Here is a 71,629-nt window from a genome sequence, read left to right as displayed (position 1 = left end):
GACACACGTTCAAGCTAAGGTGCTAACTTAGAGGCCACAGAAATCTAGCTAAAGCTGACCCAAGCAATAAATCAGAGTTAAAATATTCACCTTTTAAATACAGAGAGATGATAGCGGAGTCTAATTGAAAAATGGGATGGACAGAACAGAGGCCTTGCTTGCTTGAGTCAATGCGTGCCACAACACATGGAAACACCTGCCTGGTACAGATTAGTTGTGAGCACCTGTATTTCTTTTAAATTAATTAAAACAACTGGAGTTCATGCCAGTTTCTACTGCCTGAATGAAGACAGAGGAGCCATCCAGTGAAGTGTCTGTTATAAGCTACCAACAGACTTCATCTGATACACATCCTCCTTGCGTAATATTGACCTGCTCAAAGCTGGCAAGATTTTTTCTGTCAGAGTGAGATTGCAGTAGAACTGCAGTTTGTATTGCATGGTCATAGGATTCTTCGCTGACCCAAGGAGAGCTGATTTTTGATTTCCCACTGCTGATCCGTACCTCCAGAAAGACAAACAAATTCCCATTAGTGTTACTACCACTCAATAACTAGTTCAGAGATATAAAAATATATGCTTACTCAGACTGGAAAAAAGAAATGTCTTGTACATTCCAAATTGATCTACAACACCCTATTGGCAAATCAGTAGGAAAGTCCCTTTCAGAAGCCTTAAAAAGGTAAAAATGTCTCACCACCAAGACAGGGAACTGGCAAGGATCTGTAGGAAGGTATAAAATTGCCAGCTTTCCTACAGCTCATAAATATTCAGGTTAGAGATGAGATACAGCTGGCCTGGCCTGGCCTGGCCTGACCTGAAAAAGCAAAATATTCCTGCCCCATTCCAGAATGTGCTTTTGTTTTAAGGTCTCTTTCTAATCCCCTGAGAAGATATTTCCATGTGTTGATAGTCAAGAATTTAAAAACTTGGACCAGCTTCAACAAATCTTGGTCAAAGTATTCAGGAATTAAATGAGCTGAACTTTTCAACCCAGATTTATGTATTTAGGGAGTGTGGGTGTTATCCGATATACTGCTTTTCTTTACTTTTAAGTGAGACACACTCTAATATCAGATTGAAACAAAAAAAAAAAAAAAGAAAAAAGAAAAAGCCCCAACTATCTGCAGTCTAAGAATATTTTATCTGTGTAAAGAACCAGAACTATATGTGGAAAACACAACTAAGAGACAGTAAATAAAGATTTCTTAAAGAGCTATAAAGCATGCCAGAAACAAAGATGTCCTTTTTCGTTTCTGTGATGGCTGTCCATGCTTTATGCTGTAGCTTTTGAAGCTGTTGACCAATTTTAAGCAACTTCTGACAGACAGACAAAAGTTGAAACTTAAATTCCTGAAAGTTTTCTGAAAAAGGCCTGTGTTTGGGTAAAAAAAGAGATCTTATGAATGTTCTCAACTGAGAAGAAAACTAGAGTAGTTTTTCAATATCAGTAATAGACACTAGAGAACATATTTGAGAGAGCCCTTGTAAGTGCCTCAGCCACAAGATAAGTTTCAGATGAAGTGTGTGCACTGTATGACTGAGCATAATTCAGTCATGTAACAGTCACAAAACAATCAGGCTTCTCCTCAGTAAACTGTATGGATACATAGGTATATAAATACATAAGAAATACACATATATATGTATGCATTTTTACATAAATCTTTTTACACATTTCATTTACTTTTTGACCTGAACAAAGAAGATAAATTGTACTGTGTTTGGGTATGAAGTCAGTGTGTTTACTGCATGTACGAAACAGACTCCAATTTGTTCGTATGCTCGACATAACCTAAAAATGCAAAATTTGGGATGAAAACCTAATTCAGTGACAGTGTCATGAGAAAAGGTCACATTCAGGACTCTGCATCTGGCAGTGGTGTCCACACTTACACCTACATTGCAACCTGGAAAGTCCCACATAGTTCTCACATCAGACTTCCCTTCACAAGTCTCTTCTTGACCACCATTATTTCTTTACACTGAGAAAAGCCGCACTCAGAACCAGATGGTCTTAATTTCCTTCTTTCCCACCCTCCCAATTACAATCAAACCTCCTATAATTGACAGGGTTACACCAAAGTGAAACCACAGGTGCTGAGGAAAGGACACTTGTAATACTCGAATTCTGACAGCACCGAACTCTGAGAGGATGAAATTGATGCTGGATTTTCACATTGTGTTTTAGCTATAGCACAGACAGCCCACAAGACAACAATGCTGTAGAGAAACTTACCTTGAATTCAAGTCAGGGGAAAATTTTGTTTGCTATCTTTCTAGTTTTTAAGGTAGTTTATGGGTAACTGTGAATGTAACTGAATAATATATAATTTGTTCTTTATTTTAAAACAAGTCTTTTCTACCAAAAAGTCCCAGAATGACAGCACATGCCTGAATGACACCTTTGGGCACAGGACATTTCATTAACTGTATGCTTACAAAACTTTCACAGATAAATCAAAAGCTTCATAGACTGAGTGGTAGGAAGCACCAGCAGCAGGCAATTTGAAAACACAATGCCATTTCTCTCATACCTATACATACATTATCCATATAATGAGTATAGCAATTATGGGAGAAGTTTACTTTTTCTGGAAAAAAATTGGCATTTTATTGGCTAAGTCCCTGGTGAATGCTCACCACACCTACAGTTTCATGCATATTTCTGGAAATTCACACATCTCGTACCCATTTGCTTAACTGCTGAAGGGTTACTTTTGGTTGACTTCGGCTTTTTTAATACTTTCCTTGCAGATCCTATGATATAGAAACCATTGCAAACACAGGAAATACCTACAGTAATCCTGTGTTTAATGCAGTCCACAAATTGGCCTTGGCAGGCAGAAAGGGGTGAAAACTCTCTCTGCGAAATGTGAAAATTAAATTATGAGTAGATTGTGAGATACAGCTACTGTGTCAGCACGCAGGCCAAAAATTACTCAAAAGGGTCATTCTCACACATAAACTAAACAAAAAAGTAAAACCTCCAGTAATGAGGATCAGGAAAGGAAAAAGTAATTATTTTTCTCATTTTTAATATTTAAACCCTGTTCCAACATGTCACACTTTTTCAGCCCATTACTTAATCTCAGTCTAGTTATTGTAAAGTGAAATGGTAAAAGAGGTGGATGCCTTAATATCTTCTCATACATGAAGGGGCTGAGTACAGCACAACATCACTTGTTTTTACCTTTTCTCAGCATAATTTTATAGGTATGTACCAGTCTAACATACTTCAGTGTTTTGCTACAGGGTATGTGTAGCTAAAATCTGCATGGCATTTAGTTAGCGTAGCCCATTCCCTACATTCAACCTTCTGAAAAGACCATTGTGGCAGGCAAAAAAAGCCATGAACAACATTTATATTTACTGTTCTGGTAATAAACTCTCTAATTTCCTTCCTACTGGGTCCCTGTTGAAACCCTCTTCAAGAGAAATGGTACTGCATAATGGCTTCAGTTTACTTAGACTTAAAAAGCCAGAGGAGAAGACAATATAAATGCAGGCTATGAGGAGCCCAGGCTTAACCCAGTTGACTGGTATCCCTAGTCTAAGGGGTTCTTCTGTTTTGGTTTTTTTAAGCCATGCTTTTCTAAGTCACATGCAGTCCCACCCTAGAGGCCAAATAAACCATGCTGGAGCAAAACTACAATACAGGGCTGTGGAGAAGCTGTAAAACTTGGTCGTGCCAATGTTAACAGTTACCTTGTCAAAGTTTTCTTTGTGGGTATCATAATGAAAATAAGTCAACAGGAAAATAATGAAAATAATACAACAGGAACTATTTGTATATCACTTGTACCTTCTACTGGAACAGATCTATTTTGAGTTACAATCAGCTAGCATAAACTAGAATTCATATGCCTAAACTAAATCTGATGCTCTCTCAGCTTAACAGAGGAGCAGCCTGATATTCAGAAAGCTTTAAGTCAGTTTTTACACTTTTTTGTGCAACGTAAAATCTGCTCCAGATCAATACATCCACAGCTTATGGACAAGCCAAAGGCTCCAGTAATATATACAGCATGCTGAAATAGACCAAACCTCCTTTTCAGTGACCTAAGAACACTCATGATGCATCAATGGTTTCATCAGTACCTTGGACTTCCTTGCTTTCAGATGTGACAGACAATATCCTTTTCATCAGTCTAATATTCTGCTGTCAAAGCCAGACATCTTAGAACGCTCTCTGCATTCAATGACAATAGTTGTTATAGCAATGCAGAGTAGCTAAACATTATTCAATCCAATTTTTATCTTGGGTACTTTTGTTTGTAGTTTTACTTCATGACTACATCGCGATGAAATATCTTCTACTGTCACCTACCCACATACTGCCTGTGAAATCTTGCCATCATAACTGACTCAGGGATCAAATGTTTCATCATTGACACCTAATCTTTGTCTTCATTACTCCTCTTCTAGAAGGCATGCACCTTCTTCCGGGAATAATTCCACTGATAAAATAAGCATACATCAGCACAAGAATTTTGAATATTAAAAAATAACTGGCTGAAAATTGCAAAAACAGGAAATGACAGCTAGTAAGGAAAAATAATTGAATACATCATGTTACAAGAGAAACAAGATCAAATCTGTTGTTCTACTTTATAAAAGATAATTTCAGTTCTTTTGGAAAGCACTGTATATTGTATTTTTCTGTTGAAAAAATAATATGAGAGCAGATTTAGGCTATTCAACTTCACCTAAAGAGAAAATAAACTGTAAGTAGCTTCCAAAGAAAATTGGTTCAAATTTGCTATTAGAAATTATTAAAATTTTACATTCAGAAGTTTGTGTTGTTTCAAAAGCATTTACTGAAGTGCATAGACAAGCTGAATAAACAACTGTAAGCTGTAAAGTGGAAGTCTTATATATTCTATCAGAGAGTGCAGTCTCAGAGATGAAAGGCACATCGGGTGTCAATTGCTACAATTATTCAAAAAAATTAGGTGAGTAGCACAGACGTCCAAACATAAATGCTTAATTGCATGGTCAAATTCTGATAGAAATTACTAAAGTTTAACAAGTTACCACATATCAGCTGAGCTGGATGAAACTATTTCAGTGTTTCCTGCCAGCTGTTTATGAGAACCAGGCTCCTGAAGATACAATGTTCTTTTAGGTTAACCTAAATCTGTGGTATCTTTTGTTTACTCTGGGCTAAGATTGCACATTTGGAGTTACCTGTGACTGTACTGACTGACATAGTACAGCTTATGCCACATCAGATATGAACCCTTTGTGATGCTTCATACAACTGAAAAATTTGAATTAATTATTCTACCACTTGTTCTTTTCCTTCAGTTACCCTGATTAGCTTAGTGCCTGCAATAAATACTCAGTAGATCTTGAGCTAGGACCTGAGAAGTTACCTCAGCTGAATTTTCATATTCCCTATTCATGACAATTCTAGCCTTTAACACTCCTAACCAAATCAGAGCCTCTATATTTTGGGGTAGACACCATTTCTTGTAGTCATCCAAGCTCTATTTTTTTGAAGTCCCAAGACACTGTTCAGATGTTACATGAACAGGCCACCTTAATTTAAATCTTAAAAAGCCCAACCCACCCTTTTAGGTCACAATTTTGAGAAGGACAGTTTCTTTAAAATAATAAAAGGAGCCACCATAAAGAGTATTTTAAGTACTAACTTGCCCTTACTAATCCCTTAGACAGTATTCTGGATCACTGGATGCAGGTACAATGTGGTCTCATATCTTTCAGTAAAATACACATCTCAAATATAGGTGAAACAAAGCACAAGAGTCAGTAAAATTTTGTTGAAGTGAAAAAAGCCCAAATTGATCAGAATCATTCCATCCTTGGTATAAATCTTTGAATAAAATACCAGAACAGAATTGGAAAAAAAAAATTTCTGTTCTGGAGTAAATATCTATGAAATTAACTAGAAATCAGCAATAGTTAAGGCAAATAAGGGAAGTCTATAATACTTTTCAGGTTAACAAGTTTTAATCCAACTCAAAAGCAGGGCTTTATTCTCCAAGGAAGTACCTAAGTGAAATTGGCTGCTCCTCTGTCACATACAAAAAGTGTTACCTGGAACTGAAAAAGGGTTGATAATTGTCATCAGCTGCTCTTGGTTATCACATCAAAATGAGTTCACCTTCATCAGAACGTTTTGTTTTCTTCAAATTAACCCCAGCTCCTGGCTGGAGTTCAGATTTGGATGTATTTGCATTCTCTGAGCTTCCTGTTGTGCAAGCTATTCATTCCACTGATTCTGTGGTTTTGGATTTCGGCAGGATCTGTCTTACAAGGACCGCCACTGGCATGAAACCTGCTTCCACTGCTTCCAGTGCAAGAATTCATTGGTGGACAAACCTTTTGCTGCAAAAGAGGAACATCTACTTTGCACTGACTGCTACTCCAATGAATACTCTTCCAAATGTAATGAGTGCAAGAAGACTATTATGCCAGGTTAGGATGCTCACTTTTTGGACTAAATATCAAGCCCAAATTCAGCAACATTTGTGAGAAATATTTCTCCTTGACTGTCTCTACTAAGTCATGCTGAATGGTGTGAAAACTGGTGAGGGTGCATTCTAGGCCACTTCCATGACCAGAACATGTAATGTTCATAATGGCTCATGGAAGAACTTTTGTTCATGTGAAACTTTTTGTCTAAATCTAGCTTCTCTCAGACAGGTGAAAAATTAGTCTAAGTGCCTCTGAGGTCTTTCTTGAGCACAAAGATACAGGAAAGATCTATTTACTTTTTCAACATGAAATATGAGGTTACAGTAATAGATTGCTAAAACCTGGTCTCTCACATCAATACTATAGCATTTTGTGATGGTTTGATGGCTTTGAAGTGCAGAAAGGCGATGTGAAGAATCCTCGTACACACTCTACAATGATTGCTAGTTACTTTGTCAGCTGATTCGGACATGGGACATATCAGATAAAAAGAGAAAACCACAACATTTTGCTCCTGGGGTGTAAAAAATGAAGGCTTGATTATGAAATAGTTAAACAATATTTAAAAGCAGATGACCCTATCTACTCATGACTGAATTTAGGCATTCCCTATTATTCCACGTGCACTCATTTTGCTGACACAGCAATAAAAACAGACATGCTTGGGAATAGCCAGTGCTAGTTTTAAAGCTGGAACTACATGATACAGAAATTCCATTCACATCCCAGAAAGCCAGCTGTATCCTGAGCTGCATCCAAAGCAGTATGAGCAGCAGGTCAAGGGAGGTGATTCTGCCCCATAACTTTGCACTTGAGAGATCCCACCTGGAGTGCTGCATCCAGCTCTGGGAACCCCAACACAAGGAGAACATGGAACTGTTGGGGGAGGTCCAGAGGAGGGCAACAAAGAGGACTGGAGCACTTTGCTTATAAAGACAAATTGAGAGAGCTGGGATTGTTTAGCCTGGAGAAGGCTCTGGGGAAACCTGATTGCAGCCTTTCAGTGCTGAAAGGGGACTTGTAACAAAGATGGGGACTAACTTTTCAGTAGGGCCTGTTGCAATAGAATAAAGTGTAATGGTTCTAAAGTAAAAGAGGGTTGATTTAGATTAGATATAAGGAATAAGTTTTCTACAATGAGGGGCTAAGGTAAAACACTGGAAAAGATTTCCCAGAGAGGTGGTGGATCCCCCATACCTGGAAAAATTCAAGGTCAGTTTGGATGGGGTTGCGAGCAACCTCATAGAGTTGAAGATGCCCCTGCTTGCTGTGAGGGCTTGGACTAGAAAGATTCCTTTCAACCAAAACTATTCTCTGAGTCTGTGATTCTATAATTTTATATGTATATATATTTTAACAGTATTCATTGGATTCATCACTATTTTAGTGATTTACTGTATGGATCACTTTTTTTCTATTATGCCAGATATGCATTGATGTGCAGTAATGGAGGCTGGATTCAGTGACATGGAATCCCTTCTTCTCTTATAACCCAAAAGAGAAGAAATTCATTTTTGTATGCTTTACAACTACCCACTGAGTCTCTAGCTGCTTACCCAAGATAGCTGAGATGTCACCACACTGGAAGAGCAGTACACTCAGCATATTTTTTCTACTTACACAGCACACTGTGGTAGTATAGGAGCTACAGCAGAGGAGTATGGTCACCAGTGAAAGCATAATCCATTTTGAAAGAACCAGCAAGTTCTTTGTGGAGACTATTAATGCTAAACTTAACCTTTGCTTTGAGCCACTAAATGTAAAATCTAGATTTAATGAAGCTTTATCCTGATGTGCCCATTTAAGTGATTACAAGCTTGGTCTTTCAGTTCTTCTGCAAACTCAACTCATGCTGACTTCAGTGTAGCAGCTAACAAAACAGGGCTCTCCTTGCTTTGAGTTTCAGTGGCAATGACATCCCAAAGACCAGAGCTGAAAATGTGAAAAGAAAATTCTGGACTATTACAAATTTTTTTCCACTTCTCCTTTTTCCAGAATATTATTCTTTTGAGGACTGATTTATTTGCTCCTTGACATGATATAGGAAGTTACCAGCATAGAGAGGGCATAATTTGTAGAAGGTGTCTATTAATAAAATGGAGCAGAAGTATTCAAGAAGCATCAGAAAAAAAGGTAATTAACATTTCACTTACTACTGATGCAAGTCAATAAAAAAAAAAATCAAACATTAAATCCTGAAGTATGCCTTCAATTATTTAATGAGATTGTAAAAGAAGAAGAATATGCAACTAGCAAACAAAGATGAAGTAATGCTTGAGAAGGGGAGAAATCGTAAAACTTCACCCTGCAGTAATAGGGGTGGGCAGAATTGGCATCAAAGGTATTAGTGTGGTTCTTCATCATTAGCCAACTCAGCTTGTCAGTCTTCCAAGTATTTGGCTTCATGTTTGGTGCCACAGACCCCAAGAGTGATGCAGAACTGTAGGACCAACATTTGTTTATCCTTCTGGCCAGTATCATATATTCTGACTCAAACTGGTACATCAGAAATCATACCTTATGCAAAGAAATTTATCAATATAATAGGGCATCTCCAATTTCCTGGAAGGGCTTAGAGTCCACCTACCATACTGCAGACTGAATCTGCAAAGAACACTATCTGAACCCTAAAATTTTGTTCTAGAGAAGGGCATTTATTTTCTAACTACCATACCACTTTTGTGCTTTTCAGTAAAGGATTTTTTTAAATTCCACATTTCAACCATATTTTCAATTCAGCTGAAAACAGAGAGAAAGCTTGTTTCTCACTGAAAGGTTCAAGAGACAGAAAAACATTTAGGATAGGTGTTGCTGAGCTGGAAACAATTGCATACTTATAGTACACCTCAATGAGAACAAGAAAAAGGACCCTGAGCAGATATGAAATAATCCATTGTCTCAGACAGTGACTATTTCACTGGGAAAGGGAGGCAAGATGCTTGCCAGGAATTGCATGCCCCATCCCTGGCAGTGTTCAAAGCCAGGTTGGATCAGGCACTGAGACCCTGGTCTAATGAAAGGTGTCACTGTCCATGGCAGGGAGTTTAAATCTCAAGGATCTTTAGAGTGTCTTCCAGCCCAAATCATTGTATAAGTCTGTGATTAACCAGGTAGCCTGCAGCTATTTGAAAAAGAAACAAAACAGATGTTGAATGAATCAGGTCAATATTTAATGAGGAATGGCTTTACCTCCACTCAGCACTAGCAGCAGCTTATGTTAGTGTCTGTCCAATTTGCTTGCATCTCCCTGTGCATTGGAATTCATTATTTGACTAATAATACCACAAAAAAAAAAAAGCTGTTCTAGGTTATAGCTATTTGAAATAAACGTTTCTCTTCTTTGCAGAAGAAGCACTTGCTCTCTAAAAACCTAAAATGATACCAAATATCATGCAAAGCTTGTAGGAACATGAAATAGCCTCTAGCTCATAGCTGCAATGCTTCCTGACTGACAGCCAGGCAAACAAGAGCTACAAAAGGTGTCTATCTCATCCAGAAGTTCAGCTGATGCTCTGGTCTCATTGCAGGTACTCGGAAGATGGAATACAAGGGCAACAGCTGGCATGAGACCTGCTTTATCTGCTACCACTGCCAACAGCCTATTGGGACAAAGAGTTTCATCCCTAAGGACAATCAAAACTTTTGTGTACCCTGCTATGAAAAGCAGTTTGCCATGCAATGTGTCCAGTGCAAGAAGGTAGTGCTCTTATTTTGCTTACGTAAAATCTAAGGGACTGAAGTCCACTCAATTTTATATTCAGTTAGGCAGAATATCACATTTTTTGTGTGTAAAAAGATTAAGAATTAACTGGTTTTAAGAGATTATATTATTTCTTTTTCACTTACTTGTAAAAGAAAACTCCGTGACAAAGTCTGAAGAAGCAGAAAGTATACTTCATCTAAAAATAAAGAATACTTCATCTAAAATATGAAATAAACCAGTCTTTCCCAAAGAAAGTAACAGGGAAGTTGAATCACATCAGGTAATTCCTCCACCATGAAGAAAGTGACAGGTGAAGGAGAAGTGATGAGACAAACTCTGGTACATGCAAAAGAGAAGCAACGTACAAAGAGTAGCTTGAAAAACAGAGTACAATTGAGAATTAGATTTTACAATATATGCAGGATAAAGTACTTTTGGCATGGGGCTTCTTTTTACAAACAAGGAAATTACAATAAAGCACTTGCATGATTTTCTCAAGGTCAAGTCCAAGCAAAATTATAATTCTGCTATTGCTAAGCCTTCTTCCCCTCCTCCCACCCACTAAAATATCATCACCCTTCCTCTTTACCAAATCAAAATCTAAACATGCCGCTCTTGAGAAAACACTTCTTTGTCTTTTTTTTCCTAAAACAGGCTATCGCCACAGGTGGTGTTACCTACCGGGAGCAGCCATGGCATAAGGAGTGCTTCGTGTGCACTGCATGCAAGAAGCAGCTGTCTGGCCAGCGCTTTACCTCCAGGGATGAGTTTGCGTACTGCTTAAGCTGCTTCTGCAACCTCTATGCCAAAAAGTGTGCTGGATGTACAAACCCAATCAGTGGTAGGTTTCTTATGGCTGGTGTCTTTACATTTTGTAAAGGCAGTTTTGTGTGTTGAGTTGCTGCTAAAGGCAAAACTAAATAAAAAGTCTGAGCTGGTACAAGAGATGCCCAACTAAATCTTTTCATGGAACTGCACCTAGACATTTTTGAGGTTAAGCAAAAGACAATCACTACTAAGAGACATTTTCCTTTTTTGTTTTTTTTTTCTTTTGTACAGCTTCAGTATACCTGATGATAACTGCCCTAGCCTCAAACTCTGGAATGTTTTTTTTACTAACCTGCTTCTTTTCCTGAGGCTTTCTTCCTTCAGAGCTATGAATCAAGCCATGACACATGACAGAGTTCTTTTTTAATTATCTAAATGCACCTCTACAAAACATGAATTAACATACTCAGGCACCAGAAAACATTCTGTAAAAAACTACCAGAATTCTGTTCAGAGGCAGGTGCTTTGCTTTTCTTCTGCTATAAATTTCAGGGCCATCCCTTGGTAGTTAATTTCTGCCATTATCACTAGGGTTAACAGCCTTGCTCATAAACTTTGTTGAAAGCAACAAAAGTATCTGAGCATGAAAATACTGGTCACTACAGAACAAGGGTAGCAAAATTAGCACAGCAACACAGGTTTGTCACAATCGTATTTTTTTACTGCTGTATGTCAGATCTCCATGTCAGTCTGCATGACCTGATGGCTGACCTGCTATTCTCTTCCTGTAACAGAACAATTTTGCTTTTCAAACAGGACTCGGAGGAACCAAGTACATCTCTTTTGAAGAACGGCAGTGGCATAATGATTGCTTTAACTGTAAGAAGTGCTCCCTTTCATTGGTGGGTCGTGGCTTCCTCACAGAAAGGGATGATATCCTTTGCCCTGAATGTGGAAAGGATATTTAAAGCTCAAACTAAGAGAAGAAGGGAGGAAAACTGCACTTGCAATATATAGTCTGAAACACATGGATGTTCAGAGCTAGTTTTGCCACTCTGTGTCTCACTGTACTATTAATGTTTCTTAACCTTTTTCTTTATACTCTCCAAATCTGGAGGAAAATCAAGCTGAAAATCTCTAATAGCAGTGTCAGTGCTAAAGATTTCTGCCAATAACAAAACCTAATACAAAACCCACGATGTAAAAGTATTTGGCTGGTTTTAACATAACATACTTTTTTAAAGGATCTTTTTTCCAAAAAAATATTCCTGTTACAAGCAAGTGATACAGTTCAAGGATTAAAATGGCCACACACAATACATTCATAGGTGGATATTCAGGGTGAAACCTTCAGCCTGCTGAAATCAATGGCAAAGGCCATTCAAATCCAATAAGGCTGGTGTAACCCCAGTGTTCTTGAGCTATGTGACTAGTGTGTGATGTCAAGTCTGTGGAAAGACTGAAAAAGTAGAGTTTATTTCGATGTACATGGATTTGTGACATGCCATAAAGAGATAATGATGAAACAGTGGAAGTTGGAGTGCTTCATGACAGGTACATATTTTATTGCACGTCTAGCTGATCATTGTGTGAGATACAAGTTCTGATTGACAGTGTCAGCATTACAGTTAGTTGACATTACACTGCACATTGTATTTTCCAGAATAAAACTATTTAAAACAAAACTGCAATTGTGGCTTAATGGTATTTACATAATATTTACAAAAATGTTTTCACATTCTGAAGAAACACAATGCATAAAAAAATAACCCTTTTTTGCACCCAATTTTTGGGGGTGTGAAGTTTAGACAATTCTCAGCAGGGCCCTGCTGTACAACTTAGTCTTTTACTAATTGAAGTCAGTGGGAAAACTATCAGCAAAAATGAACAAGTGTGTGAAAACACACACTGAACTGTCTGCAGCTGATAAAAATGTGTTCATAGGCTCTAAACTCAAGCCCAAAATGTTTTTCTTCTCAGCAAGCAAGGAGGTCAAGACAACTCAAAAGACATCTATCTATCCTTGAGAAAGCCAGAAGTTTAACTTCTATAGTAGGGCATGCTTTAATTTTGTTCTCTATTGGGATACATAATATCCTTTGTTGTAGCATAATTTCTGCTGCGTTTGCTACAGTGGCAACTGTCAGCAACAGCATTTTGGCAGGACAGTAACATAAAAAGGAAATAATACAAAGGAAGATAAGCCTTTTCCCAAAGAAAACTTCAAGAAATATGGCCATGTTATGCAAGTTACAATCCCAGTACACCTTCCAGATGGAATTCATTTGCATTCAGAAAGAGGAGGAAAGAAGTATGTCACACTTCCAACAGGAATCTTCAGGTGTGAAATTAAAATTTAGGAATATACTTTCTATGTGTGCTAGTGGGTAGGGAGAGTTTGCTTCCAGTTTCTGCCACCACTCGAGTTTGTCTCTTTGTAACAAGTGCAAAGCGCTAACAGGTCACTCCCCTCTCATTAATTCAACAATCTAAATAGATCTATCAGATCAGACTTAGTTTATTGCACACCATTTGAAGAACTTGGCTGGCTGACATTTTTGAAGCGCACACTGTGCTAATCAAAACTTAGTGAATGACTAAATTGTAACCCTTGGTGGTTTCATTCTATGAAGAAAGCTGTAGCAAATAGCCATAAAAATCCCTCTTTATCCACACATTCAAAAGGAGGGCAAACACTCTCTCCTCAGAGGTCTGCCAATCCCCCAGCACACTGCAGCTCTGCTCCAGTCCTTTGCTGACAGAAGAGCTAAAGGGGTAGTGCCCCTGTACTTGGCACTGATGAAAAGCCACGTCTTGAGTCATGTGCTCAGTTTTACACCCCTCACTACAAGCAGGACAGAGGTGCTGGAGTGCATCCAGAGAAGAGCAATGGAGCTGGTGAAGGGACTGAAGCTGTGAGCTGCTTAGCCTGGACAAAAGAAGGCTGAGGTCAGACCTTACTGCTCTCTACAACTGCCTGAAAGGAGATCACAGCAAGGTAGGGCTTGGCCTCCTCTCCGAGGCAGCTTAAGACAAGGGAAATTTCAAATTTCAAAATTCAAATTGAAATTTCAAATTCGATTTGAAATTTCAAATTCCAAATTTCAACAAGGGAAATTCAGGTCAGGTATTAGGAAAATTTTCTTGACTGGATGTGGTAAAGCAGTGGAACAGGCTCCCAGGGAATGGTAGAGTCACCCACCATCCCCAGAAGTGTTAAAAAAACATGCAGACACAGCATTTTGTGATACAACTTAGTGTGCACATGGAATTCAGTTGAAGGTTGGACTTGATGACCTTGGAAGTCTTTCCCAAACATGATGATTCAAAGAAGGCAGTAGGAGCTGCACAGCTTGCACCTTGCCTCCCAAGTGCTACAACAGATGGCAAAATGGCCCCAGCTTTGGGGAAAGGAAACATGACAAGGCTGGAAAGCATCCCACGCTGGAAACAGGACTGCTACCATGCAAGAGCAGCATCATGCTATTATTCCAGCGCAGTTCTGCATATCCATCCTTAACACATACCAACACACACATGCTCCTAGCCACTGGAGCAGCACAAAATACATCCCAGACTCCAGACCACTGACAAGAAGCCAGCCACAAAACAGAATTCCCATGAGACTGTTACACAAGTGCAAAAACCAGCACTTCACATGATACTAACTGCTGCAAAGCAGCTACTGACTCTTTCACACTTTAAGTGCGGATCACTTCAAGTCCACTGAAATATAACTGTATAAATGAACAAGCTTAGTTACATCACAAAAACCAGGCAGCACTGTTTTGTTTTTAATTTAATTTATTTAAATAGGATAAGGCTACTTAAAAGACAAGTCTTTACATACAAAATGTACATTACGTTAAAGTTTGCTGTACTCAAGTACAAAAACTGCACAAGTGTTTAGTAAAAGGGAAAGGTCACACCATTTCAAAACACACATTCTTACCATTTTACAGCATTCGAGAAGTGCCTTTTACATCACAACAGTGAATGGAGAACTTCTGTAAAGAACTAAGCTACAGTTTTTTGGTTTCAATATAAACCAGTGATTAAAATGTAAACAAGCTTTCAGATCGCTACCAGGCTTCTTTTACTGGGTTAGCTAAGTGGATTCAGAAGTTGACTCTTCTTTTGTTTTACCAAGTCTGGGAGCATTGTTATTATTATTTGCCATCCATACCTAAAACAGATCTAAACTGGCTTCATGCTGACCCAATGAGTTTTAATAAAAATATTTCCAGCAACTTAATTGGATTTTTGCCATGTGAGGCACTACCAATAATGCAGATGAAACACCAGATTTCACATAAAACCAAAATCCATCTTAAATGATCAAAGGAAGGGAAAATAGGTTTGTGGTTTTTTTTTTCTAGAGGGTACATGTGTTAATGCTCTCAAGGTACTTCTGTCTTCCTATCTATGTCCCTCGCCAAACATCTGTAAGCTGAGAAAGCACTGGTCTGTATTCCACTGGTTTTCCCCATATTTTATAAGCATGACTGTTACCAGGAAAACAATCAAATTTGCTACACTGGCACATTTTTACACTTATGCATGTATAAAATATGCCTGTGTATTTAAGAGAACATGGCACTAATCCATTCACTACTTCCTCTCGAAGTTTCATATCAAACAGCCTGATCACTTATTTCCATCTGTGCATTCCTTCTTTCATGTATCAAGAGAAACTTCAATTTGAAGTAATGCTGTTAAAGTAGTTCATCTCTTATTACCAACCTAACTTGCACTGCAAATTCTACACTCCTGTGCAACAAAACAAAAAAAAATTTCTGTAGACTGTCTTATCAGCAGAATGGTCAGTTTTCTCACTGAAATTAATTGCCTTTTTAAACCCATGAAGGTTCTAGGCATTACTAAATTTCCATAGCTATTTTAACTATTTAACCAGACGTGGAATAAAACTGAATCTCAGTGAAACAATGTGTGAATCACAGTGACACGGAGGAGATGAACTATAATAATCTTGAAAACTAAGAGGGGGGGGTTAGTATTGTGTAATATCACCACCTTTTAAAGAAGTAATTAATTACTTGGTGTTCAAGAGTGGATAGTTTTAAGGTGACTGGTGACAGTGACTCCAGCTTTACAACAGGGAGCTGTTAAACTTGTTAAAACTTCACAGCAATCTGAATCTCTGTAAGTCTGTAAATTTTAAAATAATTTTATTTAAACTGTTTAAATATGACCTATCTATTTGAAAATATGGAAGTAATATTTATGTTTCAAGCACCATTAGCTACTTCATGGCCATGTAACATGCTGGATTTTCTTCTTTGCTTCCGAAGGCTTTAGGTCATTCTGGAATATAAGAAAATAAATAATTATTCTTAGAGATACTGTGCAAACAGGAGTCAGTTATTAATCTGACATATTTCAATCTGTACTATTACAGTATTCAGCTACAGGTTACTCTAACAGCTTTCTATTGCCATCTTGTGGATAAAGCTAAATATCACAAAACTTCTCAAGTGAAGATAGAAATAGAGCAAATGAATTTAACTACCTGCAAATCATACATGTGTTATGGTTTTCAGCAACCTACAATTAAATAATCAAAAATTTCTTTGAGTTATGCAGCTTAGAAACGGGTATATATTGGAGTTTCAGAACGTACTTATGAAGTTATTTCAGGCTGTCTTCTTAAAATACTTGTTGAAATGGAATTGTATAAGGAAAAATCCCCAAATACACAAGTAGGAAATAAATTTACTTTTGTCAAACAGTAAAAATGTTTAAAAAAGAAAAAGAAAATTTGGTCTTCCTTTGTAATGACCTTGATAAAAAGAAGAGAAATAATTGCCAAAGCCTCATATGAACTCATCTTTCTAGATGTAAAGACCAAGAAAGCCCAAATCAAAGCATGGCAGATGAAGTGGTGAAATATTTCCCTTTCACCATCTAAAACAATAACTTTAAAAATTCTGAGAAATTAGAGCTTTAATAGTTCACATAAGCAGAGTAAAGACAAGAATATGACTTTTCAAGAAAATCCTGCAACACACTGGTTCAAGGAGCACAATCTAGAGAACTCTCTTCTCTTTAAAAGACTTTCAGTGTTAGTCTATTTACAAGACCCAAAGCTAATATGGATAGTTCTGTGCTATTCATTAAACTTTTCTTCAAAGTCAAGGAACAGTCACTTGATTGGAGACACAATTGTCTTTACTGCCATTACACTAAAAATAGATCAGGCTTTACAGCCATCTGCCAAGTACACTGATTCTTCCTGACAGCATCACTTACTATTCAATAGCACATTCTTTAATTTCACATGGTAGAATAACATCCATAGAACACGCTTGTCTAAATTCACATGTCTGACCAGCATCAACCAAGGCATGACTGAACTTACAGGTATTAACTGGAACAACCTAAACTGAGGCTAACATAGAAAGTCAAATGTCAGAGGTCATAGCTTCTGAGTGTCAGTCACACAGTAGCACTTAAAAATGTCATCATTATGTCTACAGAACATTTAAATTAAACACAAGGAATCTGTGAGGTGCGTACCAGACAAGTTTCAAAATCTCTGTAGGTTCAGATCTGACCAATACTTGGAAGAGTTCTAAATACTGAAAGAAGTTAGTAATACAGGTAGTAGGAAACACACCTCTCAAGCATCAATTCTACTCAGAGCCTCAGCCATGCTTCTTCTAAAAGCTGCTAAAGCTGTCTTTCAAAACAGCCATGTGTTTTGGTACTCAAGTTTAACAGAAGTCTTATGGAATGTACCAATCCACGCAGCAGAATATTACCTGCATTCTTTCATTAAAGGATTTTTTAAAATACATTAAGATTTTTATTAATCAATATTAATATTTAAATTAATATTATTATTTTATTGCTTCTCATGAGGCAATATTGAGAAAACAAAGTTCAGTGTCATGTCTTGGGAAAATTCTAATCAACGTAACCGCACATTGTATATCTAAAGCTCCCCCTGCAGGTCAACTGAGAACAGGTATTTCTTCCTTTGAAGCCCAGATTTATTCCAGATACTCCCATATTGCAATGGAAATGTGAAAAGTCCTTGATTTGTATAAAGAAGAAATACAACACAAGTGTTAAGACCTATCTCTATATTGTGGAATGTTTTTAAGAGATGGCCCATTGTTCCTTGCTCACTGACAAGCCCTGTCAAAACACCATTGTCAAAACTAACCACTGTTCTTCGTCCCCATCTGGCAGCTACACTCGGCACCACTACCTCCAAGAAGATGCCCATTGACAAGTACAAATTTCTTTCATTCTCATATTTCCCAAACTAGCTACACTTCTGTCTGCTTCTAAATACTCTACTATTACTCCAAAATAAAATCAACCTGAAAACTCCTGCAAGGCTCTAACTTTGGCTCCTGTAAATCTCAATTAAACAAGCAAACAAACAAGCAAAAAGCTGCAAAACAAGATACTGCACAGACATACCGGCAAATCAGATTCCTCTTTTGGAATAGACCTCTTTAACTTCACAACAGTAGTGCCTGATATTGGAGACAAAGGGTAAACCTTCAGACCAGTCAACACACTGCTGTCAGTCTTTGAAATATTGTTCTGCTGAGCATCATTATTCCTTATTCCCATCTTAGCGTCCTCTGACAAACTGGAGTCTGAAATGTATGTTGAGGCATTTGAAGGAACTGCTAATCTTCTAACTGTGTTGGTGGTGCTTCCAGCTGGAGGAGGCTTCAGGCGATCGGCAGCTCCGTTCTCTGTCTTCTTCACCTTTATGCTTGTACTTGTGGAATTGCCATCAAATACAATTAATGGCCGTTTCCTTAAACCTTCCACTGTTATAACACTGAAAATATAAACCATAAAATTCTCAGAAACACAGGTTAGATCATCAAAAAACAGCATATCCATGACATGAGTAGCAAAAATTAATTTTATCCTACCTAAATATATATCCCAAAATATTAATATTAAACTCTGAGATGCTCCAAACTTAAAAAAAATTAAATATATACACTTACACATACTTAAATAAAAATAAAAAGCAATAAAAGTCATTTCCAAAATATAAAGGTGCAGGGGGTTCTGTGAGGACCACTGTTCCTCAGCAAGAGAAGTTGTGTGAGGAACTGTCTAAGCAGACAACTATAGCTGTACAACCAAAGGCACTATGCTTCTACCACTGTACCTATTCTAGAGTAACTACAGAGACAATAAGTGTTAAGTGTTTCAAAAGATGAGTATTTAAGAAACGGTGTGTTGCCTTAGCTGCAGGAACAGCTTCTCATATGCTGATACTTCTAAAGTTCCCTGTTTCCACTCTTCTACAAAATCATAATGTTAAGGTAAATCCAAAAGACTGTTAGCCAAGGAACAAAAACATTAAGCAAAAAACCCACACCTTTCTAAAATAAATTTTCTTTTAATAGGAACCCTATTAATTTTTTAATAGTTTGTGCCTTTAAGCCTATGTGTAGTCAGAGCGGGCCAGTTTAATAACCACTGATTCATGAAAAGGAATACTGTCAAGCTAAGACCAAAACAATATTATCAGAAACATCTTGACTGAGAAAACAAAAGTAAAAAGTTAATGTAACTCATGCTATATGAATTCAGAGTTTTAAAAATGCATTGCTCAAGAATTACAAAGTGTTTGGAAAGGGCAGATTTAAAAAAAAAAACACAAACCATCACATTAAGAGATATAATATTCCTATTTAAAAACATCAGTTTTCAATTCTGATAAAAAGCTCTTTTGCACCTATTTCAACACACTAACAGTTTCCTACCCAAACACTATCCTCACACTTCCATCCTCAAGTCTGCAAATGTAAACAACCTGAGGTACTATAACCTCTTATGGACATGGAAAATAAACCTGACAAAAGACAGCTCGGTGGTTTAGCCACTGCTACAATTTTAAAAAACTACAGAAACACCTAAAAAAACCCCAAATCACCTGACAGAGTTTGTTTAGCTCTTCACAGTTAGAAACTTCAGTAAAGCTAAAAGAGACTCAAGACATCAACAAGCTGAAATACTGAAAAACTACAGGAATTTTCATCCACCTTTCATTAGGATTTACTGCTGAACATATCAGAACACCACTCATGCAAAAGTCACACGTCAAAGTCTTGGGCAGGGGGAAGGTTGAATGAAGAGATTCAGTAAAACAAACTTCTGAAGAAGATTTTGCTTTCTGAGCAAATACAAACAGAAAAATTTTTAAAATGAGGCAGAATATTTCTTTCAGAAAGCAAGTAGTAGTTTTGAAACAGACACACAAAATGGCTGCAGTATGCACCCCTCACTCTAGATAAAGCAGGCCACCCCTGTCCAGGAGCAAGCATAGTTAAATATGCTTTCAGTCCTTTCCTTAAACACTGCAAACATGATTATTAATTAGCAATTATACAGTGAAATGAAAAATATTCCCTTTCCTCATTATAAAGTGCCTTGAAGTCTACCAATAACTCATTATCAACACACGGCAGGGGATTAAGGAACAATACCAATTCCCTGGATCAATACAGACTGGGGGTGAAGGGATTGAGAGTAGCCCTGCTGAGAAGGATTTGGGGATACTGATGGTGAGAGGTTGGACACAAGCCAGCAACATGTGCTTCCAGCCCAGAAAGCCAAACATGTCCAAAGCAGCATGGCGAGCAGGTCAAGGGAAGTGATTCTGTACCTATACTCTGCTCTGGTGAGACCCCACCTGGAGTGCTGCATCTGGATCTGGAGCCTCTGGAGGAAGGACATGGAGCAGCTCCAGAGGAGGGTCATAAAAATGATCATAAGGATAGGCTTGAGAAAGTGGAGACTGCTCACTCTGGAGAAGGCTCCAGGAAGACCTTACCACAGCCTTTCAGTACTTAAATTGGATGTATAAGACAATTCTGTGAAAAGAAGCTATAAACTAGATAGCATTAATAACATTTAGATGAAAAAAGAAAAAAAAAACTTCCCTTTATTTTTTTTTCTATTTTTGCAGTAGTAGAATCTAACATTTCTGACACGGGAAAGCCAGTACAGCATTCTCTGTAAACAATATCCAAAAGCTGTTCAAGCTTCATTAATCAAGCTAAGATTAAACTAAATGCATTGTCCTAAATTGTCCAAATCTGGCCCAATACAGCTAAATTACCTTTTATTCCCACTTTTCAAGTCATTTTGCTGTCTCTTCTTTTCCATCATTTTCCCCCATCTACTTTTTGGCAAGTCACGCTGAGGCAGGGGAATGGCATGCTGAATATAGAGATCAGTGAGCCCATCTTTGTCCATCTTTACATCATTTTCGACTAATATATTTTTCTGTGGGGAACAGAAAAAGAGTTGTTAATTTTATGACAAATTCAACGTTCAACCATCTGAGTGGCATAATTTCTTATTTCAAGATCCACTGTACAGTATTGTATTGGGCCAGAGTTCCAGAAGTAAAGGGGTGGCTGGGGTGATCAGTTTGGAGAGGCCACAAACTGCTCAGTGCCAACAACAGCCCGGTCTCCTATCTTCCTACTGCTAACTTCCTTCATTTTCTGTGTGGATTACACTCAGCCTGCCCCTTTGGTGAGGCAACGGGAAACACGGGATGTTTTGGTCAGTATATAGTAGTTTCTTCTTCCACCACCTGCAAGTGCATTTCTTCACGTTTCCTCATGTGCCTCTTCCTGTGTGTCCTTTGGAGTCTCCTGACCCCAAGTATCTGCTGCTCTTTCCAGTGCATTTGAGCACAGGTGCCATGAACAACTCTGCTTCAGATTCTGGTGTGTGATGGGCTGCTTTCTTTGACAATGTGAAAGACATATGGAACCAGCTGTGACCAGCACTGGGCAGTTATTCACCTTTGCCCACACAGGTAAACACGGCAGCCCCTGTCTACTCCAAATACTGCAAGTTTTCCCAAGGAAAATAGTAGCCAAAAAAGGTAAAAGTTATGATGGACATACTGTTGATGATATTTGCATGCACTCTTAAAAACACTTCCCTGAATCCAACTATAATGCCAGAGCTCTTTTTCACATCTCTAGAAAACAGACAACTATAATGTAATGCAAATCCCACTTACAGATGTAGAGCTGTGCTTTCTTCCCCAGTTCCCAAAGAATAATGAAGGTAAGTTTTAACCTAACATGAGGAAGAACTTCCCTACAGAAAGGATGGCAGAGCACTGGAACAGGCTGCCCAGGGAGGTCGTGGACTCTTCCTCTCTGAAGACATTCGAAAACTACCTGTGTTCCTGTGTCACCTCCTGTTGCTGACCCTCCCTTGGCAGGGGGGTTGGACAAGATGATCTCCAGAAGTCCTTTGCAACCCTAACTATTCTGTGATTCTAGGAACCATCAGTTAGAACACCAGTTTTCTTTCTAAGTGGGTATTGGCTTGTGAACATTTGTTGGTACCTCATGCTAAATTTATGGGATGAGAAAAAAACTCCACTAACACCCTACAAATCGGAGTCGCCGAGAGCAGGTCAAGCCTCTGCCACTACCAGTTCTGGCAGAACTTCATGACTTCTGACGTTGGCCTGAAACCTGTCCATACAGCCTACATGGACAAAAGCATATGAAAATGTTTTGAGCTTATACAAAACCCTGAAACTTTGATTACTATTGTTTCATGCACCTGAAATTTTCAGCCAAGGCAGTAACTAGTATTTCAAACATCAACTAAAGCTTTGTATGGTCCTAAACTGTCTTTCAGACTCAATTATTTTTCAATTACCAAGTATCAATATTACGCATTAAAGCATTAGCTTGACTGATTACATACACTACATTCCTTTAACTCACAGAATTATTAGGGTTGGAAGGGACCTCCGGAGATGATGGACCTGCCAAGGCAGGGTCACCCAGAGCAGGATACGCTGAGTATGGATTTAGCAACTTTAACAGTGTAACATCCTTCCACAGCCAGTTTTACTGTGTGCAGACACTGTCCGATTTGGGCGAATTGCTCTTTAGCAGCCTCGGTGTTCAAACACAGCCCTTTTGCAAACACGGAGACGTCTCCCACGCCAGAGCCTCCTCTCTGCACGTTCGTGGTGTCCAGAGCACCGACTCGGAGCCTGCTCTTCCCTGAGCGCCGTGATTCCCCTCGCCCCGCCTCAGGGGCCGCCGCTCCGCCCGGCCCGGCTTCCCGGACGCACCTGCTCCAGGGTGAGCCGCAGGAATTCCTCCGAGAGCAGCTCCGGGTGCAGCAGCAGCAGCTCCGACTCCGAGCGCCCGGACTCCCGCTCCTCCTCGCCACCGCCGCCGCCCGCCGGGGCCCTTCCCCGCGCCGCCATCTTCTTCCTCCCCGGACTCCCACAAACCCGCGCGCACGGAGAAACGCGCTCCCGGAGCAGCCGCGCGCCGCGGTGGCGTCACGGGATGGAGCGGGGAGGGATCAGCGGGAGCCGGGACAGCGGGACCGAGATCAACGGGAGCCGGGAGTGCGCCCTGCCGGGGCGGCAGCGCTCGCTCCGCGGGGCAGCCGGGTCAGGGGAAGCGCGCAGAATGCCGCAAAATATCCTGAGTTAGAAAGAGCCCGCAAGGATCATCGAAGTCCAGCTCCTGGCCATACACAGGACAGCCCCAAATATGACACCCCATGTCTGAGAGCGTTTTCCAAATGCTTCTTGAACTCTGCCAGGCTTGGTGCTGTGACCACTTTCCTGGGCAGCCTGTTCCAGTGCCTGACCACCTTTGATGAAGAATCTTTTTTTCTGATATCCAACTTCAACCTCCCCTGATACGACTTCAGGCCATTCCCTTGGGTCCTGTCACTGGTCACCACAGAGAAGAGATCGGTGCCTGCCGGTCATGAGGAACCTGCAGACTGCGATAAGTTCTCTCCGCAGTCTCCTCCAGGCTGAACGGACCAAGGGACCTCAGCCACTCCTCACACGCCTTCCCCTCAAGGCCCTTCACCATCTTTGTGTTCCTCTTTTGGACACTCTCCAATAGCTTAATGTCTTTTTTATATTGTGGCACCCAGAGCTGCCCCCAGCACTGGAGGTGAGGCTGTCCCAGCTCAGAGCAGAGCAGGACAATCCCCTCCCTGGCCCCTCTGGTGATGCTGTTCCTGATGTCCCCAGGACAGGGTTGGCACTGCTGGCTCATGCTCAATTTGCCGTCGACACCCGTGTCCCTTTCCATGGCACTGCTCTTCAGCCTCTTGTTCCCCAGTCTCTCCATACATCCAGGGCTGGCCCATCCCAGGTGCAGAGTTCAGCACTCACCCTTGTTAAACTTCACACAGCTGGTGATAGCACAGCTCTCTGTTTTGTCTGGGTTTCTCTGCAAGGCTTCTCTGCCCTTGAGGGGGCTAGGTGTCGCTGATAAGGTGAGGTCACCCCCACAGCTGATAGCTGAACCGGGAGAATATCTATTTTATTGTCGCCCTGTCAGCGTACAAGAGTATATGAACTCTTTGTGCGGCTGCATGTCGGAACTTTGCTACGGAATTAAACACGATCTCCGTCCGGCCCATAGCTGCGGCACCCACTGGTTAACTCTGCTTGATAGGCAGCAGCAAAAGTTGCTTTGTAATTCCGAAGTACAACAGCTGCCTGCCCTTTGGAGTTTGCCACCCGGTTACAAGTTTAAAAGCAGAACAGGGAATTACAGACGGTTACACGTGTAAATAACCATGTAGTTGTTACAACATAAAATTACAAAGTAATTTGAAGTACTTGATGCATTTTGCAGAATTGCAAGGCACAGGGAACAATATAACACAATAAAAGTCCATCCACGTGGAAGGAATTGCAGATACACGACTATGTAGGACGCCTTAGAGCTACATATATGTAGCACTTCAAAAGGCATAAATTCATATTTTCAGTATTTAAAAATCATTTAAGTGTACAAGTAAGTAGTAACATTATATCATATGGCTTCCTTAAAAGTGTCTCCTGGCAGTATATAAAATTTGTTCCCTTGTGCTTTTTCTCTTCAAGGAAGCTGCATCCAAGGGGAAGCACGGGCTGGGGGCCAGGGCTGCCCAAAGCCCCAACTTTATAGTTCTGTGCCCAGTAGGCACACAGCTATAGACTAGTTCTATTTTCATTTTCTCATTCATTTCTCACTTCAACCAATGATGTCACAAAATCAACTGAACTCAAGTAATCTTGTAAATGAATATAGTTTCAAGGGTGAATATTCAGCTAGTATTTTGTTTTGGTGGTTTTTTTGTTGTTTTTTGGGGTTTTTTTTGTTGTTGTTGTTGTTGTTTTTTTCCCAGTGAATGAAATGAATGAAATTACTTTATTCTAAATCGCATGGATCATCTCCCTCTTCCTAAAGCACCTTGTAAGTTCTGCCTCACAGAAACATATCCTTGCTAACCAAATTGGTTGAGCTAATCAATATTTTTACCCTTTGATTTTCTCATGTTACTATTTACTTTGAAGGCATTTGTACCCAAAATTATAGTTCCTCTTTGTTTAACCAAAGCATGTCCTCTCACAATATAGTTCTGAAAGGGATGGAATGTAAACCATCTGATAAAAATATAATGTTTCTTTTCCAATTGCTGTAAAATAATAGGATTTTAATGAGCTATTTTGTTTTCATAGATTTGTTGAATGAGTCTATTGCATTTCATAGTAGAGATTTTTTTTTGTTGTTACATTAGGGTAATTTTAAATAAATGATACCAGGTATGATTTTCCATTATTTTTCTTTTTAAGATTTTACAATTTAAAAAGAATGCTTTACATAAGTTCTGACACATTCCTCTTTACTTCGTTCATTAGCTGTATATGTTGTCCCTAAACAGCTTCTTTCACCCCATGTGCAAGAGGCCAATCCACACAGAGAATTAAGATATTTGAATTATTTACAGTTATGTGCAGAAAGTGGGTGGAAAATCCACAAAGCCAGCATAACAACCATCAAAATTTACCATTTACATACTTTACCAAACAAAAACATTTATGTTTATTGGCTACAAATTACATAGTTCTTTCATTAATTAGTCTTCTATTGGTCAATGATTCCCTCGCTTCTCATGCTAATTAGCCGGCACTCTCAGTCTTTCATTTTTCTTGAGCAAGTGACTTTCTGGGTTCGGTGGCTGTGAGCCAGCGATCGCAGCTCTCCCTTTGCCGGAATTACCTTTTACCCAGTCGGATTTCGGCCGAGCTGTTGAGCACTCTTTGTTAGTTTCTTCCTTATCTTGGGAATTCTGCCAGATACATTTGTGGCCCATAAAGTCTGCATTCTTTGTGTCCCACTATCAGTAGCATGCCCTTCTCGCCAAGCTTTGCTAACCTCCTCCACGACCACCGAGGCATGTCAAGCCCTCAACTTTAACAAGGGAATTCTACCGACAAGTAATTTATCTTTTTAACATATAATAGTTGAGAGTTATATAGATACATAAACATCAGTGATAGTATAAGTCTCCTATAATATATGCGAGTTATATAAAACACTATATACAAACAGCACTACGGCAAGGCTCGTAATAGATATGAGACTTACACTGTTGCTATTATTAAGTCAAATCGGAGTGAAGGCACTTTATGGGAATCTGAAAAAAGGATCTCCAACATATATATACATATATATATATACATATATAAATATTTATGTATATACATATATATACACATATATATATATATTTATGTATATACACACATATATATGTGTGTGTGTATGCCCCAAGGCTTTGGACTCCTTTATGTATCTACTAGATATATATATATATACACACACACACACCTATATCTGTGTATAAATATATATATACCTATACCTGTACATATAAATGTGCATATATATATACATACATATATATATACCTATAACATAGAATATATAAAAATATGCCTATATATTTATAACATAAATATATTTATATATATATAAATAAATACTTATAATATATAACTATATAATCATATAATTTTTACATATTATATATATATAACATATAATATATATTGTATTATAGAAAAAAGATAATATAGTATAATGTAATATTGTATAATATAATATAATATAATATAATATAATATAATATAATATAATATAGTATAGTATAATGTAATATAATATAATATAATACAGTATAATATAATATAATATAATATAATATAATATAATATAATATAATATAATATAATATATAATACATATAAAGTATATAATATACGGTATATAACATATTATATATAGCATATTATATATTATATAATATATATTATATATTACATAATTTTATATAATATATATAATTTTTATATGTTTATACATATACAGCTATACAGAACTGTAAAATAAAAATGAATATGACTCTAATATAAGTAGTAAGCATAATAAGTAAGTATAGCAAATATGATAAATAAGTACAAATAACTCTAGGTGCAGACCCATGAAATAATAGACGCCTGAGTCTCTTCCCCCGGCCCGGCTGCACGGTCGCCGAGCTCCAGGGGTGTTTCCCCTCCCGGCGGGCTTTCCCGCACGTGACCGGACGCGGGCCCTGTGACGCGCGCTGGGGGCGGGGCCGGAGCCGCACCGGAAGCGGCGCGCCCCCCCCGCCCCCCCTCACACCCCCCCCACCCCCCCGCCCGCTGCCGGCGGATCCCAGCGCGCCCCAGGCGGCCCCGGCCGCCGCCACCGCCCCGCGAGGCCTCGGAGCGGCGGGCTCCGCGTCCGCCGTGCGCCGGCAGGTGCTGGGGGAGGGCGGCGGGAGAGGCTCCGCGTCCGGCCGGGCGGAGGCGGGCCCACCGGAGCCGGCCGGTGGCGGGCCCGGCTGCGTGCGGTGTGTGTGAGGGGACGGGCAGCGCATCCCTGTCCTCCCGGGGGGCTCCGCGGCTCCGGTGAATTGTTCGTTAGAGCCCGCGCGGGGTGTAGGAGCGGTGCGGAGGTGAGGGAGGCAAGGTGTTGTTCTCCACAGCAGGGAGAGCGCGGTGTAATGCAAGGTTGTCGCTTAACTGGAGCGGGGGAGAGCTGCTTCCCACTTCTTGCAGGAAATGAGTACGTGCGGGGTTGTTATTGCGCTTAAAAATCAGTGTCTGCTGCGCTCATGGTTTTCTTAATTATGGCTTTATTTTTCTTTGACGGCAAAACATCCCCATTATCTTCTTTTCCGGACTTCTGAGCATCTAAATGTAGTGTGAAAAATACTGTCTGTAACTATGGGGTGGCCTCTGCCCCTTTAAAGGAACAGCATGTTCTGCAAAACCTGTTCCTTTACAGAGCTCACTGGCCCCTTAGGTTTCATAAATGAGAACAAGATAAATGCTAAAAAAGAAGTTACAACCAGGTCATGAGTGTTGACATTGTTCCTAAAAGCTTTTTCTCACACATTTTTTTTTCTAGAATGAATGTCTTAATTTCTTTGTTTTCAGACTTACTATGGATTTTTTGTTCTTTCTGCTCAGGAGTCATCTATCTGTTAAGGGGTTTTTTTTCATATTTTTAATTTTCATCTACTTTGGTTTAGGAAATCCTTTGGGACTTTTTAGCACATCTTGGTCAGGAGCAAAATTCTGTGTTTCTCTCTGTGGCACATATTAAGATTTTTACTTTTGGCTATAGGAACATTAAGTCCCTGGCAATTTCAGGTATGAAAGCTGCCTGAGCTCTGCAGAGGGTAGTTTATCACTTCAGGCCATACACAGGCTCTTAAGAACTGTTGAAGTTGTTTTGGCAGTCAACCTTTGGACAGCCCTCTCTAACTTCAAATACTGTGTTTCTTTTGATTATGTTGGAGAACAAGGTGGCTGTGTTGCCAGACTTGCACTGTCATTTTTCCCTTGGCTATTTCTCTAGTGCTTCCTGGCTTGGTTTGGTTGATATTTTATTTTTTGTTGAAGGTCATAACACTAATTTACACTCCAGGTGAGTATGGAACTTGAAAATGTCATGGAAACCCAAACTAAAATACTTTTAACTTCGGAAAAAAGCCCAAAAAACGAACTCTGAAGTATTTGGCACTAACGCTTACTACTGTATCTTGGTAGTATGGTTTGCTTCTAGCCATAATTTTATTTTTATATAATTTTATTTTATATGGCTACTTACAAGTTGTGTACCTTATTTTTCTCACTCAGTTATAGAATTTTTTGACCATGGTTTTTAGTTTTCTCTTGCAAAAACAAAGGGTTTGTTTTATATAATAATTGGAAAGTAATTTTGTTTTGACTGTGTTTAGTTTCAATTTTGCTTGCATGAATATTTTGTTGATGTTGGTTTCTCTGTTGGTCCACAGAGATTTCATTTGATGTTTTGTATCACCACTGTACATGTGGAGTAGAAAAAATTGTGTATGTTTGAGATGTTTAGTGTTGTGTTTTCCCCTGTGTTGGCTAAGTGACTATTACAGACCAGTCATGACAAATTAAAAGGTGATTAAACAAGGTCAGCATTTTCTCATCTGCTCTTCTTTGGAGTGTTGAGCACAGTTGTCTGCTGGTTTCTTATAAAAATAACACAAGTCTGGAGTACAATAAAATTGCATGGACTGTTTTTAAAACAGTATTATCTGCTTCATAAATTGCATCTGTCCCTTGACGGTGCTTGATTGCAGAAGGGTAGCTATAGTTTGTAGAATAAATATTAGAAGTTCTGGTTAGCACTTAAAGACAGACTTTTGGAATTATTGTGGTAGTGGAGAACAGAAACACTCTGAATTTCTGCGATACTGCATCTTGAGCTTAATGAATGCTTTATGGGCCATGCTCTCTGCATATGTTTAAAAAAATAAAACAAGGTACAGATCCAAACCAACAACTTTTATTATGAGTTGGATGATACCTTGTATGAGTTATTATTTAACTGGCCTGGAAAGTATGTATTTCTGACTGCTGAAGACTTAAGGAATGTAAAATATGTGTTAAAATAGAATATACCTGTGGCATTTTGTGAAAAGACTGTGTATTAATAGGCCTACATTGGAGTGTAAAGCAACATGACATGTTAACTAGTAGCACTAAATGCCTTGTGGCCTCTCAGGAAATCTAAGACCTGAAGCTTATCTGTTTTCATGATAGAAGCCTGTGCATGATAGGCTCATAAGTAGCTAAGTACTGGCAATAACCTATTCTAGTGCCAGTGTCTGAGAGAGAGCCAATAACATGCTGGTTACTTGTGGAGAAAGCATCACTTCAGAATATCTGGGTGCTGTTGTGAATCTGATTCAGAACAGTTTAAAAGTAGAAGCATGCAATTTTGAGTTATTTCTGTGGTTATTAATGTGCTTGTTCTGTCTGGTGTAGTCAGGTTAGAAATAGAGTATAGACTATTAAAAAATGCAGTAGTTAAGTTTTTGTATCAGTGAGTGTTAAATTGCTGTCTCTGATATTTGATTCTATGTGCAGAGGTAAATAGTATTTTTTTTTCTCTTTAATTAGATCACCTAGAAGACACAATGAGCGTTAAAGCTTTCAAGCTCGTTTCTGCTGTTGAGCGGGAGATGTTAATGGGAGACAAAAATTACATCAACATCGAGTGCATTGAGTGTTGTGGGAAGAACCTCTATATTGGAACCAATGACTGCTTTATTTATCACTTTCTGTTGGATGAAAAGGTATCAACAGCCGGAAAAATAACTTTTGCTGCTACCAAGCAACTACATAAATACCTGGGTTTGAAGAAGCCTGTGAGTGAGTTGAAAGCAGCCTCTGCCCTCACCAGACTGCTTGTGCTTTGTGACAACACGATAACACTGGTGAACATGATCAACTTGGAACCTGTCCCCACTGGTGCTAGGATCAAAGGAGCTGTGACATTCACACTGAATGAGAACCCTGTGAGTGGGGATCCCTTCTGCGTTGAAGTTTGCATTATCTCAGTCAAGCGTCGGACCATTCAAATGTTCATGGTGTTTGAAGACAGAGTCCAGATAGTGAAAGAAGTGTTTACTCCAGAACAACCCTGTGCTGTGGCTGTAGATGGTTACTACTTATGCCTTGCCCTTACTACACAGTATATAATTTTGAATTATAATACTGGCGTCTCCCAGGACCTATTTCCTTATTGCAGTGATGAGAAACGGCCAATTGTGAAAAGAATAGGCAGACAAGAGTTTCTCTTGGCTGGCCCCGGAGGCCTAGGTGAGACTAAGGATTTTAATTGTTTGCAGTTTTTTAAACTCCTCTTTATTTCTCTGAATTTTTGAAGCAAAGCTTCGCTAATTCAGTTTTATGCATAATAATGATGCTTTCCTTCACAGGTCTATGTTCGAACGCTGAGATAAAAAGGCAGATGGTAAATTTTTGATACTTAGTACTATTATAACTCTATAATACTGTTATACCTATAAAAAAACCCACACTGTTTTCTTAATGCACAAGATTTTATGATTGTTTTTATTCTAATCATGTGTTTTATTTTAATTAAACCTTCATTTCATTGTATCTTGTAGCCCTTACCCTTCACTTGGATATACCAAGTGAAATTTCAGAGATTGATAGACAGTCTGTAGTGATTAGGGGGACTGGGTTTGTGGAGCCCCATGTTGCTGCAAAATTGTTCAATTAGTGTAGGTGAATTAATTTTTTCCTCAGTTGCTGTTTGGAGGAACTTGTATGAAATCCATTTTATAGGTTTTAACAGATTCACAAGAAGGTGCCTTGTACTACAGTTTAAGTAAGAGATTTTAGTATGAGTAAGTTGCATCCTAACTCCTATAATAGTAAATGCTCTCCTAACTCTGGGTGTTACCAGATACTACTGGGTTTTTATGCTCCCATATGCTTAATATTTTTAGTAGTATTTTTCAGCATTGTATTACAGAAAATGATAGTTTAAGTATTGCAAAACCAAAGACAGATCATGTGAAATCATGCTCTTGTCTAAGAGATGACTGTAAGGACTACTGTAATCTGTCTAAATTGACAATGTGCTGTGAGGTCAGTAATCTTGAGCTTTTTTTTGGAAAAGCTGCAGTATCCCAGAGTTGAGAGACCACAGGCAGAATGTTTTTATGCTGTTTGCCATATGACTCTCCTTTCAGGAGAAACTTTAGGAATAGCATGGCACAAAGTTCACAGCTATTTAGGTTCTTGATTTGTGTTTTGGCTTTTTAATATAAATTCCAAAGAAAATCAAGCATGCAATATTTTGTAAATTGGTAAATTTTCTATGGTATTGGTAAATACCAAAGAGAATCTGTTGCTTATATTGAAGTTTTGCTTCGTGACCAGAATGCAAGACATGCATCAACTTTAGAGAAGCTTTTCTCTAAAGTAGTAGACTCTCAGTAGCATTTGAGTTTATGTGAGTTAAAGATGTTCCAAGATGAACTTATTTTTTTGTTTTGTTTTTTTTATGCAGTGCTTTTCTAAATAATTTTGGCTGCCCAATTCCTACTAAACTCCTTAGTTGTTTTGAATATGGACATGTATTTTTGGACATTAGCTCTTTTAGTAGTGCTAAGGAAGTTAAAATTTGTGAATTAGCTGATTTTCTGAGAAAATTCCATTCTTACTTTAATTTTAATTTTTTTTTAGACAGGTCAAATCAGATTCCATTCAAGCAATTTCTTTTTTTTTTTTTCTTTAAGAATATAATTTCAAAAGCATAATTATATTTAGTTAGGAATCAGAATGTTTTTTAGTCTGACTTTTGCTTTTGTCTGGTGTACTGTAAGAGAGATACATGAAAAGAAGGTTACTTATGAAGTCTCATATCCTTGTGTAAGTAGAATGTCCTGGGGTTAGAATGTCAGGTGTGGGAGATCTTAAGCAAGTGCACTTCTGCTGCTGAAAACATGCTATAAAACACCCTTTTCCTCATGATACAGGCAAAGTCTTTCTTGTACTGCCTCAGAGACCACTTAGAGTATTTGCTATCAACCGTATAGTTTTTCCTTGTTTAATTGATCTTTTTTTTAGCTCCTGTTCTCTATTCCTTCCTCACTGATGTTTTGACTAAGTATTATCAATCTTGCTTGGTGGAATTCTTAGTGTCTTTAATATTTGCCTCTTTGAACTTAGGAAGATATTTGGGCACCTTTATAACAGATAAGTGTTGTGCATCTTGGTATCTCAGGTGGGCCTCTGTTGTGGAATGCATGGACTTGAAAAGGCTTGATGTAAATCTTCAGTTCTAATTTTGATTTGCTTTTGTATATCTCATTGATCAGGACATGCTGGTTTGGCACTTGGTAGAACATCTATGTTAAGTTCAGCCTCTTTTACAGTGATGGAGTTATTCTGCATTAATGTATTTGGCTTTAGAGTGTTTGAAGTGACACTTATTTATATTAATTTTCCTTTGAGTTAAGACTGGAATTTAGATTGGCAAAAAGCAAGTGCTCAAAATTATAATTTCTGAGTTTATTGTGTATGTAACCTTTATCTGAACACTAGATTTTAAACTGACTGTTAGAATTGTTCATAGCAGATCCTCAGCCATTTGGTACTTTGTTATCTTTACTTTCAGTTAGTATTTAGCTCATTCTTTCAAAAGGAGGAGGAACTTCATTTATTGGTGCTTCTTCATTCTGTCCAGTAATTAGTTAATTTACAATTGAAAATAAATTATTTCTGATATGTATGAAACTGCTTACCAAAATTCAGTTTTTTGAGTTTGTGAAGCTCTAGTTGCATGCTTTTTAATCAGATTTCCTGCTCTACAGTGGCTTTAAGTGTTTAAAATTACATCAGATATTTCTTAATAATATTTGGCACAGGATATGCTTCCCAGCACCAGATGGAGCAATGACTCTGAAAGGTCTGACGTGTTGACTTAGGCTGAGCTCTGAAAGGAGGGTGCAGCTCCTCACACCCTGAGCTGAACAAAATGCCTCCTGCCTCTTGCTGAGACTGGACTAAGTAAAAATGTTGTTCTTGCCCATGGGAGATGTGTGCTTGGTTGAGGATTTCTGTTGCTAAGTAAACGAGTTGCAGCAGGAGGTCTGCAGAGTACATGGCACCAGAGATGGCAAAAAGGAAATGGAATCTTATCCAGCATCCAGGCATGAGCCTTCAATCTCCAGCTGTGCAAAGGGGAAGGACAGGCTGAGTCTCTGTTGTTCTGTGATGGCCAACACTGGAAACTTGTGACTTCTCATAACTGGAAGAATGCTCCTTCTCTGCTTGCTGATCTACATCTTTATAATATGCTCAGTGCTTACAGTAACTGAAGAAAAGCAGGAAGTGCTGTCCAACAAATCATCTGAGCCTGTACAATGCAATAGCACCAGGAGGAATTAGCAAATAATAGTAGTGGGAGACTCCCTCGTATTGGAGATGGGGGTTTTCTCATCAATCCTTCTGGTAAGGAAGAACGTCTTGAGGAGGAGTGCCTGGATTCTGCAGATCACCAGCTGATTGTACAGGCTGTGGTGGTGGGTTTTGCCTTTTAGGACTATGGATCCCTGTTTAAGGAAGAGGATGGGATCCACCAGATCAAGTAAGGCAAAAGTGTTTTTGCCAACTTGGCTGAGCAACATAGTGAGTTGGATTTAGATTAGACATGGTGGTGGTGGTAGGCTGTGTTGGCAAACAAATCAGTGCAAGATGGTGTGATAAGAGACTTCATAAGCACAAACAGAGCTGAAGGAATTCTGCTTCAGGCATATGCAGGGAAAGAAGTCTTAATAAAACATCATGGTAGTGGAAGCTCTGTCACTTTTTCTAGGAAATCAGCACAGCTGTGTTTTAACAGGTGAGTTGGGGGTTAGCCTTTACAAAGGAGCAGTAGGAAGATGTGATGGAGTGCCTTGAAACAAAGGAGGCAGATGAGAGTTTGTGGACTTGGGTTAGAGAGCAAACTAGCTTGGTTGAGCGAAACTCATTGTGGTGAGTGCCTGGAACAGACCACTTAATCAGGGAAAAGATGTAGGTAAGATCTTCTTCAGGGAACAGGAAGAAATATACATTTGCAGGCCCTGGTTTTTAGGGTACATTTGAACCACTCCAGCACCTGCTAAAGGGGCAGCACAGCAAGAGACAAACAGGCCAGGAGTTTTCTGGAGTGCATTGGTGGTGACTGAGGAGATACTGAAGGGGTGTGCTCTGGGTTGAATATCAGTGTGTAATCAACACTGTTCTCATACTGAATCCAAAACACCAGCTGCTAAGAAGAAAATTAACTGTATCCAAGACCAGGGCAGAGGCCAATATCCATCTGGCATTGACTCTGCTGAACATCATGAAGGGCAACAAAAAGAGCTTTTACAAGTTTATCAGCAGCGCAGGAAGGCTAATGGAAGCCTACTGTTAAATGGGGCAGAGGACCTGATGCCAAAGTGCATGGAAAAGGCTTAATGCTTTCTTTACATCAGTCTACTGGTATGACCTTTCAGAAATCATCAGCCCTTAGGAACAGTGGGAAAATCTGGAGCAACAAAAACCTGCCCTCAGAAGAGAAGGATTACGTTGTGGAATATTTAAATAAACTGGACAGACAAATCCATGAGATCTGATGGGATGTTCTCATGAATGCTTGAGGGTGATGGTCAATGCCATTGTGAGGCCAATTTATTATCTTTGAAAGGTCATGATGATCAGAGGATGTTCCTCAGGGCTGAAAGAAAACAAATGTTTTCACTCCTGCCTTAGGTGATCCAGAGAAAGCTACAGGGAAGTTTAGGCAGCCATACCCTGATCCTCAGGAAGGTGATCTAAGAAAATCCTGGAAGCTGTTTCCAAATATACAAAGGGCAAGAACGTGATTTGAAGTAATCCATGTGGATTTAAAAAGGAGAAATTGCCTGATTAGACACCAGCTTGGCAAACGAGGGGAGAGGCGTGATCCTGTGAAGTTCAGCAAGGCTTTAACACTCTGCCATGACATCCTTTGTAGACAAATGGGTGAAGAATGAACTGGGAAATGGTTGAGGTAGATTGAAAGCTTGGCTGCAAGATTTGTGGACAGCAGAGCTGAGTGAAGCTGGAAGCCAGTCACTAGTCTTGTACCCCAGGGGGCCAATGCTGGGTCAAAGCTAACATCATTTTAGCAACATGGCTGGTAGGGAAGGGCACACCTTCACAAGTTTGCAGATGATACAAAATATTTCTGTATCTCTTGGTGCTGAAAACTGTGTAGCTTTGTTTCTGGTAGCTCTTTTAATCCTTGGGTGGCCTGTGTAATTGTTAATATGGAATTGATTGCTGGCCTCATCTCATGTTTCATCGGATGCATTCCTGTACTATAAAAAGGCTGTGGTTTCTTGTAGTTATGTCTATTGTTATCCTTAGCTGATAGCTCGATGAAGACAGATAATGCATCATTCTGCCACAGAGGGCCTAGCTATTGAAGGCAGAATATAGAGAGACATTGACTTGAGTGCATATCTTTTCACTTCCTTAAAAGATTTTTAAAATTACCTTAAAAATAGCTTTTTCATTAAATAAAAGAGAAGGATTTCTAATTATTTGTGTTGGAACATCACAGAAGTAGAAAGCCTAAGAATTAGTCTTTCAAATACAATAAGCCCTAAGTTTACTACTGGTTATTATGTATTAAGTACAGGTTTTCTCCCATGTTTTGAAGTGGGATTATATCATGGAATAACAACTGAAAACCTTTAAAACTGGACAGTACATTTTTCCTGACATAAAATTTTACTTCTGAGTCATAAGAATATCAAGATCTATAGAGTGAATTAGGATTTATATATTAGGACCCAGAAAGTATTTTCTGTAAGGTGCTCTGGTTGAAAAGCTGATCATTGTAGTGAAAAAGAGCCCTTAGTCAAGGGGAAAGGGCTGATCATTTGAAAGCTGCTGTAAGGGATCCAAAAGCTTGGTCTCTACACTTTAGTTCTGTAAAAGTCTACAACCCGCTGTTTTGTTTTCTCTGTTTTCCTTTTTTTTTTTTTTTTTTTTTTTTTTTTTTTTTTCATTCCAAGAAGGTACCCAGCTCGCCTTTCCTCATTATCCTCTGTTTGGAAGAGATTTTGTAAATTGAATAACATAATCTTTTAATCTCTTCTGTTCTTTAGAGCTCAGGCTTATTCTGCCAGCTGTCAAGTGGCTCACTGCTGCCAAAGATCAATTTTCATGGGCATGCCTTTTTAATGGCATGAGAGTACTTGGTTTAAGCAGTATGAATTCATATTTAGAACAGAAGTTTACACTGTGCTGGTAAATCTTTTGGAAGTAGGCCTGAAAATTGTGACTGAAATTTCTCTTAAATTAATTTTGAATTTCTCTTCTCTCTGGAAATTAATTGTGACTGAAAATTCTCTTCAGAACTGGGAAATATCAAGTAGCATGAATAGAACCAATTGCATGTGGTCCAAAAGCAATTTAAAATATTAAGATAGGAGGAGAATGGAGGAGAGAATAGACATGAGGAAAGGTAATGACAAAAACCCATGCTTCAAATTAACTGAAGCTTTAATCTGGTTATTCTGAAGACAGCATAGGAGTTACCACTGGGATAATAGAAAGTCTTTACTCTGTGCTGCTTTATACATAGCCTCTCCATTTTTTCAAATGATAGAAAACACAGATGCTTCACAGGAAGTGACTCACCCCAAGGAGCTGGGCCCTTGTTCTCTGAAAATGTTGGCTGTAGCAAAAGTGAAAAAGTATAAGTAAACAATTGTGTCCACTAAAATGTTCTTTAGACATTGGACACTATAAGAACAAACACATCTGCACTGCCAGATAAGCCAAGTGGTTCAGGTCTGCAGCTCCTACTAAGGTAAGATTGTTTGAAAGTTGAGTCTCAGTAAATGTTACTGTTCTGAAATGAATTCAAACTACATGGTAAAATTCCTTTAAGAAAACTTTTGAACTTACTAAACTTGAATAGTTCTTGCTAGCTTGTTTCAGTATTCATCTCTTCACAGTTTTTGGCATTGTCTGTTCCTGTCCTGAAGGAGAGTGAAAAAAAATAAGAAAAAACTGAACTGAATTAACCAGCATGTCTGTCAGGTCCAGGGAGGTGTGATGTGTTGTCATCATGCTGCCTGATACTGCACCTGCTCTAAGACTTTCCATCACTGTACCTTGGTACCCCTGCTTTGTGCTGGGAGAACAAAAGTCTTCAACTAGCATGATCCTCAGGCTTTGTTTTTCCCTTTTTGTAGGCATGTTTGCTACTGTAGATGGGATTTCACAGCGCGCCCCAGTGCACTGGTCAGAGAATGTGATTGGGGCAGCTTTGTGCTTTCCTTACGTGGTTGCTCTGGATGATGAGTTCATTACCGTGCACAGCATGCTGGACCAGCAGCAAAAGCAAACCCTGCCTTTTAAAGAAGGTCACATTCTACAGGACTTTGAAGGTACTAAGAAGGACACTTTGTCGCATCAGTAATTCTGGAACAACCACTGCAGTCACTTGGGTTTGTTTTTTAAACAAAGTATCTAACAAGTATGTTAACTGTTGAAACTTCTGTTGCAAATACTTTCCTGGTTACATTCTTTGCAGACTTCAGTAATTCAAAATCCACACTTCTAACAAAATGTATGCTTTTTAAATGTGCTGTAATCGTCAAGTTAATTGTTGGGTAGGAGTCTATGGAGTTAGAACTTTTTCTTGTAACTTGATTATTTCTTTCAAAGGAGCAATGTTTATTAAGTGCTACAGCTCAGCAATTGTGAACTACAGGTATTTGTCTATTGACAATTCTGACAAAATTCTTGCATATTGGACAAGAATACAAAAGAAAAGTAACTTTTAAAATATCTGTGTAAGAGGTTTAAAATCAGATCTTTCACATAGAATAGTTTAAAAAAAATGCAAAATTTCAGTTGATCTGTTCTTCAATTGAGAACTCTTAAATGTGGAATCTACTATGCTGCTACTTTTTTTTTTTTCCAGAAAAGCTACAAACTCTAGCACTGTGAACTGTATATTATTTGCTAGATTTGATGTATGGCATTGGTAAAAGTGCCTACTCTCTGGAGTCTGGACAATAATTTCAGTGGCCTTACCAGCTTAGTTCTTCATAAGTGATTCTAGGCAATTTCTCTTACTTTGAGTGGAACAAAATCTGCTGTAACTAAATAAATTTACCATTATCTCCATGTTTCTGAGGTGGAATTCATAGGTAAACTGTACTATCAAGTAAATGTGGTAGCAGCAAAGGTAACATTTGGGACTTCAGCACTGTTTGGGTTCTTGTATTTTAAATTGTGTATGTTAAGGTTTATTTCTGAAATTGATTTTTTTCTGTAGAGTCTGTAAATTAAATATATCTGCTTGTTTTGTCTAGGAAAGGTGATTGTTGCTACCAACAAGGGTGTTTATATCTTGGTGCCGCTACCTTTGGAAAAACAGATTCAGGATCTTCTAGCTAGCCACAGAGTGGAAGAAGCCCTTGTTCTAGCAAAAGGAGCTCGGAGGAATATTCCAAAAGAGAAATTTCAGGTCTGCCCTTCCTTTTAATTTTCATGAAAACATAAATTTCACAGTGGGGCCATGTATTCCATTGATCAAGTGATTGGAGAAGATGGGGGAGGACTTTACATTGTAGAGAAGTTGTAACACCTTTTATGATTTCAACCTGAGGAAATGGGTATTCTGATAAATTGGTTTGTGCTTGTAGAGGCTGCAACATTGGCAGGGTTGAATGCTGTTGTTCTTCTGGGGTTTAGATGAGTTTTTTTCAAGTGTGCAACTTGAGAGAATTGAAAATAAAGCAAAACCAGAAACCTAGTGGCACCTAGAAACCAGAAAACCAGAAACCAAGTGGATCTTAGAAAATCCAATGGGTGCTCCTTTGGTACTAGATTCGCTTATTATTTGCAATTGCTGTTTAAAAATGTGTACTTTATTTCAAAGTAGAATTTTGAAATTTTAGTTTTTTGATTGAAGATTCTCACCATATCCTAACTCCACAGTAGCACTTAACTTCAAAGTTAAGTGATGGGAAATCATAAGCAAATGCGTCTCACTTCCAAGCTTGTACTGCTGTATAACTCAGATTTAAAGGTTTTTGTGTGTTGAAGTGTCTTATAAACTCTTTGATTACAGTGTTGAGTAAAGATTTGTGCTCATTCCCTTCTACCTCTGATTTATATTGCCATACATTTAGAGACTTGTCAAAAACAGCATGACATCTACTCATGGAGTAGGCGAACAAATATTTGACTTAGATTCCTTCCTATGGTAAAATCAAAATTTGATCTGTAACCTGCAGAAAAGCTGTGTTTTTCCTTTTAAAATATATTTTGGAGCATTTTGTTGCCTTTAAAACTGTTGTGTTACTTTTGGCTTGTTTATAAGGTGTAAATTTTGGAACATGACTCTGGAAGTTACAGGATTGCAGTGGTTCAAAATGCTTCTGACTATCAGGATTTTTAAATTATTTTTAAAATTATTTTAAGAAGCTTCTAATTCCTTTTCATTTCAGTTACAATCAAGACCTTTGAAAAGCAATCATTAAATGAAACTTGTATCAGCTTTCATTTGGATCCTTAACTCCTCTCTTAAATGAGCAACTGGAGCTGGTAGACTGCTGGAGCTAAAAAGCTTGTTGAGAAAATTGTTCCCATCCTTTTGTGAAGGTCCAACTACCTGAAAGTACTTGAAGCTGAAAAGTACAAATGCAGTTTCCAGCATGTTTTGCTTTGCATCTTCACTTCCTACTTTTCTCTTCTAATCTGTTTAAAGAAGCAAACAAAAATCTTGCTCTGAGGGAAGGATGCATGATCGAATCAATGTCTTCTATGTGTGATGGCCTATAATTTTCCAAGTATTTCTTTACAGTTTATGTAGACTTAGTGTGGGAGATAACTTCGTGTGTTTTGCCACAGGATGAACTACTATTCATTATCTAAATACATGATGTAGAATCTCAGTCCTCCTCAGTTTTCTCACATTTAGTATTTTTCAGCCTTTAAAATATATTACTTTCTTTTCACAAGTATCTTAACTGCACAGGGTTTGTCTTCCTGAAATTATTTTCCTAGAATATTGTAAGTTCTTTCTGACTAAGTGTGCTTTTAAGGTTGTTGGGTTACTTTAACTCAGTGCTACAGCTGAAAACTAGAAAACATAGTACTTGCAAGCAAAATAGCCTGTTCTGTTTCTGGGGTGTATTTGCAAACTGATATTAACCAATTATCAGATTCTTGAACTGATGGAGTTTCCCACTGACTCCTATTAAAATGACTCAGCTTGGCTTAGTTGTTGAGACATCACTGCAGTTTTTCAGAGCTTGTCTGTAGCTGGATATGTAACGTGTTGAGTTTGCTTTCTAAGGTGCCTCTGATACCTGGTGTCATTACAAATTTGTTACAGGCATATCAAACTTTCTTTACTGTAGTCTTGTGTAATATAAGTCTGATAGACCTCAACCAAATCTCATGCTTTACATATGTTTTTGCAACATATCTTTGACATACTTTAACTGATCACACAGTCACTCATCTCTAACTCCTTTCTGAGAGCTATCCTTAGATAATACATATCTATTAGAAAATTGGTATTTTCTAATAGGTATCTTGTGGTATCTGTTTTGCAAATATTACTGAATCCTGAGCAGCTGACACTTCAAAGACCTTATTTTGCCATTTTGTACAAGCAGTAGTATGGCGTGCATAGGGTTGGCATTAGGGCACTTGGTCCAGCCACTATAATCTATCCATGCACAAGAGTGATTATTATTGTCTGGTTCATGAAGTATAGCGTTCCCTTTGTCACATGATGCTTTAGTTCTGCAGTTTGTTATGCCTGATGCCATCTTATGTGTCACTTGAACTCAGGGCACTGCAAGGCAGGTCTTGAGGACATGGGGGGTTTTCCCCTACAGTTCAATACTTTGTCATTGCATGCATACATGGGTGCATGCTCTCCCTCTGTATAACAGCATACATATATATGTGTATGTATATATATACATATATATATATATATGTATATGCTGGTAATGCAGAATGATGGTGGAATAACAGCAGTGAAGTAGTGTGCTCTCAGAATTATTTGTACAGTCAATATTTAGTTATTGAAAGTAGCAGGTCATGCCTTAGAAGCTCTAACCTGATATTTAACTTGGGGTCCCTGCAAGACTGTAAATTTAGCTTTGCCATAACAGATGAAAATTTATTTGTTGTTGAGCATCAGGGATTCCTGCTGGGGAAACAACACTAAGCAAAAGTGTTCCAAGGAGATGGTCCTGCTGGATAGAATTTTTGATGGAAGAATACAAAGGCTTTTCTACCATGCTACCATGAAATGACTGAATACTACTGATTAATTTTTCAGGACAACTGACGTTTGCAGAAATCATGGTTGATGGTAGTGAAGACCTTGGTTAGATTGACATACATCTTGCATAGGTATTTTTTTTCCCCTTCCTAATTCTTTTTAGTTTCAAAAAACATATTAACTGCACCCAAAACACAAAGTGGCTTTCTAGAAAAATTCCATTGGACAATATAGTTGGTAATTCTGGCCATTTTAGAAAGGATTTTTTTAGCAGTAGAGAGAATTAAGACTTCACTACAACAAACACAGCTTCAGCAGTTATCTTTATTTTTCCTATTCTTTTTTGAGATGTGAATTAATACAAAACTTATGTCATGTTCTTGTTGCGGCTTTTTTTTTTAATGTGAATTCAGGCAATAGTGCAGAATTAGACTAAAGATTGCAAGTCCTATGGTGGTTCTTCAGAAATTATGAAGGACTAAACAATGTGTTGAATTTTGACTTGCTGTAGCTTAGTACCTTTTAAAAAAGCTTGTTCCAGATCTGAAAAAAACCCTGAAGTTTCTTTTTCTGTCATAAACTGAATTTAACTGTGTGTTTGACATGAAGGTCTAGCCCATTCTTAAAAATCTTTGAGAAAGGAAATAATGGATTTTCCATAATATACTTTGTTTTCTTCCATAATCTTTACCCTAGGACATCTTGATATCTACTGTTCATATTGTCAGCTAAAAGTCTACCTGGGTACTGTCTATCTCATCATTACATCTTTAAACAGTTCAGAAAGTGTCTGTCTGTAGATTGCACAATTTTTTGTTGCATGCCTTTAAAGGAAAATTGAAGATAATGTCAACATTTAAATGAAAGTGAATACCACTTAATCAGTTCAAATTTAAAGCTGGTTCCTTCAGCCTATAGTTACACTATAAATGAGCCCTTTTCCACTTTTTGTTAAAAAGAGGCTGTACAGACTAAGCTCTGGAATTAAAGCAGTGCTTTCAGTGAGATTAATTCAAACTATTACAATATCATAATTGACTAAATATGTAAATTTTAGTAATCATTCTATTGCAGAAATTGAAAACATGCTTTTGGGGTGAAAAATCCCCAGCCTATCTACTTTCAGTACTAGTCAGTGGGGTAGAGAAGTCTTTCCCTGGAAAGTCAGGCTGGATTTTAACATTTTTATGCTGCCATGTGATGCAAAATTTGCAGAATTAAATTCTTCAGCAATGTCCTTAGGAAGGTGACCAGGTGGGTATTTGCTGGTTCACTGATTGCTATGTATTGATGTAATAACACTGTCAGAAATCTAAAATATTTTGGCTGTTTTTTGAGTCAATCCCCTAAGAAAGTTTTACTTTTTAACTCTTATTAAATTCTCTTTTAGCTTTAATTAACTCTATTTTTTATCATTGCACTTGAATGTAAAGCATTAGTTAATATAAAGATGTCACGAAATACTGTTTGTTTAATTTTGTATTGTTATATTTGTCTGATAAACTGTGCCTGATAGTGTTTCTCTCTGTTTCCCCTTTTCTCCTGTACATTGGGGAGGTACGAAAAGGCCCACACCCTTACAAAGCATTTTAGAGGCTTGCTAACAACAGAGATTAAGTATTTCCATCAGTAAAGCATGCAAATACAAAGTGGACTGAAGCCAAGCTTTTCTGTTGGCAAATCCATAACCTTTAATCAAGGTGAAGAGTCATCAGTCAGAGCAACAGCCCACTGTACTTGAGGACTGGTGCTCTTCAGGAATTCCTTCCTGGAATACATTACTATTGTATTGTAGTTTCTCTGGGTATTTTTATTGTAAATGTGTTTTTTAAGTCTGATATTAGCAACAGTCTTCATGTACAGTGTGAAACATTAGCCAGCTGTGTATTCATGAGCAAATTGAAGGGGAAAACTGAGGACATGAGAAGGTAGCTGGGTGTATTTGCCAAAATACCAGTGTTGTCACAAATGGGAATGCTCTGCAGAGCACAGTTTAGGTTCCTTTCTTTTAATACTTTTCTTTTGCTGTTGAAAATATTCTGAGCACAAGGATTTCAATTTGTCTTGTAATTGGTAGTTGGTTGACTCTTCAGATTTAATAATTACCTATCATTTAAAGTAGTTTTTGTGTTCCCTTTCTACTGAGCTTCATTTGAACATTTTCTGTCTAGGTGTGACATTAACAGTAAAGCTTGATAACGAATAGCTTGCATGTTATGGTTTACTTGGTTTTAAACCATATTTTGATGGTACATTGCTTAATGTACTGCATATTGATTAGGTTGAGCTGTTTTGGAAGAATTTTTTATTAAAAAAAAAAATCAAAGTAGCAAAACTGGCAGAAAGTCAAAAATATGGCCATCATCTGGGGATGAGACTATGAGAATTGCCAGAAATTTTGCACCAGAGAGATGAGACAGGAAGGAAGTGGCTGTGTGTGGTCAAGTGGGACCATCTTTATTTTTTGCACTTACTGAATTGTGGGGAACTTCAAAGATAACCATTGGCTTTTATGTTTGCAAATAACTCGAGAAAAAGCTTGAGGCAAGTCAGTGTAATGCCAGATAAGTCATTATTTGTACAAGAAAACTTAAACTTGCTGTTTGTTGACTTTGCTTTTAGTAAGTACTTATGAGCAGTGTTGTGTTCATACACATTTGTGTAAGAAACTGAGTCTGGGCAGCAGATTCAATATATTCAGGTACATAATTTAAAATGTAGAGGATCAAGGTTTATTTTGCTTGTGACTTGTCAGGTGTGGCTGAAGATCAGTTGTTTGGTGTTTTTTGGCAGGTAGCTATTGCAGTATTAACTAGCACTACATACTTACAAGTATAATAAACCTTTTTTTCCCCCCTCCTTCTTTTTTATAGGTAATGTACAAACGAATCCTGCAGCAAGCAGGTTTTATACAGTTTGCACAGCTTCAGTTCCTTGAAGCAAAAGAACTCTTCAGGTAATTGTGTGACAAGAAATTTGATAATTTACCTTCTTTAAATAAGGAGTTAGCGTTCTTGGTTTGAAAAATTTAGTTGCTTGAATGTTTTTTGATGTAGATGTGAGTTCACTGTAATAAAATGGTTTTGTTGGGGTTAAGAATAGAGTAACATTGAAATAACTTTTTAGCTGAAGAGTTAATGCAACTGATTGCTTTTTGGAATGCTAACATGAGGAATTTGAGTTTTCTGTGTATGGAATTTTTTTACTTTATGCCCATGAAGGTTAAAGCTTTATCACTGAGTCTGTGCTGTGATTTGCAGCATAAACATTGCTTTGTTGTTTTGGCTTTTTTTTAAATACTTTTAACAAAAGTTATAGTGTAAATACTATTGACACAATTGCACTATTTTTTGTGAGGATGATGATACTGAATTTGCTTTAACACTTGTTCTGCGAGACCTTTTCCAGAAGGCAGATTTGTTCTTGAAGTCTGTACTAACCTTGCTGATTTAGCCATTTCAGCAGTCCCTTGTTTATAAATTGACCTTGATATTCCACTTTCATTCAGAAAATGCCACTTGTTATCTCTTTTCTACCTGATAATTTCATTTCTGCTAGCCATGCCTCATTCTGCGATGCAGCGCTGTCTGTAGTTAGTGGAATGCATGCTGACCACATAAAATAACTCCCCTTGTTAGCTGCTGAAATTCACTTTAAATCAGTTTAGAGTCTATGAAATAGGATTAAAGTTAGACAATTTTAAATTGTAAGCGTATTTACAGTGTAGGAAAAAGGTTGTCCTTGGATTTATGGAAATGCATTGAGGAAAGTAAAGCTTTGAGGAATGTTGCTATTGGTGAGGGACTTTTCTATTTTGCCTTCTGCTCACCAGTATAATGGGAGACACTGGGCTTGGATGAGCAGTGTACACTGAGTGAAGATGAGGGAATGGCAGGAAAGGCCATGAACAGCATTTAGAGACAATTTGTTCTGGCCACAACCACTTCCTATATCACAGTAATTGTTGTCATTAGTGAGCAACTCGCAGTCTTTCTCCACCCTTATAACCTTTCAGACTCTTGTGTATCTGACCCCTGGGCTGTGTATCTGAAGCAGAAGCACAAGTGGTGTAATAGTTAAGAATGTTTTAAGAGCAATGTAAAGAGGAAAATGTATCCTGTGGGGAGTTCTACCACCTTGTGGAAGGAGCCAAGATTGCTTATGCATCTTCCATTCAACTATCAGTCCATCTGACAAATAAACTTTAACGAATAGGATTGTGGGAGCTCCTCTATAGAAACAAACATGCTTCATGAGAAAATGTGCTGTCCAGCCACAAATTTTGCAGCTGAGTCAGCATCCCAGGGTGTTCCCTTCCTTTAAAAGCTGCAACTCTCAAGCAGAACAACAGTTCTGCTGATGAATGAATTGCTGATGTCTGCTCAGGGAAGAAAGCTAGAGTAAGTTTCTATGCTTTTCTTCTGTCCAGCCATACGTCAGCTAAGCAGAATATTTTGGTGACTCTGAAAAAACTTGTTACGGTAATCAGGTTCCATAATTTTCAGCCCTGGTGGGCACACTGAGTTAGAGTAACAGCTGGGTGTGCCCTGATACAGTCTTAATCAATCTTTTTCAATTTAAACTTTCTGATGCTCACCGGCAAAATGGGAAAGCTAGTAGCATTCCATGAAAACACTTCCTTCCATCCCCTTGTATTGCTCTGCAGATATTTCAACCTGGTCTTAGAAATCACTTTGATCTTAATGTCAGAGGTAAACTTTATACCTATCTGAGAAAAGAGGGATTTAAGCAGTGAAACAGGGTAGCAGCAGTTCCTCAGAGATGGGCTTATTTCTGGCTAAATATGAAGTGAGATTGTTTTACTACTTGGAAAATATCTCAAAGTTACATCTTAGCAGGGGGAATTATATTCGATTAAAGGTCTTCATTTTCTTGCATTATTACCTTTCTTGGGTAACCTTGGCAAGAAACAGTTGCATCTTATGCTTAAATTCATAGTTCTTAAAGATTGGAACTTTTAAGAGGAATAATTTGCCAAGTTCCTCATGACTAATGCTGATGCTTCTGAATACTGAAGAAGGTTGACAAAAAGGAAGAATGTGGTAGCTTTATTGAAACTCAAATAGTTCAACAAAAGAAGGATAATTTTCTTCTGCTAGATCTATTAACCTTAAAACTGAGTGAGAAGTTGCAGTAGGGCTTCTTTAGCAGGGCAGATTCTGTTATAAGCAAAAACAGAATTGTGATTGTGTTATGTCATTGTGATTTAGTTATTCTGTTTCATGTTGCTATCATTAGAGTTATACCAAACAGTGCTTTTTAGGAGGTCATTTGCTGAATTTTCCGTGCCTTACTGAGATGTTTGGTAGCTGTTATAGGGAAACCAGTTCTCTTCAGTCTTTACTGGTTAGATATTCCTTGCCTTCTGACCCACTGGATACTGGAACTTTTTGAAACTTTGCTCTTTTTAACAAATAAAAATGTTAGCTCTTTACACAGTATTTCCCACCTTGGAAAGCTTATAGAGAGAATTTAGGTATAAGTCTCTCCTACACTGACCAGGTTAAAAAATTGCTGGTGCTTGTACATGAGGAAATAAAGTAGGAATCATGTGGGGTTTGCATCTTTAATGTCATTCAAGAATATAAGCCTCCAATACAGGCAGTGGGATTTAGTCAAAACAGCTAACACTGTAGGCTTCTTTGGTGTCTCTGATATCTGTAGATCTGAGGGTCTGAATTTAGATCTAAGTTTCCTGAAACTTGTAGATTCTGCCTGTTGCACTGTTTATATATGTGAAGCCCAAAGAGAATTAATGCAGAATCGCTCAAAGGAAGTTAGTTCACAGCACTGATGTCTCAAGAGTTTGTTTTCTACTGTGTGATAAGTTCCTATCTGTATTTTGCTGAGCCTGAGATGCTAGAAGCTGAAGGCTCAGACATGTTTTTCAAAAGAGATGAGATCCTTTGTAGCCGCTCCAAAAGAGTTTTGTCCAGATGTAATGAAAGGATCCACAAGACATCCACAAATCCCAGGAGCCATAAGCCTTGAGCTGAATGTTAGCCATTTGTGCAGGTGGGGTCATATTTTAGTATTTTGTATTTTTCTAAAGAAGTTTGTGGATGATGTGGTGCTTTTAAGGAGGCTGCTTGATTTCTGCTTAATACTGCTGTGGGGAGAAAAAAACTCTACAGCTGAGCTTGAGTCAGACCTGCTGTGAGAACCACAGGTGATTCACAGCCCAGGCTTTGAGCTAACCAAAGCCCAGGCTTTGGGCTAACCAAAGTGGATTGTCCTTTTGGAAACTGATCATAATTGAGGGAAGAATCTGTGAAGTCAGAGGTATGGTAGTTGACTACTTCCTCATCTAAGCAAACTTGCACGGTAAGAGGAAAGGACTCAGAAGCTACTGTAGAAGTTGGAAAATGTTCTAAAATTTATTAAAAATGGCATATTGAATATGGCACTTTTTAACTTCATCCATTTCAGTGGTCATAGTCTCCAACTCAAGCTTAGGGCCATCTCCAAATACTTGAAAACATAGCTAGCAAGGGAATCAATGTTTATATTTTAATTTTTCCAGCTTTATTAAGACTCCTTTTTTTCTGTACAAATTTTGAGGAGCCTGTGGATATTATTCAAGTTATGGTTTGATTTTTGTTTTAAAATGATTCAGTGAAGATTCATTTGGATTGGAGGGGGAAAAGAACTCTTCTTTCTTCAAACAGGGTTAATTTTCTAGTGTAATGCATCTCATATAGTATATTTAATCTGGTGTTCCTCAGGACCTGAAATTTCTGAGTAGTTGCAGTAGCTAAAACTGCAGTTGGGTTACTGTAATAAGTTAATATTGAGAACTCAAATGTTCTTGGAATCATCAGGTCATGCCACTGACAGAACTTGCTACTTCTGGGTTATTCTGCTTCTTACCATAATGTAGATCTAAGAATTTCAAAGCCATATCCCAGAACAAGGATTAAAAGAAATTTCAACTGCAGAAGTGTGTGAAGTAGATCTGAATGCTTTACCCTCAGTTAGAGGTGGTTGTTTCTAGTGTGGAGGTCGGTTTTAGGCTATAGGAGTTCTCTGTATGAATCGGGAAAACCTGCTGTTCAATCCTGTCCTCATGGGAGGGCTTCCCAATTTTGTCTGCTGTGGTTCTTCTCTATTGTCTGTGTTCCTACTCCTGTGCTTTGCAGTCAGTAGGTTCTGGAAGAGAGGATTCTGCTTTTACATTTGCTGTTGCTGCTGTCTCCCAGAATTTCCTTCTTCTGGTGTAGGTTTTTGTAGCCAAAGGACTATATTGACTTGAAAGAAAAATTCTAAATGGGGATTGTCATGGTGATGGTTCCTACTAGTTCATATTTCCTGGATGGCTTTGGAATTGTGTCTCTGGCAAGAAGTGAATGATGTAGGGCATGCCTGTAGTGAAGGGATGAACCTGTTTATGATGATCTTTCACACTTTATTGTCTGTAGAAATCTGCTGCTTTTCTACTTCTCTGTTATCATTTGTTTCTTTTTGGAATTCGTTCCAATCAAAGTTGTGAAGAGAAAGTCTTTGAGTTTGCTGATCACCAGGTAGATAAGAATTATTTTTTAAAGTTCTATTTGCAACAAAATAACTAAACAGGATTTATCTTAGGAACTGTCAAGTTCATTTTGATTTTATTTTTCAGCAACAATAATTACTGAACTTCAGGAATGTTAATTTTTAAACGTAAATTCTGAATAAAAACTTTGACAGTGAGATAAAATATTTTAAAATATCCTGATGTCCTACTGTTCTTCTAATGCAAGGCCTGGAAAGAGGGTTCACTCTAGCTGTGAAAATTAGGGATTGTTTGCCATGTTTGAAAAAAAAAAAAAAACAACTCTTCTGTTAACAACATGTCGTCTTTAAAAGCTTGAGGAATTACAATCTAGGCTGAAAGAAAAATGTTTTATGTGGCATATTTATGTTATAACTTGCTGCTGAATAAAAGCATAGGGTGTCCTTCATACCTGAAGTGGAAAAGCCACTCCAAAGGGGCCTCCATAGATGTACACCCAAGGCCTCTGTCTGTGCAACACTCAGTGGTTAAATGGATGCATAATCAGTATCTGTGGTTGACTTACAGGACCTCTGTAAGAAGGGAGCCTCATGAGGAATCTGGCGCATTTCAGGGTTGGGAAGAATGTTTTCATCATGCAAACACTTTCTGAAAGCTTTAGTTTTGTAGAGGAAGTTGTTGTTTTCTCCAGAATTATACTGACATAGTCTTTGTGACTTGCCTTAAAGGGTTCACTTTTGCCTTTTTCTTTATTATTTACTTCTTTTTTTTTTTTGCTGCCATCAGAAAACTAGCTCCCATAATGTATGGATGAAGTCTAGTGCAGTCCTAGGACTGCTGTAGGGCTGTTCAGCTGGTTTGTATATGCCAGAGAAGAGCTGTGGAAGTCGGAAACAAAAGGCTGGCCAGTCTCTGAATTCTCAGAGCTTTCAATGTCTAGAGGAGGAAGAAGAATGATAAAGAAAGATATAGCAAAAAGTATTCCAGAAACTGACTACATGTTAGTGCCCTGACTTTAAGCATACGTGAGCACACTTTTTGTTTTGTGCCTATGTATACTTTTTCTTTCTTTTTGCTTCATCTAGTTTGACACTGTAATTGCAGAAGCGGCCAGCTTGACGTCCGGGAGCTGATCTCTCTGTACCCCTTCCTGTTGCCTACTTCCTCTTCATTTATCCGGTCTCATCCCCCTCTGCACGAGTACGCAGACCTGAACCAGCTGACCCAAGGGGACCAGGAGAAGATGGCAAAATGCAAACGATTCCTCATGAGTTACTTGAATGAAGTCCGCAGCACTGAGGTTGCAAATGGCTACAAGGAGGATATTGATACAGCTTTACTTAAACTGTATGCAGAGGCGAATCATGAAAGCCTGCTGGATCTCCTAGTTTCAGAGAACTTCTGTCTTTTAACAGATAGTGCTGCCTGGCTGGAAAAACACAAGAAGTAAGTGGATTTTTTTTTTTTATTATTGCAGCTTCTAGACCAGAGGGCACCTTCTAAACAGAGGGAAAATTGCCTTAGATGCTCTTGGTTTCTTGAACAATGTGAGTACTTGTAGTTTCTGTGCTTACACTTGTGTAAAAGACAACTCAGTCTGAATTATCACTGTTCGCTTTTTAAAATGTTGGTGAAATGCTATTACTTGACAGTCCAAGTTGAAGGAAAAGCATTCTATCTTATCCTGGTAAATGCAGAATTCTCCATGAAAGTTTCTGTATCCAACACAAAAGTAAAGAATCGATGCAAGTTGGGAAGAAACAAGTTAATCTTTTGCCCTTGTGATAATGGGAGAGTGGAATGGCTGCAGTAGCTGTATGCAGGCAGAATTAAAAAATGCCTTAAAGCATGCACTACCTTAGGTGGAAGCTATTAGCCAGTTAGCAACTTTAAAACTGTAGTTGCTTATTCAGGGAAAGAGCTCTTATAATTGCAAGCTTTCCGTGTTCCACTGATTGACCAAAAAGAGGTTCCTTAAGATGGTTGCAAATGACTTCAAACTAGAAATGCCAGCAGGCAGAGAACTGACTCATTAAGTAGGAAACATCAGTAGTAAATGTGTAAAACATAAACTCCAGGCTTAGGTAGTATGTCTATTTTGGTTTTCATTTCTTTAGCTTTATCTGGTGCAGTAGTAGCAAATATAGTGGTGAGGAAGAATTTTTAATTGTGGTTATATTTGGGGTGATTTCATTTATTTCAGGTGTTTTGTTAAAACTTTTTGGTAAATGTGGTTTGTGTGGCATACTTTTGTAAGTGTGAATTGAATGAGTGTTAGGACATTGTTCCATGTGGACAGCCATTACAGAACTTGGCTGTATTTTTCTTATAGTACACAAGAACAACTCTGTATTTGCACTTTCTTTGTAGCTCTTCTTTGCCTGATCGGACTCCATGCTGCAGTAAAGAAAAAAAATTCTGATAGTAAAAGAGAGTTTTAAATAAACACATAATAAAATGTTATTTTATGACAGCTGATAAACTATTGGAGGAATAGTTACTTGGAGGTGTATGTTATAAAATTGACAGAATGGCATGGGAAACATCTCTAATTGGGCATACACTTTGTGTAAGTTAGATCTAGTAACTACAAACTGTTTTGGGGACAAGAGTGATGGAGACACACTTTTAGGGCAGAACCTCTTTCTTTTGATTCATAAAAGCAGCCTGCAGACACTTGTTCAAAGTGTAGACATGGCCATGTACCTGTCATTGTAAACCATTACTTGTTGTGCTCTGTGCTAATCAGTCCATTATAAAATTAGTGGGAAAGTTCTAGCTATTTTAATATTATCTTCTCTTTCTTTACAGGTATTTTGCACTTGGTCTCCTGTATCACTACAATGGTCAGGATGCTGCAGCACTTCAGGTTAGAATAAAGCTTTTAGTGTCATCTGTAAACCATTCCAAATTACTGTTTGAGCTCTGAGATAAAAATCTGAGGTCTTAATTTATCTGTTTGAAAAGTTGTGATGTGTGTGTATATGTATGTGTGTGTATAACTTGAAACTTATACCAAGTCTTCCTTGAATAAATTAATATGCTAGATGTGGAAGTCTGAAGAGCTTACTGAAGTTGACAGCTATTTAGAGGCTTTTATGATATTTTTAAAGCAAAACTGTACATACCAGAACATATGTTTATACTCCTAAAAGATGGACAAAAGTGCTAAAATAATCAAGCAATTGCTTTAAAAGATATTTATAGAACTCAAGGAGCATGCCCTGTGCTGATTGATCTGTATACAAACGGCAAAACAGGGTTTGTAATCTCATGGAAGACACTGGCAGTGACTGAGAATTTATTTCCTTACCTGGTGACGAAGAGTGAACACATTGTGCAAGATCTGTGGGTTTCACATGGGTTAGTAATCTCTTTGGAGACCTTCCATCTGATGTCACTGGCCTGTACACTGCAGAATAAATAATTCTGTTCTTCCTGTCTGTAAAATTTCATCTAGAGAAATTAAAATGCTCTTGATGTGTCTCAGACCATGTCCAGTATCTTTGGTTTGCCTTACTGTGTGGCTCTTTGAATACATTAATCACAGTAGCCCAATCAGATGCATTCATATCAGGTGTGTAAGTAGTAATAATGGCCTGAGAAAAAAACAGGTAAGGGCAACAAAAACACATTTGTCATGGGCAAGAAATCTTAGAATTTTGATGCTGCAAAAAACAAGGTTTATTGCTAAACTGGTCTTCTAGGTGTGGCACATTTTAATTCCAATTATAATGTATATAAAAATAATATCATATGGTACTTGTAATTCTTCAGTCAAAATGAAAGAAAAGCAGAAAACCAGATTTCTTCTAAATTGCATGTATAATTTGCTTTTAATCTTGCACACACAGAATACATGAAAAGTATACCATGCATTGGAGAAAAGGACTTTTGATAAAAGCTTTCTTTGTGATTAGTGTACCTCCTTTAGTGACTCCCAGAATGAGAGCCTACATGATATGGGGTCTGAATTGGGTGAATATGGCAGGTGCAAGACAAGGATGTGAAGACAAAAGTGAGTGACCAGCAATGTTCCTTGCAATTGGTGTTCCTGTCAACTTTCTAATTCCACAAGTCTTGCACTAAGCATTTTAGTAGCTCACATAAATATTGAGGTGGAAGAGCTAGTACGTGTTTTATGCACTTTAATCTGTGTGTTTTTGTTGCAGTTATGGGTGAAAATAGTTGATGGAGACATTCAAGATTCTACACGTTCAGATCTCTATGAGTACATAGTAGACTTCCTTACATTCTGCTCAGACCAAGAGCTAGTGTGGAAGTACACTGAATGGATTTTACAAAAAAATGAAGAGGTTTGTGGTTGATACACTTTCCACAGAACATCAGTATTTCCCTGCAATGGTGTTTGAGTTTTCCTTAATGTTGATTTTTCTGATTGCTCATTCTGATTTTTTTGATTGCTGATTGGACCTTTTGCAGAACATTTAATGCCAGTTAAATAGTGATCATCAGAAGAAAACTTGCAGGTTTTGCAATTCATCCGAGTCCCTCTATTAGCAAGGACTAGTGAAAATTGCCTCTTTTTATTCTGAAAACAAACTTTAGTTCATGAAAACTACATAGCATGTCTTCTGTTTTCTTCATATAGAGTAGGATAATTTTTTAATCAATACATAAATAAATAAATCACCTGGCAGGTTAGCTGCTGCTGCTGCTTCTTATTTTAAATGGGATGGGTGGTATCTGTGTACACCAGGACATGAAATAAATAGCCTCCATTCAAGACAAAATTTCATTGCTAAAAGAACTAACTTTAATCTGCCAAAAAATAAAATAAAATTGTGCGGTGTTTGGTGCTGCAGCAAACAGTCTGTGCTGTTGGAACTTGTCACTGCCTGATTTATATTAACTTAAGCATAGCTATTTTGTGCAGTGGCAGATTTCTAAGCTTTTGGTTTCGTAATTACAGAAGTCTCTTGCTCTGTATCTATATCATCACATGTTAAAAGGCTTAGAACATTCTAGTCTCTAATTCAAGCTTTCCTTCTGCAAAGACTGAAGTTTCTTGTTCTGTTGTGCAAATTCATTCCATATTTTTTTGTGGAAGTTGTGCCCAAGCCAAAGTTTATATGCTGGACAATGTATAGACAACAAATTGAGGTAGTACAGATAGGAGTGAGTGAGATCACGATAAGCACGGAGTAGCATAATCCTATTGTGTTGAGCAGGGTTTTGTGTTTATCTTCCTGAATAATGTATTAACAATAGTGCTATTCCTTCTTCATTCTAAATACTTATTTAATAAAATGGTTGCCACTGAGTTCTTAAATGACTAATTAACTTTCAATTAACTCTTTCCAGGTTGGTGTACAGATTTTCACTAAAAGGCCTTTGGAGGAACAGGAGAAAAACAACATTAATCCAGATGATATCATCAGTTGCCTTAACAAATATCCTAAAGCACGTGTCAAATATCTAGAGCATCTAGTACTGGAAAGAAAATTACAGGTGAGTTCTGTGAGAATGCTAAAAGTAGGCATAGGACTCAGAGTGCAGATTATGATCAGCAAGCCTGAAAAATAGGCAGTGTCTGGAAGAAATCGGCACAGTATGAAGTCTTCCAAATGTACTCAGAGTAGGGTAGGAGTGTTTTTTAGATTAAAGTGAAAGATGAGGAGTGGATACCTTCATTATTTTGAATTTTTCAGTGCTTGTAATAACAAGACAGTTGTTTATGTCCCCTCTGACTTAGGAGGTGTTTTTTTTTACATCTGGTTATTGAATACTTTTCTGTTTCACTGATGAGGCTCAAACCTTCTTCTGGTAGGATCATAGAAAATGATCAACAGCAGATTGAGCAACTGCTGATGCTATTGCACTGCAGCAGCAATATATTAAAACTGCTGATTCAGTGTTTTGGAAGTAGGAATGTTCTATTCTTTCTGAAGACACCTGAGCAATTAACAATCAAATTAAACCATACACCCCTCACTAGAATGCCAAACCACTGTTGATGCTGAATGCCCCAAAGATACATTCACAAATCCTAAGTGACAGTGTATTATACTTTTGGGGGGTTTACCTCAATAAAAAAGCGGCCAAATGTATTTGGATATGAGACATTTTAAGCACAGAAGTCCTTTAACCTGGAAATAAAGCAATGGAATGAACACTGAAAAAACTCTACAGAACTGGTAGTCAATGCAGTAATTCACATTCTTCAAATGCACATCGGATCAGTGGTTTCCCCTTGTTGGTGTTGCAGGTGTGTTACACTGTGACTGATGAATGTACTTGTCTCTGATGTCATGGATATTTCCAAACAAACTTTTTGAGTTAAACACAGTGCCTTGTAAAATATTTGTGAAAATATTTTACAATTAAATCTACCTGCTAGTAAAAGCTGAGTTATAAATAAATCAATTTGGTCTTTAAAAATTGCTAGATTGTTGTGAATGACTTAGTGAGAATGTTTAAAACAGTCAGATCATCAGTTTGTTTTGATGAATATTGGATAGTGGATAACAAAAAAAAAACGCAGTGCCTTCGGAGTGCTTTTCTATGTCTGATGGCTTTGTCAGATTTTATTGCAGAAATAGAAAAGGTCAAAGAACCTACCTGAATATGAGGAATCCTGTATTTACAGTGTAGTTTGTGAGGCTGCTCTGAATTAAGTTATCTATCTGTATGGACAAAAAACCTTTGTGATTAATTCAAATTAAATAAGTTAAAACACATTTCTATGTAATTAAGTAAATATTCATCACTGTTATTGCTGGGGCCAAGAGATCTGTAAACAGAGCTAACACTGTTCTATTCATCTGTAGAAAGAAAAGTACCATACTCATCTAGCTGTCTTGTACTTGGAGGCAATACTTCAGCTAAAATCTGCGAACACAGATAATTGTACAGAAACAACTGAACTGGTATTGAAACTTCGCAGTCTGCTTCAGAAATCTGATCTTTATAGAATTCGCTTTATTTTAGGTAGGTTGCATGTTGTCTGTTATAAATGCTGTATGTGATTTTCAGCAGGACACAAAATAATAGTTCTTACAAGGATAGAAAACTGAAAGATCTAAGGTTTCTCTGTGTGTTTGTTTGATAGGCTGTATTTCTAACAGGCACAGGTTAATTTAGAAAGCATATGTGTTGGTGTTGTCCTTGGTCTCCATAACTCCAATGATATGTTTGCCACTGCACCAGAGACCAAACACCAATTGTCCAGGACAAATATCTACATACAATTTTTTTAATAGTCACCTTCTTTTTAACGATGAGCATGTAACTTGTGACAACCTTCTACAAATAAAAGACCTACAAGTTTATTTTTAAGCAGTCTGTTTCTAGTGGATGAAAGTGAAACTCTGAGGAATCTAATTGCCAAGGGCTTGTTTGTCACCCATAACCCTGGAACTCACTCTGGGGTTCATGTTAAATAAAAATATGAGCATCTTTTTAAGTGAAAAGTGCAATATACGTCTTACTCTTGGTATAAGGCAAGCAACAGTTGACCTAAATATTTTCCTTGGTCAGTGCTTATAATGGTTAATTTTTAATGTTTCATCTGCTGGAATGCAAAAATACAAAACAATTAAGCAAGCCAAGTGTTTAAGTCTTCTCTGGTATGGAGGATTATGGCGGAAGAATGATGGAATAGTAGATGAAAAGGAAGTGACTTTTTGAGATTCAGTGGAAAAAAATCCAGTGTATGTGGAAATAAAGGTTGCTGAGTAGCAACTAAAATAATTTACCATTGTTTAATGTTTCCTTGCCTTTCCAGGCAGCAAAATGTTATATGATGGATAACGTACGAGTAGAATACAATCATTGAAACTCTTGTTCTTTTTCATCTTTTAGTTAATTTTTAAACCATTTTTTCAAGGCAAGAGTTGCAGAACAGCTTATTCTCTTGAAATCTGTGTACTCCAGAATAAAGGATTTCTTGCATGACTATTCTTATATTACATGAAAGTGAGATTAGTGCAAGCTAGTGTGTTCCTCCCTGATAACCAAAACGTTTTGGTGAGAAAAACATTGTATTTCCATGCATTTTACATAGGCCTGTGCCAAATCTTTGTCTCCTTCACAGTAATTAGATTATTTTCTACTCTATTTTGAAATGCCAGATGAACTTGCCATTTTACCTGCCTGTTGCTGACACTTAAACTTTACACTGGATTAATGGTTTGTAGTGTCCTTTTCTTAAAGGGAAGGATTATTTGATTTTTATTGTCATTTATGGAGATTATTCTATGACTTCCTATAATACTGGGTGAAGCAGTGGTTAAAAATATTGCAGCTTCATCTTACAGTTTATTGTACATGGTAGCAGTGTCTGCTAGAATTTAAAAGGTGTCAGTGACAGTGGTTTATCACCTATTATTTTGTAATTTTGTTTGTCCCACATTTTGTGGTGCTCTTTTTGTTAGAGGTGTGTTTCCATACATCTGAGTATTCCTGTACTTACGTGCATCTACCTTCTCCATAGTTGCACTGACTGGGAGAGGGAGCAGTTGTCTCCACTGAGCAAATATTGCCTTGTTTCTCATTTAACAGACAAAATCCAGGGCACAGACCTTCATATGGAAAGTGCAATTTTATATGGGAAGCTAGAAGAACACGAGAAGGCTTTGCATATCCTTGTCCATGAGTTGAAGGACTTCCATGCTGCTGAAGAATACTGTATGTGGAACTCCGAGAACAGGGACGTGCAGTACAGGCGGAGGCTTTTCCATATGCTGCTGTCAGTGTATTTAACTCCAGGCACTTCGGATTGTGCGCTCGTCATGGCTGCTGTGGATCTCTTGAATAACCACGCTGCGGAATTTGATGCAGGTCTAGTTTTGCAGGTGGTGCCTGACAGCTGGTCAGTGCAGCTCGTCTCCCCGTTCCTGGCTGGAGCAGTGAGACAAAGCATTCACACAAAAAGAATGACTCAGGTGGCACTTGGGCTAGCACAAGCTGAAAACTTAATCTACAAGCATGAGAAGGTAGGTTACTGGGGTGTTTTTAAATAAAAGCTCTTCAAAGCTTTACAGTTGAGACCTTTGATATAAAGTAAACAAAATAAGTTTGAAGAATTAGTACAAAAGCTGTCTTCATGTCTTTGGCATTTATTAGGGTTTTTTTTTTGCCACGACTACTAGATTCAAAATTAATTTTATGTTTTCTCTGAAATACAAAGGGAAAGTAGAGGCCTTGAAATAGGAATAACCTTGGTGAGCTTCTGGGCTGAGTATGAAGTGAATCTGGGATATGCAGATTAACAAAGTTCTTGCAGAAACTTTAACAAGTGTGAGTTAGCATTTCTTTTACTAGGAGGGAGTGTCAGAATTTCCAGTTCAACTTTTTTACAGTGTCACATGTCAAAATTTGTTTAAAAAATTATCCAGCACTTAGTGTTAATATAAGCTTGTTAGTGGATTTTGTTTATGGTAAATTCAGTTGTGAAGCTTTCTTCTATTCCTAACTAAGACAGTGTTGCTTAGAGTTCACAGCAGATTCTTAAAATTGTTTTTGTTTTATCCATTTGATACAATTGCAATTATGCTCCATCATTTCCCTTCCTTTCTTGTTAGATTCACATTTGGTTTTCCCCCTCTCTTTAGGTTAAACAAAAAGGAGCCCCGATTCTTCTTTCAGACAAAAAGGTGTGTCAGGTGTGCCAAAATCCTTTCTGCGAGCCTGTGTTTGTAAGATACCCGAATGGGAGTATGGCCCACACGCACTGTGCTGCAAACAGACATCTCAATTCCAATGTGACTCATCACTCTCCCAGCTCCAGCAATCAGACTTGAAATATTCCCACAGTTCCCATGACTTATACCCCATTTAAAGTGGGCTGGAAAGAAAAAAGTGCAGCTACTTTAAGTATAAATCAAGATGGACAGCTGTTTTTTGGGTTAATGGGAAGACTTCCAGTAAATATGAAATACTGCTACTTATCTTTTTGATTTCTAATGAATGTAGATAGAAAATTCACTACCAGACATGGAGAGGTGCAAATATGGGCTCTTCTGTGAACAGGAGTAAACACTTAAGAGAAAAGGAGCCTTTTCTTCACAGTGAGGATGAATGTTACAGAGGGAAGGCAAATAGTTATTTTAAGAATTGTCACTTTGCACTGTCTGTGGCGTTGATAAATTTGTGGAGGGAAAGGTGGCATTTTTTGGAGTTGGAATTCTTGAAGAGTGATGGGACAAGATTGGCATTGTGCAGCTTAATAAGAAGACAGAGATGTGCAATGATTTTAGTGCTTGCTGCAGCATGTCTTCTTTTGGGCTGGATTATCTTCCCCAGGATCACATTATCAACTTCAGTTATTTTGCTCTACAAAATGTTGGCTTTTGATGCACTTTTTAGTACCTCCTTCCCATCCACCTGCATATGGAATTTAAATGTAAGCACTGTTCTGTTAGGTTTCTGCTACTGCAGTTACTGTAATGTACTGAGTGGAAACCAATAACCTCAATCACACAGGTGAGCTTGGAAGAAAAAAAGAAAAAGAAAGACTGTCTGGTCAGACTGTAGTCACTTTTATATGGGAGAAGAGGCCCTGACTTTAATACTGATTTATTTATTAATATGCAAATATGCTGTACATACAGTTGAACAAATTGATCTTATTATTCTAGCATTTCTTTGGAGGATTAAGATATAGCTGATACTTAAGTGTAAAGATTATGTGCTAAGTGTTTGCTATAACATAACTTAGGCAGGTTGGAAAGCCACAAAAATAGGTTTTAGTGTTTATGGATGACTTTGTGCAATCAAAACCACAGAGAAAAGGTATAAAACTAATAAATCTACAGAAGTGCACTACAGGGGTACTGGGTTTTTTATATTCTACTAAATATTCTGTAAACTAAAATTTCTCAAATAACACAAACTCCTTACTTAACTGCCCTCATATGTATTCACATTGTTGTTTAGCCATTTTAAAGCAATTGATTTAAAAGATGCAGCTTCCCCCAAGAGAGATTAAAATAACTTTAAATAAAAGTTAAGTACTGCAAAGTGAAAGTATTTCTTTTAATTTTGTAAAACTCTAATAAACACCAGGCTTACTGATTGGCATGCACTTGAGTTAGTATGGCTGCTCTCTGTTTCAGAATTATAAATCAGTGGAGGCTTTTAGCAAAGTGGTGAGTCTGCTTGTTCCTTTCTAGAATCACGGAATAAGCTGAATTGGAAAGGTTGCATTGGGATCATCAAGTTCAGGTCCTGGCCCTACACAGGACACCCCTGAGTCACACCATGTGCTCTCAGAGTGTTGGCCAGATGCAGCCTCCTTGTACAGAAAGGCTGGCTATGAAAGCTGCCTTCTACATACAGTTCTGCCTCCAAGAAGGGGCAGCCAGACCTCATCCAAGGGAAAAGGATATCCAACTCTTTCTCACAGAAACATGCAATGATTTAGGGTGAAAGGGACCTTAAAGATCATCTATTCCAACCCACCTGCCATAGGCAGGGATACCTTCCACTAAACCAGGTTCTTTAAAGCCTCATCCAATCTGTCCTTGAACACGTCCAAGGGCGGGTTGTCCACAACTTTCCTGAGCAACCTCTGTCTGTGCCTCACCACCCTCACAGTAAAGAATTTTTCCTGATACCTGATCTAAACTTGCACTCCTTCACCTGAAGACCATTCCCTTTGCCCTATCACTACGTGTATCTGTACAAAGTCCCTCTTCAGCTTCCTTGCTGCTACCCTTCATGTTCTGGAAGGTGCTGTAAGTTCTTTCAAGAGCCTTCTCTCCAGGCTGAACAGCCCCAGCTCTCTCAGCTTGTCTTTTTAGGAGAGGTGCTCCAGCCCTGTGATCGTCACTGAGGCCTTACTCCCAACTCATCCCAACAGTTCAACATCTTTCTTGTCTTGTGGGTCCCAGGCTGTACTCGAGGTGTGGAGTACTTAGATACAAAGGCCTTTTGCTTTAAAGCATTCTCCTTCCTGATTTTGAAATTAGAAAAGTATAACTCTTGTTTTGAATTTCATTCATTTTGAAAGCCCTAATACAGAATTGTGTAGTGCTTTGTACTAAAACATGTAAGCCACAATTTAGTGAGAGACACTACAAAAGAAGTCAAGTGTGGGCATGAGTGATTCTGCTGTGGCACTTGTAGAAGCAGATTCTCTATCTTGTAGTCATGGGTTTTGAACATTGTGTATGCGACTGGCAGTAATGGTATAGAAAAATTTGTAGTCCCCTGTCCTCAAAATACTTGCTGATAAGAGTGGAAGTGATTTCTACAAAGACCATATAAACTTTTTGTGTACACTAGCATGCATTTCTTGAAAAATACTTTCTTTTGCTGCCAGCATCCTAAGTATGCTCTTTTTTTCTGTTTAGTAAGGAGGTACTAAAACAAAGACCCTTCTTCATGATTTAGAGTAATTTTAGCCACTTAGTAATGATGAACTACTGCTGCACTGGAATAAAGATCATATCATTCCAGATCTCAGGAAAGTTCTCAGTTGCTATTGCATGAAAAAGTATGTCTATAAAAGATTAAACAATTCTTTATTAATAGTCAGTATCTTTGTGCAGACATATACTTTGGCCAAAAGGCAGCAAAACCAGTAATTGTACATACAGAACAAATACGGAAAACAGAATAATGCAAGCTAGATTTTTGCATTCAAAAGTGTGATTAATATTTTAGCTGGGGGCATCTAGTTGTTTTAAGCCCAGTCCCCCCAAAATGTGGACTGGAAAAATTGATGCTGGATTCTATATGTTGTTATCTCTTGCTTTGTTAAGTTTTATACTAGAACTCATTTGAATTAATTAATATGGAAATCCCACAGTAGCTAAAGGAAAAAGCAAAGAAAGCCAGTGTGAGGCTGAGGCAGAGCAAGAGCTCAGCAGGGAGGTGCAGGCTGGACAATGCTCTTCCTCTGTGTGTCCAGCACATGAGCAACTGGGATAATTCTCAACCAGAGGAGATGTCAGCCCACATCAGAATCGTGTGTGGTGTTCTGTGCTTTGTCACCAGGAAATTTATGAAAGGTCTGCATTCAAATTTCCTTATGTGGGACAACTGAACACCCCTTGGGTAAGAGAGCTTCGTTCTGGGGAACCTGAGTTCATTCCTTCTCTTGTTTTAGCACTGTCAGTTTGATCATTCTTGGTTTATGCACCTGAAATTCTAGGCCAGCATTGCTACTGTGGTAAATTATGGCTGCAGCAGCACGGAGGGAGTGAACAGGGAAGGAACCAGATTTGGGTATTAATTGCTGACTGCATATGTGAAGGAGGAGACGCAGGAAAGAGGAATATTTCTCTGACGGTTCGTCTAGTTTGGAAATGAAATGCCTTCTGGGAGTTAAAGCTTGATGTGATCTTTTTATCTCCAGTTAAGGAATATGGTGTCTAAGACCTGCCCTTGGAGAGGAGATTCTGCCAGAATATTTATCCTCGATTTAGCTGTTGCTAAATTATTTGAAATTCATCTCTCTCATTTTTTCCAATGAGTCTCCTCCAACTTGTATGTGTGAAAACCAAAACAGTCGTGCAGATTTTTTTTAATGTGATCCTGTGTCTGTGATTCAGGGCATAATAAATGAGATTAGTCTCTCACACTGAGGCCTCTGCAGATATCATATGTAACCTCCAGTTACTGAATACTGCAGCTTTGACTTTGTTTTTTTTTCAGCCATACACTGCTACAGATGATGGTACACACAAAAAGTGCTTGTTAAACTTTCTTCTTCATTTTCACATCTCCACGCTTCCTCACGTAACAATTACCTATAAGGTGTGTATGTCATCATATGCAGTTTTTCCCTCTTTAATTCAGAGAAAAAATCCTAATTAAAAAAATTGCTCAGAATCTAACACTGCTCAAAATAAGATTCATGTCTGTATATTAATGAGAAAGAATTCAGTTGCATCTTCATTTCTTTTGTTTAAATGGGTAAGTTGTCACGCTGAGATCAGTACTCTTGTAATATTGTCAAAGTCAGGGGAAAATAAGCTTTTGGGGTTTGTTACACAGAGCACACCACAGATAGCTAAGAACTGACTTGTTCAGGCAGCCCATACTGAGATGGCTCAGGTGTGCACAGGAGTCCAGGTTACAATGAGGACTTCTCTCTTTGCTCCCCTTGCTCCCAATCTCCAGAAACTTTCCAGCCATTGTTACCTGATTAATGTCGCTTTTCTAGCACATAACTGACATGGGTACAAATCTTGAGAGGTCTGGGAGACTCCTGAGCAGATCTGTCTTCAGTAAAATGTCACTTTATTACTCAGCCACATGAAGTGTTACTAATGTGAGCTGTGGAAAAGTGGTGGTAGGGACAGAGTATGTGTATGTTTTCTCAGAATTTCATTACATGTTTAAGCACACAAGCATTATCCTGACTGCTGAGTCTCTATAACAACATCTGTTCTTCGCTGGACTCCTATCCTTAGCAACATTAAAAATATTTTGGTTTATACTGTTCTATCAAGAAGAAATTTTTTATTTTATTATTCTTCTGGTTTGCTGCAGTCTCTATTCAGCATGGCTTTAAGTGTTTTATTAACATCCTGCTGTTCATAACAGGCAGCAGCTAATACATTTTCATTGTGAGCTCTCTTCCTATTGCCTATATTTGCTAATTAATTTTTCTCTTGCTGTACAACACTTTGGGGCATATGCCTTGTGAACACTGGTAATTAAATATGCTGCTACTTTTTAAGGGAAAAGAAGAAAAGTTAATAACATTCTGTAATGTATGATTGATTTCAAAATCGAAGTTCCCCTGCAGTAAATTTGTTCAGATGGAAGTTTGTACTGTTAAGGCTTCTGAACTTAGTGGTTATATTGGTGAGCATACACGGCAGTATGTGGAATGTACAAATGTATAAATATGTTGATTTTTAATAAAATAAAATCTTTTAATTATGTTTGTCATGGATTCATAGACACACAAACCCTGGAATGTGAATGTCCAAGTGAAGTGAAAAAGATTATGTATTGATAAATAGAGGATTCATCAGGGGGACTGACAGAGGGGTCAGATCCCCGACGTGTGGAAGTGAGGCTGATGCTTGCATACTCTGCAGAAGGCTGGTGTTCCTCATCTTCCTCCTTGCTGCTCAGGACTAATTCAGGGCCAAAGGACCAGCTGCTCTCCAGTTCCAGCAAGAGGGGCTAGAGCCACCACAGTGGCACTGTAGGAGAAAGAAACCCCAGGAAAGGAAGGGTGGTAAGGGCTGGTAAAGTGTCTGTGATAAGCCAAGGAAACTGGTGTGATCTTCAAGGGGAGTGAGAGAGGAATGCAAAGGAGAAGTGCAGAAAAGGAGTGTTGAGGGCATGCAGGTGTGACCTAATTCAGCAGCTCTTCTGCCCCGCTCTGCCAGGCAGTGCAGGCACTGGCAGTGCTGCAGGCAGCTCCTGGATGCTGAGGACAGGTTGTGTGCACAGTTTAACTGGGGATCCAGTGGGGCAAAAAGCCAGCACAGTCGGAGCTTCAGGGAAGGGCTCTTGTTTTGAGGTTCAGGTCTGTGATCATCTACAGCCCGATCAGGTCAGGTTTATTCCTTTGGCTGAACTGAAGACAGTGGCAACATTGGTGGGTGCTCAGGATGCTCTTAACAGAGGGTGTTCGGGTGTTTGCAAACGTTGAGTGCAGCATGATGCTGGAAGGAATGAAAACCAACACAAGTATGACTTTATTAACTCAGCCAGCAGGAAATACCCCCTGAAGAGCCCTGGTTTGCATTTCCCCATCCATCCATCCATCCATCCATCCATCCATCCATCCATGGAAAGGTAACACAGGAAGCATTAAGCCTCAAACCCAATTGTTACTCCAGCACACTGGGATTTCAGCTAGTTTTGCCTCTAGACAGGGGTTAGAAAATGGTCCATGCTAATCATCCAGATGGGAACTCCTTCCAAGACGAATAATCGATAGGGTATAGCTGAGTTGAGGCAGAAATGAGTCCCAAAGGTTCAGTTCATTGCAGCAACTGCAGCTGCAGGACAGCATAGGGTCAAAAGAGGCCAGGGCTGCCAGAAGAAAGCTGATGGCTGAACACGTGGCAGGTTTTCAGTAGATAACAAGGCTGATTATAGTGCCTAAAAATCCAATAGCAGTCATGAACAACATTACCAATGCCTATAATTGCCAATAACCCCCTGAAGATATTGTCTTGTAACCACCTTGTCAATATGGCATTTGCATTGAGAGGGGCCTGATCATCCCAATGCTTGCTAAATCCTAGAAAAATCTAGGCTGGTTGAGTTCTTTGGAGATGATTTTGTCCAAGCCCAACTTGATGCTGGGTCATCCTGTGTCAGGTTACTTGTCTTGAAATCAGATGGGCAAGGGTCCAAGTGTCTTCTTGGCATGTCTTTGCCAGAGGCATGTGTTGTTTCAACATCCAAAATATTCTCTGTTAAAGAAAGGTAAAATGCTAAAAGGTACATTTGTCTTGAATAAATAGTTTAGTTTGTTTTGTGGTTTGGGTTTTTTGTTGTTGGTGGTGTTTTTTTGGTGTTTTATTGTTGTTTGGGACTTTTTGTTTGTTTTTTTGTTTGGTTTTTTTATTGGTTTGGGTTTTTTTTGCTTTTTTTGGTTAGTTTTGTTTTGTTTTGGTTTTGGTTTTTTGGTTCTTTTTTTACAAATATTACACTAAGTCTAAATAAGCAGGGAGTTCCTAAAAATTAGCTAGTTACTGGTGACAGTTTCAAGATTATGTACTTTGTGCCTCTCTACCCTGGAAAAGTATATTCAAATAAAAGACAAGTTCTTTATATCTGTTTCAAAGTCACAGACAGCATGTAAAGATGTTTCAATCCCTTTAGTCCCTCTAACATACAAGGTTACTCTGCAGTGTCAGGCCAGAAAGCTCCCAGAGTGTGACAGAAGTAGGGGTTTTTCTACTTGAATCACAAGCAGTTGAAGATGGAGAGGGAGGAGTACAGGATGGATTTGTATCTGCTTTTTTAAAAGGTGTCATTCACTGGGGATTTGTATTTGCAAAGCGAAAGAAGGTTTTTCATTTCTGTTCTTTTTTGATCCATCTTTAGGTTTTAACTTGTCATATCTCGTTTCAAAGCATCTCTGTGGCCTTTTGTGACACACTGATTTGTCAAGCAGAAGTTTAAGTCTTCCTGTTTCAAAACCTTCCTGAAATCTCTTGTTCTGGATAGCAGCCACTCAGTACATCCCCTCCAGATACTTCAGTCAGCCTGTCAGGAGTACTTCTGCTCCTTCTGTAGTGTGAATGGCCATACAGCTGTGCTGGTGTCATGGTTTAACCCCAACCAGAAGCCCTATGTAAACCCTGCTCATTAATAACAAAAACATCTCTATGTTATCAATCCTGTGTTCAGCACAAATCCAAAACACAGCCCCATGCCAGCCACTGTGAAGAAAATCAACTCTATCCCATCCAAAACCAGCACAGATGGTCAAAACTAAAAACTACAAAGCCAAGAAATCTCAATCCCAGAGGAGGGAGGAGTCTCCAGTTAAGCTGCTGTTAATTATCGATGCCTCAATACCCTACGCTTTTGGTTTTCCCATCTGTCTGATATCAAATCACAAGAGTGTGTAGTGTTTCATACAAATAATCACTTGTGCTGAAAACTCCCTGTGGAAGTGAAAATAGGAAGATTTTCTTGATTGAAGCAATGTCATGACAGGATTTGAAGGCAACCAAAAAGAAGACCTGACAGGGCCTTTTTTCAAAGCAAGTGCCCTTAAAAGCACCAGGTGGGCTCTGAATACAAAAGCCAGGCCTCATGAAATCATGAGCTAGAACAATTCTTAAATGGAAAAAACTCAGAAGTTGAGTAGGGGGAAAGTTTTAGAGATTTGCAAGCAAATTCCCCACCTTGTGTCTTATCAAGTCAGGTTTTGACTTCTGTCAAAGCAGAACAAACTAAAATACTTCAACGAAACTTCCTAAATTGCAGAGGTCCCTCCACCCAGCCCCTTCTCACTGCCTTGGGAACAAGCCACACTCCTCCAGCTCTCAGAGGCTGCCAGGCTGCTCTGTCCCCAGGCTTCTGTCAGCCTGTGGCCACTTTCTCTTACTTGCCCACACCTTGTTCTTCCATGTCTTCCTGGCTGCAGAGCTGTGTGGCTTTTGGGGCAGTGCAGGCTGGGCCCTGCCTGAGGTACTCCCTCTGCCTGGGTTTGACAACTTTTCCCCTCCAATCTTGTATCACCTTCATACAGTTTGATATTAGGCTTTAGTAAAATGCTAGAAGATAAAACTGAGGTAAAAGTAAACAGAGATTCCTGACTTTATTAAACAATGTTGCATTAAATAAAAGCAAAGCTGTGCTCTAACACAACAATTCATGGTCTCTTAATTTGGTAGCAGTATCTTTTTGTGTTGAAATGTTTTCATACACCCACTACTTTAATGAAGTGTCTATAGTGAAACTTTGTCTTCAGTGATTTTACTAAGGAAGCAGTATCTAATACATTGACTTATTGTTTTAATACCAAAAAGAGTCTGAAGGCATTTGTAAGCAGTCCTGTCACATCGTCTCCAGCTGTGCAGAAGTCTGAGGAAGCCAAGGGGAGAGCCCTGCTGCCTGTGGACTTGCATCATACAATAAATAGCAAGCATCTCTGGTGGGGGTAAGCTGGCAGACGTGGAGGAAAAGATGAGCCCTATCCATATCCATTCATCATGTCTTACTTGAGTGCTGCACAACCCAGCACCTAAGTGTTGTGGGATACTGTCCTAGGTTACAATCCAGGATATGCCCAAAATCTATTCTATCACTACCTTCATGAACTGTTAATGGGCCCATCAATGCCTTGCCATGACTCATAGGTACCTCCCTCCAGGAGCTATCTCTGCTAATGGGAATCAAGGACCTGCTGCAGGACTCATAGAATGATATCATCCCATTGGGATATGCTCTGCCCAGAGGGAGGAGCCAAGGATCCTCACCTGGATATCATGTGGGATTTGCGTCCTTACCCACTAGATCTTTCGCAGAGGACAAAGGCTACCAGACCTTCTCTACGAGATCACTGCTTCAACTAGACTGCTCCATCTGGACTGCTACCACCAGCCCAGGATTTTCCACCACTCCAGCTTGGTGCCCTCGGAGTTGTGCACTGGAATCTGACTGCCCCAGGTTTTGTAAAGCAAAGCCCCTCAATGGTCCCTAGTTCTGTTTACTTTTAATGCTGTAGTTGTTTGTTTGTAGTTGTTTGTTTGTCTTGCTATACGTATTAGTAAAGAACTGTTATTCCTATTCCCAGGTCTCTGCCTGAAAACCCCTTTAATTTTCTAAATTATAGTAATTTGGAGGGAAGGGATTCAAATTCTCCATTCCAAAGGGAGACTCTGCCTTCCCTGGCAGATACCCGTCTTTCAAACCTAGACAGCTACCTGCAGCATCAGGTCAGACCCATCCCAGAAAACTCATTAAATGCTTTGTTCAGGTAGTCTCAGTTTTATGATTATGAAAATCATAAAAAATCTTGTGCCTTGGATATGCTTATTTTATGCATCATTACCTGCTGTAGTTCTACACAACTGTCCTCCTACTGTCACAGCACTGGGAATGTTCTGACATACAAAGTTTTTTCCTGTTATTTGTAACATTTAAAGAGAAGAAAACTGTACTCAAGGTAGAATCTAACCTAATTTCTCCTTGAATACTGCCATTCCTTACCTGTGGAGTGATAGTGGTGTTTCTAAAACTGTGCTTTCAGTGATTGTACTTTCCAGTAGGTGATATAACCACAATGTAAAGAAAGCAGGCAGCACAAGTGTGAGCCTCAGTGGTATAAGCAGTCCTTGCCAGTATCACCAGTCCTCTCCAGCATAACTTTGCTCCCTGCAGATGCCAAGTTCTGTGGAGGAAGAGAAGCAGCTCCAGCATTGTGGTGAGCACAAAATTCAGAGGCAAATGTTCCACAGGCTCAGCTGTGCAGCAAAACCTGTTTCCAAGGCTGTCTTTTACTCATCCTTTTCCAATGGAGGCTTTCTTTGAGCCAGGCCCAGCACAGGCTGGGCACTCAACAGGAGACATGCACAGTGTCTACACTGCTCTTCCTAGAGTGCAGTGACAAAGAGATGCATCAAAGATGGGTACTGACTTTTGTGCCATGCACCCTACAGCAGAACAATAACAATATTATATAAATAAGAAAGATTGACTCCCAGCATTCAGCTGACTTGATGATGCCTTGAGCTTGCACTCCATCACTTGCACTTGAGCTTGAGCTGTTGCATTTGAGCTGCTTCCTCCATCAAATTACTCAGCCTGGCCTTAGGAGTGACATGTTCTGATGGCACCAGTGAAGGTCACCAAACAAATCCACACAACAAAACAGACTGGCAGCTTTATCCTTCATGGCGTAAGCAGGTAAGTATCATGCAGAGGTGACGTTTATTCAGGTCATGCTTGTCACTCTGTGTGGATTCTTACAAGAAAATTTTAAAACCTGAAGATGTGCCCCAAAAGATGAGTGTATTTTTCCTCTCATGTAATCATGGAGAATAAATCTCCAGCCTTAGCTAGAAAAGAGCTCTAACACTGTTATGCTAGCAAGAAGCCCCACTTTTTCCTCCCTGCTCCTTGCCCTAGTCACCTTTGGGACATTTCTATTCCATTTGCTGCCTCCCGCTACCATATTTTAAAGTGTGTGGTCTTGTAATAATGGAAGTTCCATTCCTGCAGAGCCACCACATAAGGCTGATTATTTCAGCCTTTCTGAGATTATGCACACTGCTTCAGTATAGTGTTTCACCCCTTAAGTAGTGTTTAAAAAAAAGGTCACACTACACTGACCCATCAATAGTACTTTAGAAACTAAAAAAAACCCCCATGCCCACAGAAAATGTCAGGGGTCTTATCCAAGTACCCTGAGCAGAGTTTAAAAATGAACTTATACCTGAACAGTTTTCAGTGCTTCAAGTAGTAACATTTGTTATTTAAGGTTCAGCACAATTCAGCTTGTTTTTTTGTTTTTTTACAGAGAGAATATAGGAGAACAGCCACAACAGAGCAAGAGAAAAGAAAAGGCAGGAGAGAAGTGAGATTCCCTCAGCTTTTAGGACTACCTTCATGAGGCACCCACCTATGCCACCAGGGCATTGAGAATGGTGGACCAAAGAGCCAAGTGAAGTGAAGTTCAAAGAGCCAAGTCTTTGTCTCCTCTGTTCCCCTTGGCTCATCCCACCTGCAAGTCTTGGGCTGCACTCTCAAGTACAGTGCTCCTGTTGTCACCCTGACTTCTCTGTGCTGGTGGCTGGAAGGGACAGGGACTACACCTGACTCATGACATTTTTGTGTACAACCATAGCATCACTATCTCAGTGATACGACAAAGTTATACCAAGCAGATTAACTAGAAAGGTGACTTCTTTAAAACATATACAAAAAGGACAATAATAAGCCTACTTAATGATCATGAAACAGATTTAATGCCATTTAATTACTGCACCTGTACTTAAAAGCAGAAGGAAAAATATAATTAAACTCCAGATTTAGAAAGAAGGGGGAAAACAGTCTAATAATAGCTACTTCACTAATAAACATAAAGGTTATAAGTGGAATCCCCAGAATTTCAAATTCAAACTATATTTGTAAAAGTGAAAAGGTTAGAGGCAGAAAAATAATAATCAGGCAGCAAAAGGTAAATAATCCATTAATCATGCACATCTGCGGAAGTGATGGAACGAGCAGGATGCAGGCCGGGCTGCGGAGCCCGGGGACGGTGCTGGCAGCACTGGCACATCCAGCCTGGAGCCACCTTCCTCTGCTGCAGGAGGGAAACACAGTCCTTGGGAGCAGGCACTGGAAACGCTCCTGCGGGAAATGCTGCGCTTGCAGGGGAGAAGCATTCGGTAAGAGGGAAAACTCAGCAGGCTGCGGCCGGACAGATGCCTGTGGAAAATCACGAATGATGCAATGGAGAAAGCTGTAGGCAAAGGAGAGTTAGCCAGCCTTTAACCACTCACCTTCTTCAGCTTCCTTCTTGTAAAAACAATTTCGGGTCACTGACATGCATGGAAAAGAGGGTGTTGTCTATTCACTGAGGTTGGCAGCTTGCTGCATTTCCTTTGGATGCATTTGGGGTTTAGGTCTGTAAAACCCATTCATGAACCCTGGCATCTTGTGCAGAACGGTACCAATGGGCAAACTTTTCCAGATCCATGAAGTAAAACAGACTCCATGTTGCTTCATGGCTCAGCACAGCATTGTCTGTGCTGCCCCACAGCACAGG

General features: G+C 38.7%; 3 protein-coding genes across 5 annotated transcripts in view; 2 read left to right on the top strand and 1 right to left on the bottom strand.

The window, feature by feature from the left end:
* Positions 1 to 11,882, top strand: part of FHL2 (four and a half LIM domains 2) — a 12,401-nt gene extending 519 nt beyond the window's left edge. Inside the window, exons 2-5 of the mRNA XM_062515055.1 lie at positions 6,269 to 6,443; positions 9,971 to 10,140; positions 10,801 to 10,987; positions 11,731 to 11,882. Of these exons, the coding sequence (XP_062371039.1) occupies positions 6,269 to 6,443; positions 9,971 to 10,140; positions 10,801 to 10,987; positions 11,731 to 11,882 (684 nt within the window). The remainder of the gene's footprint in view (positions 1 to 6,268; positions 6,444 to 9,970; positions 10,141 to 10,800; positions 10,988 to 11,730) is intronic.
* A 2,859-nt stretch (positions 11,883 to 14,741) lies between these two features.
* On the bottom strand, positions 14,742 to 23,179 carry C2H2orf49 (chromosome 2 C2orf49 homolog). 3 transcript variants are annotated; one of them, XM_062515052.1, is made up of 4 exons: positions 23,042 to 23,179; positions 21,041 to 21,207; positions 18,367 to 18,739; positions 14,742 to 16,239 (listed from the first exon to the last, which is right to left on the bottom strand). In XM_062515052.1, exons 1-4 carry the CDS (start codon positions 23,177 to 23,179, stop codon positions 16,183 to 16,185), a joined length of 735 nt encoding a protein of 244 aa, XP_062371036.1. In that variant the 3' UTR covers positions 14,742 to 16,182. The 3 variants fall into 3 exon arrangements, with proteins under 3 accessions (XP_062371036.1, XP_062371037.1, XP_062371038.1); XM_062515053.1 differs by lacking the exon at positions 23,042 to 23,179 and adding an exon at positions 22,686 to 22,899; XM_062515054.1 differs by lacking the exon at positions 23,042 to 23,179 and having other exon boundaries at positions 18,367 to 18,495; positions 18,616 to 18,739.
* A 7,075-nt stretch (positions 23,180 to 30,254) lies between these two features.
* TGFBRAP1 (transforming growth factor beta receptor associated protein 1) lies at positions 30,255 to 64,450 on the top strand. Its single transcript, XM_062487925.1, has 11 exons — positions 30,255 to 30,946; positions 37,882 to 38,076; positions 39,010 to 39,164; positions 44,819 to 44,901; positions 50,563 to 50,904; positions 52,270 to 52,327; positions 53,631 to 53,774; positions 54,784 to 54,930; positions 56,250 to 56,409; positions 57,982 to 58,415; positions 59,034 to 64,450. Exons 1-11 carry the CDS (start codon positions 30,262 to 30,264, stop codon positions 59,220 to 59,222), a joined length of 2,592 nt encoding a protein of 863 aa, XP_062343909.1. The 5' UTR covers positions 30,255 to 30,261; the 3' UTR covers positions 59,223 to 64,450.
* Positions 64,451 to 71,629: the final 7,179 nt, after the last annotated feature.

Source organism: Cinclus cinclus, chromosome 2, assembly GCF_963662255.1.
Source record: "Cinclus cinclus chromosome 2, bCinCin1.1, whole genome shotgun sequence".
NCBI lineage: Eukaryota > Metazoa > Chordata > Aves > Passeriformes > Cinclidae > Cinclus > Cinclus cinclus.
The sequence above is the reverse complement of the archived record's forward strand: the minus strand, read 5'-3'. Positions and strand labels throughout refer to the sequence as shown.

What these genes read in the sequence shown, in the direction of transcription:
- C2H2orf49 (XM_062515052.1), bottom strand. Translation starts at nt 23,179, where the DNA reads ATGGCGGCGCGGGGAAGGGCCCCGGCGGGCGGCGGCGGTGGCGAGGAG. An exon ending in TGCGGCTCACCCTGGAGCAG is followed by an intron (nt 21,208 to 23,041) that starts GTGCGTCCGGGA and finishes TGTTCCCCACAG; the next exon opens with AAAAATATATTAGTCGAAAA. An exon ending in TTGAAAAGTGGGAATAAAAG is followed by an intron (nt 18,740 to 21,040) that starts GTAATTTAGCTG and finishes TTATATTTTCAG; the next exon opens with TGTTATAACAGTGGAAGGTT.
- TGFBRAP1 (XM_062487925.1), top strand. Translation starts at nt 30,262, where the DNA reads ATGAGCGTTAAAGCTTTCAAGCTCGTTTCTGCTGTTGAGCGGGAGATG. An exon ending in AGGATGCTGCAGCACTTCAG is followed by an intron (nt 52,328 to 53,630) that starts GTTAGAATAAAG and finishes TTTTTGTTGCAG; the next exon opens with TTATGGGTGAAAATAGTTGA. An exon ending in TACTGGAAAGAAAATTACAG is followed by an intron (nt 54,931 to 56,249) that starts GTGAGTTCTGTG and finishes ATTCATCTGTAG; the next exon opens with AAAGAAAAGTACCATACTCA.